This window comes from Rutidosis leptorrhynchoides, chromosome 6 (genome assembly GCF_046630445.1).
Source record: "Rutidosis leptorrhynchoides isolate AG116_Rl617_1_P2 chromosome 6, CSIRO_AGI_Rlap_v1, whole genome shotgun sequence".
NCBI lineage: Eukaryota > Viridiplantae > Streptophyta > Magnoliopsida > Asterales > Asteraceae > Rutidosis > Rutidosis leptorrhynchoides.
Window position 1 is genome coordinate 92,991,708 of NC_092338.1, and position 72,089 is coordinate 93,063,796.

The following is a 72,089-nucleotide window of genomic DNA, read 5'->3' on the forward strand; positions in this document are numbered from 1 at the left end:
GGAGATGGTGAGCCACTGGTTATAAACGGAGAGAGATGTAGTTCGAAACTGAACCTCATTAGTTGTATGAAAGCGTAGAAGATCATGAAGAAAGGACGACTTGCTGTTTTAGCACACGTGAAGGCTTTAGAATTAGAGGAGAAGAGTGTGAATGACATGCGAATCGTGAATGAATTCCCCGACGTCTTTCCGGAAGAACTGTCTGGATTACCGCCACCGAGAGCCGTGGAATTCCATATTGATCTAGTACCGGGAGCTGCACCCGTAGCTCGTGCGCCTTATCGTCTGGCACCTTCAGAACTGCAAGAATTGCATAGTCAACTGCAGGAATTGCTCGACCGAGGGTTTATCCAACCGAGCTCGTCGCCTTGGGGCGCACCTGTTTTATTCGTGAAGAAGAAGGACTGATCTTTCCTCATGTGTATCGACTACCGCGAACTCAACAAATTGATCATCAAGAATCGATATCCTCTTCCCCAAATTGACGATCTTTTTGATTAGCTACAAGGATTAAGCGTTTATTCTAAGATCGATTTGCGATCAGGTTATCACCAATTGAGGGTGAAGGAGAGTGATGTGATGAAGACTGCGTTTAGAACCCATTATGGTCATTATGAGTTTCTCGTGATGCCATTCGGTTTAACCAACGCACCCGCTGTATTCATGGACCTCATGAATCGTGTCTGCAAGCCTTATCTGGATAAATTCGTTATCGTCTTCATAGATGATATCCTCATCTACTCCAAGAGCGAAGAAGAACATGAGCAACATCTTCGGTTAGTGCTTGAACTCTTGAGACAAGAGCAGCTTTATGCCAAATTCTCCAAGTGTGAATTTTGGCTGAAGGAAGTCCAATTTCTGGGTCATATTGTGAGTGATCAAGGTATCAAAGTTGACCCCACCAAGATTGAAGCTATCAGCAAGTGGGAGACACCCACTACTCCGACTCACATCCGCTAATTTCTAGGTCTTGTCGATTACTACAGAAGGTTTATTGAAGGTTTTTCGTTGATTTCGCGTCCTTTGACCGCACTGACTCACAAAGGAAAGAAGTTCGTTTGGGAAACCGAACAAGAAACAGCATTTCAAACCCTGAAGTATAAGTTAACCACCACACCTATCTTATCTCTTCCCGAAGGCAGTGACGACTTCGTTATGTACTGCGATGCTTCGAAGAATGGTTTTGGTTGCGTATTGATGCAAAGAACGAAGGTCATTGCTTATGCATCTCGTCAACTGGAGATTCATGAGCGAAACTACACTACTCACGATCTCGAACTTGGAGCCGTGGTCTTCGCATTGAAGCTGTGGAGACACTATCTCTATGGAACAAAGAGTACCATATTCACCGATCACAAAAGCCTCAAGCACATCTTTGATCAGAAGCAGCTGAACATGAGACAACGACGATGGATTGAGACGCTGAACGACAATAATTGTGAACTTTGTTACCATCCTGGTAAGGCCAATGTTGTAGTCGACGCTCTAAGTCGAAAGGAGAGAACGGTACCTCTTCGTATTCGGGCTCTGAACATCACCATCCATTCGAACCTCCATAGCCAGATCCGAGTAACCCAAGAAGAGGCTCTCAAGGATTAGAACATATCTCGTGAATACCTAAACATCCTCATCTCTAAATTCGAGGTTAAGGAGTCTGGACTCCGATGTTATGCCGGGAGAATTTGGGTACCTCGTTATGGAGATTTACGAAGCCTTTTACTTGATGAAGCCCACAAGTCGAGATATTCGATTCATCCAGGAGCTGGAAAAATATACCACGATCTTAAGGAACAGTATTGGTGGCCAAATCTTAAGAAGGATGTTGCAACTTATGTTGGAAGGTGTTTGACTTGTTCGAAGGTTAAGGCTGAACATCAGAGGCCATCTGGATTACTTCAACAACCATAAATCCACAATGGAAATGGGAAGCAATTACAATGGATTTCATCACGAAGCTACCAAAGACGGTGGGCGGATACGATACAATCTGGGTTATCGTTGACCGTCTTACCAAATCTGCTCATTTTCTAGCGATGAAAGAAACAGATACAATGGAGAGACTTGCTCAACTGTACATCAAAGAGGTTGTATCTCGACATGGTGTACCCTTATCAATCATCTCAGATCGCGATCCCCATTTTGCTTCCAGATTCTGGCGTTCCTTGCAAGAAGCCTCGGGAACCCGTCTCGACATGAGCACCGCGTATCACCCCCAGACCGACGGTCAGAGTGAACGAACGATTCAGACTTTGGAGGACATGTTGTGTGCCTGTGTTATTGACTTCGGAAAATCTTGGGAAAGGCATCTGCCGTTAGCTGAATTCTCTTACAATAACAGTTATCATTCGAGTATTAAAGTCGCGCCTTTTGAAGCGTTGTATGGCTGCAAGTGTCGTTCTCCTATTTATTGGGCTGAGTTAGGTGAAGTACAAGTCACCGGACCCGAGATAGTCCATGAAACCTCAGAGAAGATTGCCCTGATTCAAGCGAGACTTAAGACTGCCCGCGATCGCCAAAAGAGTTATGCTGATCTTAAACGTAAAGACTTCGAATTCAACGTGGGTGATCGAGTAATGTTGAAGGTCGCACCTTGGAAAGGTGTAATTCGCTTTGGAAAGCGCGGAAAGTTAAACCCGCGATACATCGAACCCTTTGAAATTGTGGAACGTGTCAGACCGGTTGCTTACCGTTTGGATCTTCCGACTCAGTTGAGTGTTGTTCATCCTACCTTCCATGTATCAAATTTGTAAAAGTGTCTTGCTCTACCGGAACTTATCATACCATTAGAAGAACTTACGATTGATGACAAACTCCACTTCGTGGAAGAACTTGTCAAAATTATGGACCGTGAAGTCAAAGTTTTGAAACACAATAGGATTCCGATCGTCCGAGTCCGATGGAATGCCAAGCGTGGACCTGAGTTTACCTGGGAACGAGAGGATCAAATGATGCGGAAGTATCCTCACCTTTTCTCAACTCCAACGCCTGCCTCAACTTAAATTTCGGGACGAAATTTCCAATAACAGGTGGGTAATGTAACGAACCGACTTTTTCGACTTGCTTTTGTGCCTTGTATTTTAGCGAAACTGCGTATTTGTGCGTACTGTGTTACTTTATTACTCCAGAACCTTGGCACACGTGTTTTATATTCATATTCACCCTAAAACATGCCTTGGTATATGTGGAATGCTTAACTTGTCCATTGGATGCTTTATAACCGTTAGTGTTACTGGCCGTTACGAATAAACCGCGGACTGCGCGCACGTTTGACTTTTGTCGGAACCAGAACTTTTGGACTGCGAAATATTAATTATTATTTTATAATAATAATTACTTGGGCCTTTGGATGCTTAATTTTATTTATTTAATTGCTAAAGCCCAATAGTTAGTCTTGTTGGACTTTCTACCTTGTTGGGCTTAAGCCCACCCTACTCTAGCTAGTGACCCAATTAATTAGCCCAAGTAATATCACTAGTGGCCCATAATAATAAATAAATAAATAAATAAATAAATAATGAGTCATACTAGCATAATGGATAAGGATTATCCATATTGTCACTTAGGATTCTAGCATAAGGACACACTTTAGACACCATTAGCCAAAAAGCAAGTTTTGTCTCCCCCTCCCCCTCCCTCAAAATCACGGCACCCTTGGTGCCATGTCACCAATCCATGTCAATCTCATTTGCTTATAAATACTAGCCCTTTGCCTCTCATTCCAACACTTAATCATTTTGGTTTTTCACACACATGTTCTTTCTTTCTTTCTTTCCTTTCTAGCATTACTTGTAAGTCTTCTTTTCCTTCTTCTTTTCCTTTCAAATTCGTGGCTATAATCATCACATTATGGAGATCAAAGTTCCTTTTAGCTTTGATCCTACTTATATCTTGTTGATTCAAGCATGAATCTTTCAAGAACATGGAAGATTCAAGCTTTCTAGCTTGAATCTTCATATCTTTTGTAGATCTACTTCTTTTATACTTTAATCTTTCTATTTTGTGAAAACATTCAAACTTTTGTTTGTAATCTTCATGCATCTTCAAGATCCAAGCTTTATGCTTCAAGATCTTCAAGAACAATTAAGATGCAAGCTTTCTAGCTTGAATCTTCATATCTTTTTATTAGATCTAAGTTCTTTTTGCTTTGATCATGTTGCTTTGTGAAAAAGATTCAAACTTTTGTTTGTAATCTTCATGTATCTTCAAGATCCAAGCTTTATGCTTCAAGATCTTCAAGAACACTTAAAGGTTCAAGCTTTCTAGCTTTGCAACCTTGAAACTTGTGTGAAATGGATCCAAGCTCTCTAGCTTAGGGTTCCATCACCTCTTTTGACTTGGATTGTGCTTATACTTGTTGAAATGATGTAAAGTTTGTAGCTTTAGTTGTTATTGTGAATTGAAATTGTGTTAAGACTAAGGATATGATGTAACCTTGGTTCATCATCCATCTAAGACTCATGAATGAGTTGTGTTCTTACTTGGTCTTAACATATTGTGTATTGATGGTGAATCTTGGTCAAAAGTTATGCTAAACCATCAACGAGTTGTAAACTTGAAGCTACAAGCATTAAGGATGAGAACCGTGATGAGCATCAAGCACCAAGAACCCCACCGGAGCACATAACCCACTGATTTTTGTATCTGATCAGACCACCTGGGCTACTGGAAAGTTTATTTTCCGTTAGTTCGGTTTGAGTAGATGATTTTCCATTTAGGCCTCGTCTTAATCCGATTTAGGGTTTAGGATTTATGGCCTTCCGAAAGTCAATACTCCTTTGTAACGTTGTGCTGAAAATTCGGACCTACTTGCACTTAAACCGTCGCCACGGTCAAACGAAGACGAATTAGGTTCTGTAAATTGGTCAGTGGTTAGGGGACTCATATACGGAGCCATATCTACTGACTATGCGTCTTTTCGATTTACGTAGAGGTCGTAGCAGCTGACCGAAGTCAGCCTATTATTTCGATCTCTATTCTTGTCAAACTTACTTAGCTTTTATGATGATGAACGATGATGATGATGATGACACTTAAACTTATTTTATGCACTATTAGAATTTATAAAGACAACCTACTGACCTAGTAACCTTTGATTTAGGTTGACGACCTTTCGGACCGACTTACTACTTACGTACTTTCATTACCGACTTTACCGCTTTTATCACTGTGAGTTATAGCATCCCTTTTTACTACTTTTACTATTTTTGGGACTGAGAATACATGCGCTTTTTACATTTTACATGCTAGGCACGAGTACTTAAACTTTGTATGTATGTGGGTTATATAACGGCATAAACATTCCCTTTAGCACGGTAACGTTTAGTCATTGGTCTTTGAACCGGTGAACGCGAATCTTAGATATGGATCTATAGGGTTTGACATCCCCACTCGGGCTAGTCGCGCTAGCATTTAACGAGTGTTTAATACTTCGTGAACATACGCACTCGCCAAGTGTACTTTCAGGGGGTTATAAACGTTAAGTCTAGTTACCGGGTGCCCACGGTTATGCATATACTTTTCATACTGTTTTGATACGCTGTTGCAGCACTGAAATCTCGTGGCCTATCTTACGTTACTATTACAACTTAAACTATAGCTCACCAACATTCGTGTTGACTTTTTAAGCGTGTATTTCTCAGGTGCCTAGAGGTTTACTGCTTCCGCTGTTAGACTTGATGTCATGCTGTTATTGAATTGCTGTTAAGGACCTGCTGTATTAGTTATCCGCTGCATTACTAGAGATATCTCAAATTATGAAACCTATGTTTTGCATTTGTAAACTCATGTTATTTTGGAACAATGGTTTGTAATAAGTCTTATGACATGTTATCTTTGTAAAACGTTATCTTTTTAATGAATGCGAATCGGTTTTCAAACAGCATGTAGTATTCAACCGTGTAAAGATCCTGTTGTTGACGAATCGTACATGATGGTTTTGTACGGGGTGTCACACCAAACCTCCGATGTACGATGGGAAACCGGATCCTTTGGTAAGCACAACTTGGATCTCGGATGTCGAAGGGTGTTTTCGCACGATTGAATGCCCTCCCGAGAAGAGGACAAGGCTCGCTACTAGCTTGTTGCGGGGAAGGGCAAAGGATTGGTTGGATGGTAAGATTGATCTTGTCGGTGGTAAACCGTTTATGGTGTTATCTTGGGGTGATTTTAAGAAGAAATTCTTCGAGGAGTTCCGGACTTCAGCCGATTTGTCGAAAATGTGTAATGAGTTGCAAAATTTGCAACAAGGATCGATGGACTTGAATACTCTAAAGACGACTTTTATGTCGAAGGCTCGTTTTTGCCCGGAGTATATTGGGAATGATCAGATGTTGATGGAAGATTTCTATCGGACTTTGAAAGCATTGTGTTGTACATATTATTGTTATGAGTGATGTTCTTATTGGAATTACTCTATGGTGGCATTTTGATTGGCGAACGAAGGGCGTAAGACTTGGTGCAACCAAGCATTCCTTAGTGTTGGGAAATATTTCTACCAAGCCATGGGTATGGGCTTTGGTGTTCGGTTGTTAGCACGTGTTTGCTTCCGTGTTGAAGTAGTGGAACCATGAGGTTCAACGGGTGGATAAAACCCTTAAAGGTCGAGTGTTTGATCTTGATGTATGTTGGTAATGGAGTCTACGCGACGTGATATTAGGTGCCTCTTTCATACCTACTAGCGTGGTATTTGACTCCGATGGTAGTGCGTTACTTTGTGCTTAGGGTACCGGTAAGAAACCCTTAGGTACATGAGTGACTAGGTGAAAATTGGACAAGCCATAGCAATTGGAAGATTACGAGAGGAAAGTTGTGCAACTTGTAGTGACTTCTGTTCGAAGTGTTTAAGGATTGGTTAAAATCCTTGCATGCTCAAGGTTGGAGCAAGATGTGGTGATGGGTCGTGTGAACCCAATTGTGGTAAAGTCTACCTTTGGTAGCTTGGTACGGTTGTACAAAAGGCGGTTATGGAACGTAGTTCTGAGTGGGGGAGTTACACTCCCACACGAGGAGGTTTTAGTGTAAGGTTTCGGATTTGAATTATCACCAAGGTGGTAATGTGGTGAATCTCGATGAGAGATAATGGGCGTTTTTGGCGAGCAAGGTGAAATTCCTCGGTTAAGGGATGTGTGTGTGTCGGATTCTCTACTAGAGAATTATTGTTTGTGCCTATGTGCGATGTTGGTGGTTCTTGCTCGATTGTGATAGCGATGTTCGTGTATGCGTGTACGTTTCGTTTGTGGTGAATGGTTAGTGTGATCCGTTAGGGTTCACTATAATGTAGCAGTGCGCGATGTTGCACTACTCGTTGTATGAGGCCAAAAGTGCGTAAGTGATTGGTGGGTTATGGCCGTGGTTCGGTCCGCTAACTTCATCATGGGTTTAGTGTTATATTGGTGTGGTATAACGTTATCGGGAAATTCGAGTACCGATGGGGAATGGGAGTACCATTCTTGCGTGTGGTTTGGGACGTGAATATCGGGTTGTTTGTATTCACAATATTTCAGGTGGTACGATTGTCCTTGTTGGTTGGACTCATAGTTTGAGGTAGTGAATGTCAGGTAGTTCGAATTCACTAAGGCTCGGGCTGTACGGCCATCCTCGGTTATACTATGGGGTGGAAGTAGTGAATATCGATTTGCGCGTATTCACGATGACTCGGGTTATGTGATCATTTCGTTGTGGGAAATATGGATTGGGTTGGTGAATTTCGGGTTATTACGAATTAACTAAGGTTCGGGTTGTTTCGACCATCCTCCATATGTGTTTAGGCTCGGGTTGTTTCGGCCATGTTGTGTTGTGATCTATTGGTTGTTTTATACACCAATGGTGGGGTCGTAAGGACCATGTTGTGTTGTGATCTATTGGTTGTTTTATACACCAATGGTGGGGTCGTGAGGACCATGTTGTGTGATTAGGGATGCGATAGCCGTGTTTCGCTCACATGTTGTTACGGGTGTGACGAGAGCCGATTTTGTATACCTTGGGTTTAGCTTTGCCATATTCGTTTGGGACGCTAGGGGTTTAGCCGTTTGTTTATGATGTTACGATAGTTGCATATTGGTCGTATTGCGCACTACAAAGGATGTTAAGTGGTAAGTGTTATCCGTAAAGATTCGCCCTTATTCGGTCTTCATCGGTTTGGTTGTTGACCTTAGGTTGGGACTTGGTTGTTTTAGCATTGTACTTGGTAAGGATACGCTAAGGAATTTATATTTCGGTACGAGATTAGTTGAGTTATCTCAATGCGAGGGATTGAGCAAGTTTTGGTGCTCGGACTTGTGGATTTGATAAACCGCGGTTGACAGTATTGTGTTTAAGGTGATTCATTGGGGAGAATTACCTAGAGGAAATGGATGAAACGCGTGATGTTTCCGTGTATGCTAAACGCTAGTAGTAGTTTTCGGATGTTGTGTGCATTGCATGTCTCGAAATGTGTGCATGTGTGTAATTGGTAAATGGTTTAATCTTCGAGTTTATGATAATTGTGGTAGAAGTCGGTTTGGAACGTTTATTTGAGGACCGTAGAGTGTGGGTCCGTTTGGTTTCGTGACGAGGATCACGAGGACGCAATCGATTCTAAGTGGGGGAGAGTTGTAAGACCTAAATATTTATGGTACATAGCTTAAGAATGGTGTACGTATAGTGGATGGAGCGTGGTGTAAAATTAAAAGCTCGGAATCTGCCCAGACATGTGCGCGCCACGCACACTTAAGGGAGCGCGCCGCGCACGTGGCCTGTGACAGAATTCATGTCTTTTCTATTTTTGAGCTTAATGAGGGGCTTTTTGGTCTTTTCACTTGAGGCCGGTTTTGAGGCCTTATCATCTGGATTAGATCCAACTTTGGATCATTTTGACATCCACCAAATACTCTCAACTATATAGAGAGAGAGGGAGAGTTCTAGTGAGAGAATTGGGGTTTTGGAGAAGAAGAAGCTTGGTTTGATCAAAAGCTCAAGTGTTAAAGTTATTCACCTCGTTTCTAGCTACGTTTTGGTTATTGTGGTAAGTTCTAACTCCGAATTTCATTGTTTGATTTTGATATTCAAAGTTAGGGTTTGAACCTAAATTGTAGAGAAATCCATTTAAACTCTTGAGGTGAGTTCTTTGATACTAGTAATCGGGTTTATTGTTGTTGTTGGTGGGTTTTGGGTTGGAAACCGACTTAGCCATGATTTAGGACTTGTATTTGGGTTTAATCACTACGTTTAGTGATTATGGAAATGTTGAAACCCATTTTAGTGTATTTGAAAGACTAATTTTGAATTGAGTCAAAATTAGGGTTTATGGGTGATTTTGAGGATGATAAGTGTTTAACACTTGCTTTTGGGTTTAATTGGTGTATTAAGACCATTTTCACTTGTGTTAGTGATTATTGGTTATTTTGATCGCGGTTTGTGCTTGGAAGTGCAATTGGTCGAAAATACACTAAGTGTCGTTTTGAGTTGGTTTGTAAATCTACTCTAAGTGTGTGATGATGTAGCGTGGGGGTACGAAAATACTATATATTTTTAGTACGAAAAGCGAAACAAACTACACAAGTTTTAATTATTTATTTACAGATGGGATATACCTAAACCTTGCTACAACACTATAGGCAGTGTACCTAATCGTAGAGTAGTATAGTTTTTAGTAAGTCCGGTTCGTTCCACAGGGAGACGACTTATTTTACACTATATTTTTAAACAATTATATTTGTACAAAATATATTATACATAGTAATAATATATAAAAGGGGGTTTACCGTTTAATGACTGGTTTGTCGATTTTATATTTTAAGCGAAGCGTAAAGTAAATGACGATATTTAACCAACGATAAAATAAATAACAATAACTAAAATGACAAAATAAATAAAAGTACGAGGAAATATAAAATAAAATATATTATGCTTATTTAAACTTCCGTAATCATGATGTTTGACTTTTTGATTTAATTTATTACTCTGGGTTAATTGTCCTTTGTCCTGGATTATTCGATAAGTCCATCTGGTTTTGTCCATAATAGTCCATCGGTCATACTTATAAAGTGCGAGGGTCTTCGCCAAATTAACCTTATACCCGAAGTCAAATATTCCAACTAATTGGGGATTCGAACTGTAACAAGGTCTTAATACTTTGTTTAATGAATACACCAGGTTATCGACTGTGTGTAATCCAAGGTTTTAATACTTTGTTAATAATTACACCAATTATCCTTGAATGTAATCCACCCCTGTTTTAATGAGTCCAGTAACTATTAATCCATCCCCGTGTCCGGTCAAATGAACAATAATTCGTACTTATAAATATTCCGCCCATCGTGTCCGATTAAGCGTATGTGGTTATATATAGATACGTCAAATCATAACCTTTATATTAAATTAACGAGGTATCATTAATTTAATATAAATCCCATTAATAGCCCATAGTCTAATTTCCACAAGTGTCGATCTTTTGTCCAAACCCCAATTATGGTCCAAAACCCAATAACCCCGTCTTTTAATATTTAGCCCAACATCATGATTACTTCGACTTAAATAAGCATAATAATAACTTAGTTACGAGACTTTAATTTAAAAAGGAGAACATAGCTTACATTGATTATTTATCGCGTAGTGTTACACGGACAGAGCTTCGACTTCAAAACCCGTAAAATAACCTTTACATTACCCAAACTAACTAATATAAAACTACCCTACCCTATATATATATATATATATATATATATATATATATATATATATATATATATATATATATATATATATATATATATATATATATATATATATTTATTATTACAGAGGGAGTATTATTATTTTTTGGTGTATCAAACTCGGCAGAAGCTCGTGCCTTTTATAGGCATTTCTGATTTTGGCTGCTCCGCTATCGCTTAGCAATTGTGCCTTCCAGCTCCGAGATCGCGGAGTGACGCACTCCAGCTCACCAACTTTTGGCCATTTGCTTGTCGACGTTATATTATATAATATAATATATATATAATTTTATATAATTATTTAAATATTATATTATATTCTTGTGCATAGTAGACTTGTAATTTTTGGTCCGTTGCGTCGCGCGTTGATAGTTGGTTCATGTCTCGGTTCCGAATTTTCGAACGCCTTTTCGTACAATTTAATATCTTGTACTTTGCGTTTCACAACTTGTACTCTTGTCATTTTTAGACGTTTCTCATCAATAAATTGAACTATTTGAATTGTATCTTGTACATTTGAGCTTTTTGGACGTTTGCGTCTTCAAATCTTCGTTTTCGTCTTTTGTCTTCGCACTTATTTATTTAAACGAATATTACTTGAATATAGAACAATTGCAACTGAAAACTGTACATATTGGAAGGATATTGCTACTAAATATATGTTCATTTGGAGCATTATCAGTGTGTTACTTGTATTGTGATATTGGAATAGGTACTTTCCATCGGCGAGTTGCGAATTATCCGGTTGCATTCATTAAGACGACAAGGTGAGTGTTAATATCCTATGTGCATATGTATGTGTAGGATGGGTGCGGGTCGGGTGAAGTGGTTCTCGGTTATAGAGCTCACTTCAGATATAGGTGGATTTTTATGGACTTGTGTAATAGGTCCAATTGGCACGGTTGTGCGTTTTGGTTGACCACCGTTGGCGAGTTGCACACTTATGTGTACGCTATCACATGGATTGTGATTTGGAGTTATAACCCCTATGGCGTAGGTTGTGGTGTGGGAAATGAATATCGGTTTGCATGTATTCATAATAATTTGGGTAGTGAATCTCGGGTAGTGCGGATTCATGATGACTCGGGTTGTTCGGTCATCTTATTGATAAGGTAGTGAATCTCGGGTTGTGCGAATTCACTAAGGCTCGGGTAGTTCGGCCAACCTCGGTTGTTGAATTGGTGAAGAAGTGAATATCGGGTTGTGCGAATTCACTAAGGCTCGGGTTGTTCGGCCAACTTTCGTATGTTTGAGCTTATGGGGTTAACCTTGTAGTTTTGGCTACCATATGTATATGCTTATGTACTATTATTGTTGTAACTAATCTTGTGGTTTGGCTTGGTGGTACGTTAGGTATAACATTGCTTAGTTATGCTTGGATTGCGGTATGTGTTTCCTATTTGTGTGTTGGCGATGCGCATTTATTTTATGCATATATATGTATGTAGTATATTCTCACTCACTAAGCATTAGCTTACCCTCTCGTTGTTGACTTTTTTTATAGGTTCGTGTGTTGGCGGCTCGGGTAAGCGTGGGTATTAGAAGGTCATGCTTTTGGATTTGATTAGGATTGGGTAGCGTATCCCCAATCGCCATGCTCGGTCTTTATTTTGTGTTAAAATCATGTGGTTGAAAACTTGTATTTTGTACGAAAGTTTTAAAACGGCCGATGTGGGCCCCGTCTCGTAAAACTCATTTTATTATTGGAACGTGTGAGTTTTAACTAGTATTAATCGTTGTGTAAACCGTTTCGTCTAAAAATTTCGAGAAGTTGAAGATCATTAAAGGAAAAATGGAAAATCCGGACAGAACTGAATTTGCCTTGTGCGCGCCGAGCACATTGAGGGTTGCGCGCCGCGTACCCTAACTGTATAAAAAAAAAAAAAAATCCGCGTGTTCGATTGTATAATGGGTTGGGTTGTTACAAGAATTTAGTATGTACTTGTATCCATTACGTTTAAAATAAAGTGCATGTATTCTCAGCCCAAAAATATAGATTGCAAAAGCAATTAAAAAGGGAGCAAATGAAACTCACCTTAGCAGCACATAAGGTCATTCACCGAAATGTGACCGAAACTCGGAATACAAAATAACCGTAGATCTCAACCTAGAGAACATATGTTGGTCAATACATGTCTAACAAGCTAGGTCAGGTCATAGTGTATCACAATCCTAATGCTCGAGACCGACATGCAAAAGTTAACAAAAATCATCTCAAAAAGTCAACCTGACCCAATATGATCTTTAAATCTATACATGTTTATTATATTAACATAGTATAAGTCTTGATAGTTGAACGAATTTATAGTTTATCAAACTCAAAACATTATTTATTTCTAGAGTTATATTATATTTGAATGATCATAGCAATTGAATATATTTTAACATTTTATATCGTTTCCCAATACTTGTAAAACCAGATTATAGTGTTTATAAAGCTTTAAAACATGATAAGAAAGTCAACTTTGACAATTGTTCAACAAGACGAGACGTGCCTTATATAGAAATTCATTTACTCGATTAGTAATATTTGAAAATCCAATTTATCAATCTTATAAACAACTTTTTTAAATATCAATTGCAGATTCAAAAGCAATTTCAATTAATGTTAATTATAATTCAGTTGACCATATCTTTTAATCCGTTCATCGAAATCACGCGATTTCTAAATGAAAAGTTATTAATTTTTCGCCAGCATTTCAATAACATGCATATCATATACCTTATATTAGTAGTATATGTATTAAATTCGTGATTCATCGTAAAACTATCTAACGACGAAATTTGGCATACAAACATGTATAAACATATATACTCAAGCACTAGACATGAATACAATATTAATATATAAAAGATAAGATATGAATGCTCACGTATCAATATTGTGATTCAATATTGTAGGAAAGTACGTAGACGCAACAGAGATGATAAACACTAGGTTTGACTTGCGAACAATACCCACGAACATTACCCATAGCCTCCATAGTTATAACCCATAGTTTCCTTAGCTCTATCCCGCTCAAAAGGCTTGTTTTGAAATCATTTGGTCATAACCTCATCGTAATATTTTATGTATAATAATACTAATAATTATACTCCTAACTATAAGATTAATATTAACATTAATCTTAATTATAATAATAATAATAATAATAATAATAATAATAATAATAATAATATTAATAATAATAATAATAATAATAATAATAATAATAATAATAATAATAATAATAATAATAATATTAATAATAATAATAATAATTTTAATATAATACAGAGGGAGTAAGATAGAAAGAGAGATGTGTGTGCGTAAAACTGATTTCGACTGAGCTTTATAGAGTTGGCCAGCAAAGAGGTGCCATGTGATCACATGGCTTCCTAAGCCATATCCCATGCGATCGCATGGGAAGGTTTGACAGCACATAATCGTTTTGTTGTTTTGCTTGTCGACATAATTAAATAAATATATAATATATATAATTTATATTAATTAATTATATATTATATTATATTCTCGTGTCTAGTTAACTTGAAATTTTAGTTTCGATGAATTATACGTTGAAGCTCGACTTATGTCCCGTTTCCGGTTTTTCGAACGACGTTTCGTACGCTTAGAAAACTAGCACTTTACGTTTCGTGACGTGTACCTTTATTAATAATTAGACTTAATCATCGGTAGACTATATTACTCGAAGTACAACTTATACATTTGAGTGTTGTGGTTATTTGCTTCTATAAATCAAGATCTCGATATTCATTAACGTGATACTATTAACTAAAATCCAAAACGTTTTTGTATCCAATTAAAATCATATATATATATATATATATATATATATATATATATATATATATATATATATATATATATATTAAAAATAAAAATTGTACATTTATATATAGTTGAAATATTTTTATAATATTTAGTTTTTCAAAAACAATTATATTTCGAAGTATAAATTAGATCGTTTACGTAATAGAAAATATTATATCATATAATGTTTTCAATTTAAAACTTAAATAGATATAGTTCATTTATGTACTAGCGTTTTAAATATCAATCGCATCACTAAGCGAGTGTTATTATTATGTACTTAACTAATTTGAAAACATATATATTTAATGAACACGTTTTAAATACACATTGCAAGTTATTTATATATTTAGTTCTAACAATTAACATTTCGACTTATTGTATATATTCAAATTCATTCTTTAAAAGATTTCATCTGTGTCATAAAACGTTTTCAATATTATGAAAACTAATAATTATCTTATCAAAAGACACGAGGCAATCATTGTGTTGAAAGTTAATCTCTACAAATCTTTGTCCAGTTATCGTTAATTGACCTATTTGTTCTTACTTGTAAATCACTTTACTATTGTTCTGAATATTGTTAAAATGGAAAGATTTCTCAAATCAAAGCGGACCTCTCAACAGAGACTGGTAATCATATCACAATGTATCTTGATAATTCAATCATTTGATATTATCTTATAATTTCGTCGTCAAATACGATCATGTAAAGTATTATACTTAGTACTTTGTTAACGTTTTCAAGTTATAATATATATATATATATATATATATATATATATATATATATATATATATATATATATATATATATATATATATATATATATATATATATATATATATATATAGGGGCACGATCTATGGATAAGCTTAAAAGGAGTACAAACGAGATAAGCAAAATAAAATTTTTTTTATTACTTTTTTTTACATTCATAAATCTGCATTAAAATGCACCTCTAATCAATTTTTTCATAAAAAAAAAGTTTAAAATCTTTCAAAAATCGATGATGAATGGTAAAATTAACCATTCATCGGGTTAATTTATCATTCATCTTGTTTACGATGAATGATAAAATTAATCAATGCTAAAAAAAATCAGATGAATGGTTAAATTAACCATTCATCTGTTTTTTATCATTCATCATAAACAGATGAATGGTTAAATTAACCATTCATCTGCTTTTTTTTAGCATTAATTAATTTTATCATTCATTGCGAACAAAAAGAATAATAAATTAACCAGATGAATGGTTAATTTTACCATTCATCATCAATTTTTACCATTCATCATCGATGTTTACCATTCATCATCGATTTTCGAATGATTTTGTTAAAAAACATTTTAAAATTTTTTTGTTTTCTTTTATTTGCATATTAAAGGATCGTTTTTTTAAAAAAAAAAATTTGAAATTTTACTTATCCAGTTTGTACCCCATTTAGTGCTTATCCATAGATTGGTCCACTATATATATATATATATATATATATATATATATATATATATATATATATATATATATATATATATATATATATATATATATATATATATATATATATATATATACGTATATATTCCAATCCAATTATAATGGTTCGTGAATCGTCAGGGTTTGGTCAAGGTTAAACGAATGTATGAACATAGTTTAAAATTTTTGAGATTCAACATTACAGACTTTGCTTATCGTGTCGGAAACATAAAAAGATTAAAGTTTAAATTTGGTCTAAAATTTCCGGGTTGTCACAGTACCTACCCGTTAAAGAAAATTCGTCCCCGAAATTTGATCGAGGTCGTCATGGATAACAATAAGAATATTTTCATGACGAATATGAGTTGATAAATAGAATTTTATCATCATTGAGTAATATGGATAAAACAATCCGTTTATGTGAAGAGTATAAGTGAAGTTATCACAAAAGAGTGAAATGAGTAAATGTAGGTTAGTTTTAACTGGTGACGTAGTCATGGTTTATTTCCGGAATTCAAGGGATTTAGAGAAAATCTTCGTAATAAGATTTGGTTTTTCGAAAATTAAGGAAATTAGGATCCACTTTGATTAAATGCGATAATCTGTTTTGATTGCCCTGTCGGATATTTTTACTATATATCCACCCTCTTCGTTTCCTTATTCCCACAGCTCACACATTTTATTCTCTCTCTCAACTCATACTTTAAAGCATTCATCAATATGCTCCATCCAGATCTGCTTCTTGATATACTCATAACTTTCATATCTGTCATTCTTCTTTTTCATCTACCGCTGGAAGAATCTATTTACTTCTACTATACTCTTGGTTTTATAGTGTTCTTAGTTCTCCCGTGTCTTTATATTGCTATATGCATCGATATATACGGTTTGTAATTTCTGGTTTGTTGTTAGGTTTTTTATCTTCTGAAAAACCCGTCCATATTACTATAAACGCAGTACATTATTTATTGGTCCCATAGTGAGGTATTTGACCTCTATATGATACGTTTTAGAAAATATTGCATTCGTTTCATAAAAAGCACACCATTATTATACATAATGCATGTTTTAAACAATTGGACGATTATTTAAGAAATAATCCCCATAATACATCGGTTTTCAATACTACACATGTGACATAACAGTCGAATATAATACAAGATAAAGGTTTTATTGAATGCAACACTTTATTAAAATAAAAGTATGAGACTCCATGCACAGCTTGCTCAGATAATGCAACAGCGGAAGACTTTCTTAAGGACCTGAGAATAAACATGCTTAAACAGTCAACACAAAGGTTGGTGAGATATATAGGTTTAAAGCTAGCATCGATATAAATATAGACCACAAGATTTCATAGTTACAAACGTTTCAATAAAGATATTCTATAAGTTATTGAGCGCTTCGGTAACCATACTTAATCATTAATGTAGCATATTTCCTTTATTATGAAATCTCCCTACACTGTACCAAGTGTAGTAAAACGAAGTACTATGCAATCATTTATGATACTAGAGCGACTAGCCCGGTTGGGGTTGTCAAACCCGATAGATCTATCAATAGGATTCGCGCTTACATGTTCTTACAACATGTAAATATTAGTTACCAGGCTATTAGGGAAGATATGCAAGGTGGTACAACTCAACGTAGAATATATTTTAAGTATTTGTGTCCATAGCATAAAACATAAAATGCATGTATTCTCATCTCAAAATATTTTAGAGTTTAAAAATGGGACTATATACTCACGGTAGTAAAAGTATATTAATAATAAGTTTTCAACTTATTAAAAATATGGCCGTCGTCCTTGGATTCACTAAATTGTAACAAATATATATATATATATATATATATATATATATATATATATATATATATATATATATATATATATATATATATATATATATATATATCAAAATGTAATACAACTATATTCATATCATATCTTTAATCACATATGATTGTTTAAGTTCATATTTTCAATCACGTGTGATTGTTTAAGTTCATATTTTCAATCACGTGTGATTGTTTAATTTTATAATTTCAATCACGTGTGATTGTTTAAGTTGTCAAGTTAGCAGTCCAACGTTAGTAGTCCACAATTAGTAGTCCACAATTAGTAGTAAATATATAGATCGATACACCACCTTGAAATAATCAAGACATAGTATACATGTAATGTATAAGACTCAATCATGACCCACGATACTGCTATTGTAGTTACACGTATTGTGTATGTGGTGTCTTTTGATTTATCTGACATATTGTGTAACCATGACATGTTAGAGTACATGTATAATACAAGAAAAGTTAGCTAGGATATGGTTAGTATAGATTTTAATGAATTAATCTCGTAATCATTTTAGTCATTTTTAACCAATATTGTTTTGCCCATAACTTCTTTATTACAAATCCGTTTTGAGTGAATCAAAGTGCTATGGTTTCATAACGAACTATAATTTTTAGAATAAAACTGAAAAAGTAGTGGTTTATAGTCGGAGTTACAGATTACAAGTCCATAATTGAAAGAGGTAGTCATTTCCGTCGAAAGAACGACATCTTGATGATCATTTTGAAAGACATGCTTCTACTTTGTGTTTAACCATGATTTTTGGATATTTTATCATGTTCATATGAAATATCATTTTCCCAGAAGAACAACTTTTAAATCAAAGATTATGATAGTTTTTAATTATCCAACCCAAAACAGCCCCCGATTTTACTACGACTGTGTATGTCCGGTTTTACGGTGTTCTATGTGTTTCCAAGTTTTAACTCATTAAGTTAGCATATCATATAGATATAAAACATGTGTTAAGTTGTTTTTAAAAGTCAAGTTAGAAGGATTAACTTTGTTTGTGAACAATTTTAGAATTAACTAAACTATGTTCTAGTTTATAAACTCTTATATAGATAGCTATAATTATATGAATTGAACAAGAGTTTTGGTAAGGCTAATACCTTGATTTAAGAAAGGGAAGTAGCTGAATATGAAGAAAATTTCTAGAGCTTAAAAGACTCCTTGAAAGGTTGCTTAAAGAATATCAAACTTGGAATCAAAACTTGAACCAAATGAAAGTGTTCTTGATCACTTCTTATATGATGTTTATGGATTGTTTTTGTAACTAGTTTTTATTGTGGATGATGAAGGTTTACTAGAACTTGAAGAGATGATATTAGAGAGTGTTTTTAGAGAGAAAGAATAAGAAAATACTTGAAAGAGAATTGAAAGTAGAATGGATGTAAATGTGTGTAAAAAATATACCATGTAAGGCCTTTATATACTACTTGTAATTTGTTTTTTTATGACAAATATATAGGATAAGTTAAATACCATGATGTCATGCATGACATAATACATCAATCATGCAAATTACTATTGGTATATACGAATAGTAAATACTTTATGTTGTATTTTTTGACTAATATCTAGTATAAGTTAAATTGATGATGTTATGCATGACATAATACTCCACTAATACAGATTTTTATTAGTATATATCAATAGTAAATACTTCTAGAAGCTTCGTATAATACGTGTATAAATATTGTATAAGTATGACTAGAATTTTTGAGAAAAATAAACGGGAATACGAGTATAGCTATCTTTCATATGTATATGTATATTATAAAGTGTACTCAATACTTTTAAATATGTATTTATAATCATGATACATAATATATAAATATATAACTTAATTACGTTGTTTAAATAGTACACAAATATTAAAAGAAAATTCTTAAGTTAATAGTTTCAAAATGTATATTTATAATACTTTGTTAAGATGACAAATAAGATAATTAATTCTTATATTTATAAATTGAATATATATATATATATATATATATATATATATATATATATATATATATATATATATATATAACGCATTCATAATTTTTATGGAATTGATAAATGTATAAAAATATCTTTTAATTCAATCGTTTGGCATTATCTTTTAACTTCATAGTTAAATATATCAATTAGATATTCAAATCAATAAGTTTAATGTACGGTATCATACATTTAATACTTTGTTAACGTTTTCAAGTTATCATATTATTTATATATATGTATCTATTTACATATAATTGTTCGCGAATCGTAGAACAATCGAAGGGTAATTGAATATATGAAAGTAGTTCAAAAATTTTGAGATTCAACTTTACGGATTTTGCTTATCGTGTCAGAAATATTAAATCATATCGAGAATTTGGTTCAAAATAAGTCAAAATTTTCCTGGTCGTCACATCTTCCCTTATATTTCGATGTCTCTGCTTCTGTTTTTCTATAATCATTGACATCTACAGTTAATACTCTCTCCAATTTGCTGTGATTTATACTCCTCTTTATACTTCAAAGCTTCATGTTTTTGTCTTCTCTTCTTGATCTTAAGTACAGTAAGTAATTGTCCAGAATTCGTAGGTATGGATTTTGAAATGAACATAGTTAATGTTCTCAGAAGGAAATTGTAATGGCACGATCTTGATTTGTCAAATTACCAGAATATTCGGAAAAGACCGAATCATCAAGAAAATATTTTCTTGATATTTTTAGAGGTTAAATAGAATACAAGAGTCGTGTAACATGGTACATGATGACGGTATGGTCTATGAATCGTCATGTTCTATTAGAAACTCAGCATGACTTACTGTAATATAACCACGTTGATCAAGTGTCATTATAGTATTCTAACTCATGCTTCAGTTCTCAACACTACTTCAATAACATTCATAATTTAAGTTCGAAGGTTTACAGAATATAGAAACTAAACAGTTTCCTTTATGATGTAATACAGATAACGCGAGGAGATAAATGATTTCAGATAAGGATAGTTATGAAAATATCTTCAGAAATATCGAGGATATTTATAATGAAAGATATGATGATATCTTAGAATTTTTAATATCAGAGGATGATGAAGAATATTGTCCGCAAGGGTTTAGAGTCAGGAGCAAGGTATTCGTTAATGACTTCAGCAGACACTGAATCATTTGGATTCTTTGAAGGCAGGTTTAGTCTTTGTGATTTGTCCACAGCCTCCTTCATAGTTTGCTCAATCCGTTTTCCAATTACAAACCTTCTCTTTTTCTGAGCTTTGCCAACACACTATTCTTTATCATCAAACTTTTGACTGTTAAGGTCATTTACAGTTTTTGCTGCTTCATCAGCATTTTTCAAAATTTCGAGAACTAGTTCATGGTTTAGGGTGTTTTTTAGAAACTTCACATTCGAAGTATATAAGTCTTGGAGATAGACGTTATATGTATATATATAACTGTTGGCGTAGAATTCCTGCGAAATTCGAGAATAATTATTCAAGCTTTTTGGTATGACAACTACCATTACAAGATGCAGATGAGTACATGATAGGGTTTCAATGAATAAATATAGTGATTTTTTGGAGAGGCTTAAAGATCAATGAAGTTGTTGATAAGTGTACTGCTAATGTGGCGAGATATAAAAGGTTTCCTGGTAACGATGACGAAGGGCAAACTTATATATCAAAGTTATAATAAGGCCTATTCGAATGAAAGGTCGATGTTGATTTGCTGGAGATATGACAAAATTTGACTACTTTGGAGAGGGATTGTAAAGTTATTTTCGGTAATAACAATGCCAAGAGATTATAGATGCATTTTAAACTTCTACTTAGGTTCCGGGAGTTTTCCAAGTGCATAACTGTGGATAACATGTGGTTGGATCATCATCTCGATTGTTTCTTAATTGAGATGTTTTCAAGACTTATGCCGGGTTTGAACGCAGATTGTAATCGTCATTATTTTTCTGGGTTTTATGAATAGGAGTGATGTTGTAGCATAGTTTTGAAATCAAAGTACAGCTTTGAAAGATGTAGGGATCTAAGAGTGATGATATCGGTTATATCTTGACTTGGAGTCTGATATGTTAAAATCAGAATATGTAATTGAATTTGAATGAGTATGGTTGTTTTGATTTCTATGAAAGAATATATCTCGTTATGAAAGTAGTGAGTATAGTTGATGATTTGTTGAATCAGAATCGAAGAATGTAACATATTAATTGTGAATTTATATATCTCTCGGGTATTACCTACCCGTTAAAATATTCTCACCATTAACAGTTTATACAAAAGAATTTTCTTAATTACAATCTTTATGAAAATATACCTACATATATATTTTCTTTAGATGTAATCATGGATTTAATGAGTTAATATAATATTAATCTCATCTGGTTTTCAACTAGGACTAGAACATATAATCTCTAAAACTTTTAGAAACTACATATTCTCTGCAGAATATTTCTTCGATGAGGTTATGAATCAATACTTCATCGTTTGTTGTTGTTGGTATTCCTTGGTATCTACAGGGCGTATGACACTGGTGTTCGTGGGTCGGATTGTAAAGTTGAGGTTTACGACGCGATTGTGGTTGGTGGTGGTAATGGTACTGTTGGTGTTGGTGATGGTGGTACTGTTGATGCCGGTGATGCTGCTGGTGCTTGTAATCTTTACACCATATTCTCCAAAGTCACTACCCGAGCGCGAAGCTCGTTGAATTCTTCTATTACACCGGGATGATTGGCAGTTCGGACGAGCGGATGAATAAGATCCAGAATTTGAGATAGTATATAATCATGACGAGATACTCTGGAGATGAGAGAGAAAATGGTATTACGAACAGGTTCACCGGTAAGTGCTTCAGGTTCCTCGCCAAGAGGGGAATGTGGTGGATGGAAGGGATCGCCTTCTTCTTGTCTCCAATGATTAAGTAGACTACGAACCCATCCCCAATTCATCCAGAATAGATGATGGCTGATTGGTTGATCCATTCCGGTCACACTGCTTTCGAAGCTCGAGTGGAAATCCATATCAGAATAGTTTTCGGAATCTAAGGAATTTGAACTAGATACGGGATCCATCATGTGTAATTAGGGAAATGATATTTGATATGAAATAGATTATAGAATTTAGATTGGTACTCTTCAATACATAATTTACATATGTATATATAATACCAAGATCCCATAATTACGGAGGAATCTTCGGAAGATGTCAGGCAAAGTGTACAGTAACAGATATGCTAAGATGTGAATTTTGTCTATACACTATCTATGCAATCAATGCAGTAAGACGCGTTTAGACTTAATATGATAGACAAGTAATTTTCGACAATAAATGATAAGCAAAACTTGGTAAAAATAGATACGGTCATAGTCCCGACTCACTAATGCATCCTAACAATTACCAGTTAAACACACTAATGCAAATTCTGGTTCCCTATGACCTCAAGCTCTGATACCAACTGTGATGATCCATCCAAATCCCTTTGAACGAATACATCATTCATTGATTTTACAGTGAGGTACTGACCTCTACATGATACGTTTTATAAACATTGCATTCTTTTGAAAAGGCACACCATAATTGAATATCAATTTCCAAGGTTTTTGACGTTTGATGATTTCTACATATAGACAATCACCGTAATTAATATTTTACAATACTACATCCGTTGATAATGCAGTCAAAATAAGATACATGGTGATGATTTTGTGAATGCAACGTTTTCTCGAATAAAGCATGTATGACTCCATGCACATAGCTTGTATAACAGATAAGCAAACAGCGGAAGACTTCTAGGAACCTGAGAATAAATATGCTTTCAAGTGTCAACACAAAGGTTGGTGAGTTCATAATTTTAATGTTGCGCATAATCCGTATATAAAGGTGGATCACAAGATTTCAGTTGTTTCATCCAAAAACGTTTATCAAATTATTCTACGAAATTGAGCACCCTGGTAACTAAACTTTAACGTTATAATAAGCACCCCTGTTTTAACATACATGCAACCAACTTGTACAATACACGCAATCCAACGTGTATTAAACTCAAATAGTATACGTCTGTTTTATAGTTCAGGCTAGGGTTTCTATACCTGGAACAGACGGAGATGTCAAGCCCTACGGATCCATATATAACTACTTGCGCCCACCAGTTCTTATAACCAGCAGTTTACTAGTTACCAAAGCTAAGGGATTTTCGGTTCAAACTCGGTGTAGAATTTAGTATGTACTTGTATCCATTGCGTTTGAAATAAAGTGCATGTATTCTCAGCCCAAAAATATAGATTGCAAAAGCAATTAAAAAGTGAGCAAATGAAACTCACCTTAGCAGCACATAAGGTCATTCACCGAAATGTGACCGAAACTCGGAATGCAAAATAACCGTAGATCTCAACCTAGAGAATATATGTTGGTCAATACATGTCTAACAAGCTAGGTAAGGTCATAGTGTATCACAATCCTAATGCTCGAGACCGACATGTAAAAGTTAACAAAATTCATCTCAAAAAGTCAACCTGACCCAATATGATCTTTAAATCTATACATGTTTATTATATTAACATAGTATAAGTCTTGATAATTGAACGAATTTATAGTTTATCAAAATCAAAACATTATTTATTTCAAGAGTTATATTATATTTGAATGATCATGGCAATTGAATATATTTTAACATTTCATATCGTTCCCAATACTTGTAAAACCAGATTATAGTGTTTATAAAGCTTTAAAACATGATAAGACAGTCAACTTTGACAATTGTTCAATAAGACGAGACGTGCCTTATATAGAAATTTATTTACTCGATTAGTAATATTTGAAAATCCAATTTATCAATCTTATAAACAACTTGTGTAAATATCAATTGCAGATTCAAAAGCAATTTCAATTAATGTTAATTATAATTCAGTTGACCATATCTTTTAATCCGTTCATCGAAATCACGCGATTTCTAAATGAAAAGTTATTAATTTTTCGCCAGCATTCCAATAACATGCATATCATATACCTTATATTAGTAGTATATGTTAATTTCGTGATTCATCGTAAAACTATCTAACGACGAAATTTGGCATACAAACATGTATAAACATATATACTCGAGCACTAGATACGGATACACTATTAATATATAAAAGATAAGATATGAATGCTCACGTATCAATATTATGATTCAATATTGTAGGAAAGTACGTAGAAGCAACGGAGATGATAAACACTAGGTTTGACTTGCGAACAATACCCACGAACATTACCTATAACCTCCATAGTTATAACCCATAGTTTCCTTAGCTCTATCCTGCTCAAAAGGCTTGTTTTGAAATCGTTTGGGCATAACCTCGTCGTAATATTTTATGTATAATAATACTAATAATTATACTCCTAACTATAAGATTAATATTAATATTAATCTTAATAATAATAATAATAATAATAATAATAATTTTAATAATAATTTTAATATAATACAGAGGGAGTAAGATATAAAGAGAGATGTGTGTGCGTAAAACTGATTTCGACTGAGCTTTATAGAGTTAGCCAGGAAAGAGGTGCCATGCGATCGCATGGCTTCCTAAGTTATATCCCATGCAATCGCATGGGAAGGTTTGACAGCACACAATCGTTTTGTTGTTTTGCTTGTCGACAAAATTAAATAAATATATAATATATATAATTTATATTAATTAATTATATATTATATTATATTCTCGTGTCTAGTTAACTTGAAATTTTAGTTCCGATGAATTATACGTTGAAGCTCGACTTATGTCCCATTTTTGGTTTTTCGAACGACGTTTCGTACGCTTAGAAAACTAGCACTTTACGTTTCGTGACGTGTACCTTTATTAATAATTAGACTTAATCATCGGGAGACTATATTACTCGAAGTATAACTTATACATTTGAGTGTTGTGGTCATTTGCTTCTATAAATCAAGATCTCGATATTCATTAACGTGATACTATTAATTAAAATCCAAAACGTTTTTGCATCCAATTAAAATCATATATATATATATATATATATATATATATATATATATATATATATATATATATATATATATATATATATATATATATATATATATATTAAAAATAAAAATTGTACATTTATATATAGTTGAAATATTTTTATAATATTTAGTTTTTCAAAAACAATTATATTTCGAAGTATAAATTAGATCATTTACGTAATAGAAAATATTATATCATATAACGTTTTCAATTTAAAACTTAAATAGATATAGTTCATTTATGTACTAGCGTTTTAAATATGAATCGCATCACTAAGCGAGTGTTACTATCGTGTACTTAACTAATTTGAAAACATATATATTTAATGAACACATTTTAAATACACGTTGCAAGTTATTTATATATTTAGTTCTAACAATTAACATTTCGACTTATTGTATATATTCAAATTCATTCTTTAAAAGATTTCATCTATGTCATAAAACGTTTTCAATATTATGAAAACTAATAATTATCTTATCAAAAGACACGAGGCAATCATTGTGTTGAAAGTTAATCTCTACAAACCTTTGTCCAGTTATCGTTAATTGACCTATTTGTTCTTACTTGTAAATCACTTTACCATTTTTCCGAATATTGTTAAAATGGAAAGATTTCTCAAATCAAAGTGGACCTCTCAACAGAGACTCGTAATCATATATACGTATATATTCCAATCCAATTATAATGGTTCGTGAATCGTCGGGGTTTGGTCAAGGTTAAACGAATGTATGAACATAGTTTAGAATTTTTGAGATTCAACATTACAGACTTTGCTTATCGTGTCGGAAACATATAAAGATTAAAGTTTAAATTTGGTCGGAAATTTCCGGGTTGTCACAATTTAATCTGATTTAACTCTTGAATTGAGGGATGTACAAAGATGATAATGTCGTCCGCGAATTGGGAATGATTAAATTTCATTCCATTACCAAGTTTCCAACCTTCCAAAGACCCGTTAGATAAGTCAATAGAAAGAAGTTTACTTAGCACCTCCGTTACAATAATGAACAAAAAGGAGGACAAAGGGTCGCCTTTCCTCAAACCACGTTTCATGTAACCTTCTCGAGAAGGAAAGCCATTCAAAAAAATTGACATTAGAAATACAAGCTTTTATCCAAGAAATAAATTTATTACCGAACCCTATCTTGTCAAGAACATTGAATAAAAACTCATGAGATACACAATCATAAGCTTTTGAGACATCAATTTTTAGAAGAATAATAGTTTTTTTCTTCTTCTTTGCCATATAAACAATCTCACTAACAACCATCACCCCATCCATGAGCAATCTTGAAGGAACGAAACCATTTTGATTCTCACTAATGATGAATGGATTACACTTTTTAGACGATTAGCGAGAGTTTTTGCAATGATTTTGTAGGGAGCGTTATTTAAACTAATAGGCCTCAATTGATCAATAAACTTTGCCAAAATGGATTTGGGGATTAACACGATAAAAGAAGAGTTAAATCCTTTTGGGAACGACGGATTATCATAAAATTGAGCAAGAACCTCCATAATAATATCTTCTAAAAAGAACACCACGACTTTTTAAAGAATTGAAGAGTAAATTCGTCCGGACCCGGTGTTTTGTTGCCATCAAATGCTTTGATAACCTCATGAATTTCGTTAGACAAGAACTCAATTTCCAAATTATGTCTTTGAAGGGATGAGATATGGGCCAAATGAAGAGAGGCCCATTCAGTATCATTAAAACGAATTGTCTGTCTGCACATGAAAAGAGCGTTTCAAAATAATTAACAAAAAACTCTTTAACAGTTGAAGGTTCGTCCACCCAAACATTGTTGATTTGCATACCGGTAATATACGAGGATTGTTGTTTGATTCGTGAAACGAGGTGAAAAAACTTGGAATTCTTATCACCCAATCATAACCAAAGATATCTTAACTGCAATCTAAATTTCGATTCAATTTTAATCGACTATCGATTTTTAATCTTTTTTAACAAAACGAGCTCATTCAATTCACCAACTGAAATATCACGTTGCCTATAACAAGCTTTGATACGCTTAATTTCAATCTCTGTAGCTTTTAAATCTTTAGAATCTTGATGAGGGTGAGAGATTTTCCACAACTTTAGATCAGCTTTTAACATACACATGTTTTTAGATAGAATAAAAGCGGCACAACCCTCAGTATCATAAGCAGACCATTTATCTTCACACATATTTAAAAAACCTGGCTTAGATAACCACAAGTTGTTAAAACGAAACGGTTTAGGGCCCCAACATAATAACTTTTTCCACATACAATGGGTTTGTGATCGGATTGGTCCGGTTGGCCCGTTTGAAGAATAGCATCGGGCCACAAATTCGCCCATTGTACATTAATGAGAACTCTATCAATTCTTGATAATTTCCTGAGAGGCCCTTCTCAAGTAAATTCTTCATTGGATAATGTTTGATCAATTAAGTTGGTGTTTGTGATAAAGTTATTGAATGATGCAATACAATTAAGATCAACACTTTCTCTTAAACGTTCATCCGGTGAGCAAACCGAATTGAAATCTCTCATGTAACATAAAGGACCCGACCAATGATGAATTATTTTGGATAATTGAGACCACACAATCGTTTTCCTACTTTTTTGTTGAGGTGCATAAACGTTAATAATAAGAATAAGACTGTTTGAAGGAATGTACCTCATGATACTTGCAATCTAATGTTTCTTTTTCCAACATTTAACTAAGGAGAAGAAATATGTTCTCCATATGGAGACCAAGCCTCCCGATCTTCCCAGGGCACTCAATTGAACCGAATCGTAATCAAAATGTTTCCAAACTTCTTTCAACACAGGATGTGGTACATTTTGAACCATGGTTTCTTAAATTGCTAAAAATTAGACTTGAAAGAGATTGACTAGAGAACCCGCTATTCGACCTCTCGACTTATTACCGAGGTCACGGGTGTTCCACGAGGCGAGCCTCATGCTTTTGGGGAATTGACGATGAGTTCGTCATCCTCCATGTTCTTCATTATAACATCGAAATTTTGCAATTCTTCTTTATCGTAACTTTTTTTGCACCAAATTGTTTGCCATTAATTTTGCTCTTGATGAAAGTTGTTTCTTGGCCAACCACGTGATTAATTTCACTCTTCGTATCGAACGAATCCAAGAGACTAGGGGCCTGATCTACCCAATTAGATGTTTTGGATTTTGAATTTGAGGTGCCATTATTATTACAAGATTGGATTTCATCATCCTGTACATCGATGGAAATATGGCAGCGTGCTTTAATCTTTTTACATGAAGCACGACAATTATCGTTCACACACTGATTAGATTCAAGAGCACTAGGTTTTGCAGTAACCAATCACTCACATAGGAACCACCCCAATTTCTTATGTTGGACCCACTTTTGAAATATGTGACACGGACGGCAGTTTTCTCTTGTAGACCTGCTCTGCTACTCCTTATTTATATACTTATCTATTATTGTTATTTTATATTTTATTTAATCATCAAAATAATCATTTTTCTTTCTCTCCACTGCCCATAATCTCTCTCTCTCTCCAGAAAGCTTTGATATTCTACAAAAAGTAAAATAAAAATAAAAACATATGGCATTTCATTTTTCTTTCTTTTGGGTTTGTGAATTCTCTGCGTGAAGCAAAAAAAAAAAAAAAAAAAGTCTTCTGTTTCACACCTCTTTCTCTCAATTCCATATAATGATTTAAAGAATCTTATTCTTTAGGGTTCTTACAACCCCTCGTCAAAAAGCTCTCAACTTTACTATAATCATAACATTATTTCTCTTGGGTATTTCAAATTACATGTTTTTATCCTTTTTTCCATCTGGGTTTTCTTTAATTTACCCTTGAAGCATAGCAAAAAAAGGTAAGTTGTTTGAGTTTCATTCAAGAACCAATCTTATTTGGGTCTTTAGTCACTTATGATCTGTAAATTTTGTATTCTTATCTTGGGTTTTTAGTGTATTATCTTAAATTTTTAGCTTATTGGATTTTTAGAATTGGGTTTCTGTAAAAATTCTATTTTGACTTGAGATATGGAGGAAGTTGAAGCTGCTAATAGAGCTGCTGTTGAAAGTTGTCATAAAATTATTAATCTTTTAGCTCAACCACAAGATGAAGCTCAGTACAAAAACTTAATGGTACAAACAGGGGATGCAGTTGTTAGGTTTAAGAAAGTTGTATCTTTACTTGATAATGGTTTAGGTCATGCTAGGGTTAAAATGGTGAAAACAAATTCAAACCCTATTCCAAAAAGTATACTTTTAGATAACCCTAATTCTAAAATTCACCACCATCATCAACCAAAACCACTCCAACTTCTTTTAGAATCTCACCCAGTTCATGAAATTGGATCAAATCTTGTTAAGAACACTCTGTCTTTAGGGAACTTGAACCATCATATGCAACAGCCTTCACTTGAATTCAGCTCAAATGGGAAGTCTTCAATTCAAATTTCCCAACATACCCCTCACCTTAACTCTAATTACCATTTCCTTCAACAACAGCAACAACAACAAAAACTTAAACAACAAGCTGAGATGATGTATAGGCGTAGCAGTAGCGGAATCAGCTTGAATTTTGATAGCTCAACTTGTACCCCTACAATGTCATCCAATAGGTCTTTTATGTCTTCATTGAGTATTGAAGGGAGTGTAGCTAATATGGATGGGGGTTCATTTCGATTAATTGGGTCCTCTAGTTCGGCTGATCAAGCTACATTTCAACACAAAAAACGGTGTTCGGTTAGGGGTGATGATGGGAGTGTGAAATGTGGGAGTTCTGGTAGATGCCATTGCTCGAAAAAGAGGTGAAATATTACTATATATTTTCATTTTTTTGAACCAAAATTGCTTAACAGGGTTATTGTTTTTTTAATAATAAATAAGATACTAATGCAACTATATTTGTTTTGTTGATCAGAAAACATAGGATTCGAAGGTCAATCAAAGTACCTGCTATAAGTAACAAGCTTGCAGATATTCCACCTGATGATTATTCTTGGAGGAAATATGGTCAGAAGCCTATTAAGGGTTCTCCGCATCCGAGGTACTTTTGTTATACTATAATTATCTTCTTATCAATTTATATGAATATTGATATGTATTAGTATGTTAATCAACATGTTTTAGGTGTATATTTGTGTTTTAAATGTAATAACTGAGGGTTCTTCAAAGATTGATGTATACCATCTAATCCAATGAATTAGTATACTGTATGACATTTGTTTTGGCAGTATCAAAATTTTAATCCAATGATAATTACTACCAACTATTTAATTTAATATTTATATTTATACTTTATATTGTAACCATCCCATGGTAGCCTAGTGGTGTGGGCCCTTAGATCTTTGCAAGAGGTCCATGTTCACATCTTGGGGTGGCCAGGAAGGGTTGAAAACAGTAGGGAGTAATCCTAATGGGCAGGGTTGAAAACAGCAGGGAGTAATCCTAATGGGCTGCATACAATAGAGTATACAATAGAGTATGGGGTTGGATTACTCGCCCTCTCGGGTAACCTGAACAGGGAAAACCATACAACTTTTCTATACTTTATATTGTGTAATTATTTTCATGCATACATGTCAATCGACTGTTTGCATCTCACCTCCTATATCCCTCTCTAGACTGGATTTGGTATAGTTAGTGTTGTATACGAACAATTGTAAATACATATATATACTAACATCACTAGTTTTCTGTACTTGCAAATACACTACACTGGTCATGAGTATTAGATCCACCTATTCGAATTATTGTTAATAATTGTGTATGAGTATTCTTTATAAGCTACGTGTCGTAGTTATAGTAGATACCGTAATAGTTAGATAACCCGCTTGGGAAACTATAAGTTAGAACTTTGAGTCTCTTTGCATGATCGTACAATATAATTATAATAGTAATAAATGGTATCGTAACACCAACGGTACATGGGCTTTTTTGTTAATCAACCAAAATGTGTTTGTGAACAGGGGTTATTACAAGTGTAGCAGCATGAGAGGTTGCCCAGCAAGAAAACATGTCGAGAGGTGTTTGGAAGATTCAACGATGCTCATAGTCACCTATGAAGGAGAACACAACCACCCCAGGTTACCTTCACAATCTACAAATGCTTGAAAATCTCAATAGGATTTTGTCCTGTGTTTGGTTCAGTTGCTCCTGTATATAGTATTAACGGGTTTTGTGGGATACTTGGAGCTACAGTATGGTTTTAGAGGATATTTTGTTGTCTTTTGGGGTTCATTTAATCATTAGGAATGGTCCTTTTTTTTTGTTCTTTCGTCTCTTTTTTGTTTGATTAGACTAATGTAGGTTTTCATTTATGGTCGGTTATCCGGGTATCGATTTGGCTTAAGCAAACTCACTGTTGTTAAATGTTGGATTAATATGAAGGATCAAGAACTTTAATGGTGTTTTTGACTTGAATTTTCCTCTTGTCATTTGTACTAATTTCAAATTTGTGGCATTTAAATTAGGGCATTGATCTTTCACTTTCTTTGAAAATTCTATTACATACATCATACTTTTATTAGTAAAGTACATCGTACGTAGGTTTTAACCTTGCATATCGGTTACGGGTCAAAATTAACTTAGGCGACTTGATTAGTGTCATGTGACTAAAATTTCGGTAAATTTTCAGTTAAATTTTCACCGAAATTGATAAATCCATCACAATTGTATCTTTTAGGTGAATCTATCATTTTCAGTGGTGGATGTATCAATTATAATTTTCATTAAAACGTGATAATTGGTTATAGACTTATAGATGTTGAAGAAGTTAAACGCATGGTGGTGAGAATGAGTGTCAGAGTTACAGTTTTTATTTATTTAAAAAATCTGTTAATAAAAGATCGATACATTCTTAATACATTTCTCTAATTAATCACTTGGACACAAGCATGAAGCATGGAACGTGTTTAAAATCAATCATCAATATTACACATAAAATGTGAGATCAGTGAGTTTAGTATACCGTATACGCGATAAAACTTTGAAAGTAAACTAAATACTACGTCATTGTTTGTAAAATTCAGCCTTTTGAGTTATTAGTGGTTGTGATGATGTGAAATCTTTCTATAAATAGGAATTACGAAGTTTATTTTGATTGTGGGTGGCTTTTATGCACCTAAATTTAGATATATATGTATATGTATAGTTGGTTATCATTTACTGTATTGTTTTATTGGTGACAAAATATCTTAACTTTTAAATTAATTGTGAACGGGAAGTAGTTAACTGTTGGTCCAAAATAACGTTCATTCATTACAACAAGAACTGTCAATTTTGACTTTCTATCTCTTGTTGAAATCTTGAAATTAGGTCACATCATTGGTGATGTGGATGTAAATGGCATAAATGTGAATGCATTTACGATTTTAATCTGTTTCACTTTATGAACATCTATGGACCGTTACGTTGACTAATCCTCTTGCAAGAATATGAAGTCATTTATTTTGTTGGTGCATTGATGTAGTTTGGGTTGTTGTATGGCAGGGAGACTAGGGGTTGAGTTCAGTTTAGTTTTTTTCTTGATTATGCTTATTTGTTTACTTTTGTATTTATTTTAGCTTTTATGTTCGGTTGTTTTCGGTCTCTTTCGTTGTTGCTTGTTTGTTGGTCTGACTCAATGTTTTTGTGAGTTCTTTTATCTGAAAATTTCTTTTTTATATAGTTCTAATTTTTTTTTAGATATAAAAATATAAAATGAGCATTCTTACTAGAAAATAACTTGTTTATAATCTTTCTCTGACAACCTCAAAATATGTGAGGTTTGAACTTGAAATATCTTGTGAGCATATTACGCCAATCATTACACATCTTTTGTTGTCATCAGTCACTAATTTATAAATTTTATCAACCATGGCATGTTTCTGTTGTTTTATACTACAAATTAATAATAATTCATGTCAACAATGTCTAAACCATAGCAACGAAATACAAAAATTTAAAACTAAATTAGTCTTTCATGACTTCAGCTTTCTGAATGGCATACTTGAGCTCTTTTTGGATACTTAACCTTGAAGGTGAACAAACAATGTCTTTCCAAACTGATCCATTTTCATTTGCTAAATTCGGTTTCTTATAAAGTTCATATATCGAGTCTGCTGTCTCATTCAGCCTTTCTAACGTCTGTAATATCTTTATCTCGTCTGGATCAACCAACAACGTCTTCTCTTTATCCTTCCATCCTATCAACTTTATACATAACAATCCTCGTTAGCGTTTCATGTATTCATATTTACAAAAATCGCTTAATTCTAACATTACGTACCTTTGGTGGTCCTTCTAACGCGTTTGTTAGATATAGTCTTGCATTGTCTACAAGTTGACAGTATGTCACAAACGCGTTTGCAAATCGTTTGTGTGATGTCAACTGTGACCTTACCCTCACAGCTCGGCGGCATATAATGGCTCTCCTGTCAATATTAACTATATTAACAATTTTTTTTCTTAAAAAAGAGAAGTTAAAGGTTACAAAAAAGAGTAAAATTTTGCTAACGACAACCCTAAGGGCTGTCATTAACGTGCATTGATTAATTGTACATGGCGGTTAACTATCACTTTCCAAATGTTGGTTATCGAGATGTACAATAATTTAAAGCGTGTTAACGACAGCAGCAAAGTTCAAAAGAGTATTAATTAAAGTGATTATTACCTTATGCCTCTTATGACAGCTAAATAAGGATCACAAACAACACCAACTAGTTCTATCCTGTATGGTCGTCTTCTTTGATTACCATCTATTAACTCACTCTCTTCTTCAAGTTGTTCCCAATAGTTTTCAATAACACTTCCATCTGAATTTACTTTGTAACCGGGCCCCATACGGTAACGTTTACGGTGAACATTTCTTGCCATTGTTATTGTTTGAACAACAAAGGGAACCCACGATAAGGTCCCGTCCATTATCACATCCCTCCCTTCGTTTAGTGCAGTTACAAGGAGCGATGATGCTGCATCCGTAGACGATTGATGCACCTGTAAATTTGTATCTCTTAAATATTGTTACACTACAAAAAACAAATGCTGTATGTCTTGAATATTGTACTTTTGGATGTAACGTTTTAGGGCTTATAGTACATGGATTTGTGCATTGGAATGCACACTTCATCTTGATCCGTTGTGTGTACGCAAATTTCAAATATCTTGTGGTGGCGAAGGAAAAGGTCACTCACGGTATAACCTGGTTAGGCCATGCAAATATGAGTAAAAATATTCCCCTTTGACCTTCTGAATTGGGAAAACCTTATCCGTTTACTGTTCACCATATGTATTTAATGGTAATTTTTATGACGTAAGGTGTCATTTCAACAAAATTACCATTAAATTTTTTAAAAGTTATGTACATACAACAGACAATTGGATACACACTATAGAATTTGGACTAAAGATAATTGTGTTCCCACACACTAATCCTTTAACTAAGTCCACTCTTTGATTATAACCTTGTAACATAAGTCCTTAAGTGTTGGTGCCAAAATCTAGTTGACTAAAAATTTGATCATTTTATCTGATATATGTCTTTTATGTGAACGTTGAATTCGAAAATAAGAACGAGAAAAAGATAGAGGGGCGTGCCAGTTCAGCTGTATGAAGCATGTCATGATGGCCTCTGGAGCTAAGCGCTCGGTAAATAACATCAGATTCTTTAAACGCGTCCGCTTCTATCACGACAGCATTTGCTGATGCTCCTGCCCAAAATGGTCTGTTCACATTCAACAAAATTATCAAAAGCCTGTAACCTTTATAATTACAACTCATTATCTGATTTTATTGAATGAATATTTTGTAGATTATTTGTCTAATTTAATTCATGTTCAAATGTGTTGCTTACTCTTTAAGAAGGTCTTTAAGAACAGTACTTTTTCCAGCTCCCATACCACCACCCATAAACAAAAGAAGTGGGCTACGGTCTTTGTGGGCCATAGGAACCATAACGTCAGTACACTGCGAATCATCTGCAGTCACAAGGCCTATCGCCTTCATTTCCTCTACCAACGTTGTGAAAACTCTCGCTACTTTCAGGTTCTTTGTCACCCTCTCAAATCTCTGTTCCCTGTCTCATTTCACAAATCGAAATCAAACAATATACATAATTCATTCCCGTTAGAGCAACAAAGGTGTTCGTAAATACTCCCCACCTTATTTTATATGTGTCTCAAAATTATTGTCCACTTGCACAAATAATCACTAAATAAGTAAATAGCGTTGAACTTTCCAATTTACCCCTATTAATCATTCTCAATAACTTATTTATTAAATAATTTAGTCAAATTTTCCTTAAAAAACTGACATTTATTAAAACATATTTTAAATCCAACAAAAATTTATAAGGGGACATTATTTATGAGACGAAGGGAGTATGAAAGTACAAAAGAATGTACCTTGTGGCTTGCATTACTATGTTTTTGAGTTTCTTTTTTGGCTCATGTCCATCAGGACCTAATACCTGAAATTTCAAGATGATTAATCTGTAATAATCAGATGATTACATGCGTAATAATGCGTATAACGGAAAATGTTAACTACCTGACTGATCATAAATGATGCATGGCTCCAATGAAAAGCAAAGTAGCTAAGAATACATCTCTCAAATTCCTCAATCAACTTTATGAACAATGAATCTGCCTGTATATCGTCTGCAAAGAACGAATACATATCTTCCTCGCAACCTTCTTCCTTCCTGATATAATCAGATGCTAATTTGCACAAATACGGGCATTCTCGTGTATCTGGAAACCCCATCTGTCTAGCTGCATTCATTTTGTATAAACGTACGTACAAACATAAACACATATTTCATATTCACAATGTTTTCTTTTTTAAATTAATGTTGGAATGTTTTTATATACCTACATAATCAGGGAATCTTTCAAGCATCAATGGCTGCCTGGATTTAGAAACTCTGATCCATGGGATGATGATCTTGCTAGACCGAATTTTCCTGAACCGAATGTGCATTACAATAGCGATGATTAAACCGATTGAAGATGCTAGGATGATTTGTACGTATATATTGTCTTCGTCGAAGATTTTGGATAAAAACTCGTCTTGTGATTCAGAAATTATTTCTTCAAATTCCTCCATGTTTGAGATTAGCATTTTCTGTTGCAGGAGAAGAAGGTGACGAAAATGAGAGATTTTTTGGATCTGAATTGAGAAACCAATTTATGTATTTTATTTATTTGTGTGGTTAAATGTTCGATATTATATTGATTGATCATTTTAGACTTTAAGTTATGTTTGTTTCCCTGTAGTTTATTAATACTTTTGCCATGTGACACATTGGTACAACCATATATACTTAAGAAATATATAAATGTTCAATTCAAGATTATAGAAAATATATTTTTATATAAGATGGAAGTACTGTTATATAATCAACATTAGGCGTTTTTGGGCGTTTGTCTTGCCATGTACGCGTGGTGAAAGCTACAAACGTCCCGTTATCTGTGGTCAAACCGAATTTATGGATGACATAGTTATACTTTATAGTATTTCATCATTTACTTATCTAAAGCTACACTTCAATTTTAGTTGACATAGTTATGCTAAATGCATGATTTACTTATGATATTATTCTCCTTGGTCATATGACAATGTGTGATGCAACATTTAAAAGGCTTAGCTCATAGAGCATTGCAACATTTGGGTTTCGAAAAATTTCATGGAGTTTCTTTGTTTTAATTTGAGACTTATCAAACACTTTACGCTTATGAGTTACTCGTTGATGGGAAAATAAATCACAACAGGCAATCTACAAAGCGGAAACTAACCCGTTTGACAAACATTTCCCGACCCTTATGAACCCGTGAGGAAACTAACAAATAAGGTATACCACAATCACCACAAATCAGCCCCAATTCTGTCCCAAATCAGTAAATACGAAATAATCAAGCACACACAATACACACGAGACTTTTTACGTGGAAAACCTTTCAAAATCGAGAGTAAAAATCACGGGACTCGTAAGTCACTTAATGTTCCACTATCATCAACAAGAGAGCAATACAATAATCCTTCTCTAGCTCAACTAGAGGTATACAACATCATCATACTCTTGAACAACAATAATCAACAAGTATATGAAATAATTAAAGACAAAAGATGAACAACACTACCCCAAAAAACTGCTACTGACCCAGCAGCGAAATCACGAGCTACAGGCCTTTTTAGACGAATTCAACGGTTGAAAATGTTGGCACTGATGTCAGGAAGACACAACCCAAATATCGTGAAGATTCAACGGTCGGATCTCCGGGGATCGTCTCTTTTCTGGCCTGCTGTCACTGTAGACGGGAAATGTGTTTTTCACTCTTTTTCTTGATCTCTATCTGATCTGTCTCTCTCTCGTATGAATTGAATACAGCTGCACTTGATTTGAATTAAGATGCCTCTGATGGTTGACCAAGTCAAACAACCATTGGGCCTAATTTTGTTGGGCTTGGGCTTGGATAACTTCCACATAAATGGAAACAAATAAAACCCAACAAATCTCCCCCTTTCCAATTATGAGGAAGAGTTTGCCATCCCGGCGATCGAGCAACGAACCTTGAGCTTCTCACTTGCTAAAGCCTTTGTGAACATGTCGAAACCATTATCATCGGTATTAACTTTATCAAGTTCAAACAAACCATCTTCAAGACGTTCTCTAATCCAATGATACCGCACATCAATATGTTTTGTCCGCTTATGATACATAGGATTTCTAGCCAAATGAATCGCACTCTCATTATCACAAAGAACCACATATCGTGATTGCTTAAACCCAAGGTCTTGTAGAAACCTTTTCATCCACAATAGTTCTTTGCACGCTTCTGTTGCTGCCATATATTCAGCCTCGGTTGTAGACAATGCAACACACTTTTGTAACCTTGATTGCCATGAAACTGCTCCCCCTGCGAAGGTCATTAAATATCCAGAAGTGGATTCATGTTATCTTTGTTTCCTGCCATATCTGAGTCTGTATAACCAAAAAGCATCGGCTCTCCATTTCCAAATGTGATACCCAACTTTGAAGTACCTCGTAAGTATCTCATAATCCATTTAACTCCTTCCCAATGCTTCTTACCCGGATTTGACATAAACCGACTAACAACACCTACCGCATGAGCTATATCAGGCCTAGTACATACCATAGCATACATCAAGCTACCAACCACTGAAGCATATGGAACTTTGTCCATCTCCTCAACATCCTCCTTTGAAGTAGGGAAATCTCTATCTGTTACCTTAAAGTTGTTAGTAAGAGGGGAACTAACCACTTTAGCATTCTCCATGTTGAATCTACTAAGCACCTTTTCAATGTATTGCTCTTGTGATATATGTAACGCCTTAGCACCTCTATCTCTAGAAATACGAATGCCAAGAATCTGTTTTGCTGGCCCTAAGTCTTTCATAGCAAAAGACTTGCTCAATTCTCGTTTCAACTGCGCAATTCTTTTAATATTTTTTACCAACAATTAACATATCATCAACGTATAAAATCATCAACGTATAACAACAATATGATGAAATCATCATCACCAAACCTATGAAAGAAAAAACAATGATCTGAATTTGTCTTTTGATAGCCTTGCTTTCCTATAACCGACTCAAACTTTTTATACCACTGTCTCGGTGCTTGCTTCAACCCATATAGACTTTTCTGAAGTCTACAAACATAATCTTCTTTACCCTTAACCCGAAAACCTTCAGGTTGCATCATGTAGATTTCCTTATCCAAATCACCGTGAAGAAAAGCAGTCTTGACATCCATCTGTTCAACCTCAAGATCAAGACTAGCAGCTAACCCAAGAACCACTCGAATAGATCACATCTTCACGACCGGAGAGAAAATCTCATCAAAATCAATACCCTTTTTCTGGTTGAATCCTTTAACGACTAACCTAGCTTTGTACCTTGGTTGTGAAGTAAGCTCTTCTATCTTCACTTTGAATACCCATTTGTTTCCCAAAGCTCTCTTGCCTTTAGGTAACTTCAACAGCTCATAAGTATTGTTCTCATGTAAGGAATTCATCTCATCTTGCATGGCTTCACCCTACTCTTTCTTATGCTCATCTTTCATAGCTTCTGCATAACACTCTGGCTCTCCCCCATCAGTGAGTAGTACATATTCATCAGCAGAATATCTAACAGAAGGATGACAGTCTCGGGTAGTCCGCCTAAGTAGGACAAATGGGGGCACATCTGGTACTGGAATCTCTACCTGCTCCAGAGCATAATCATCATCAATACTATGTTCATCATTATGAACATCATCTCTAACATGTTGTGGAGTAACTGGATCCAAATCAACAAGATCAGCACTAGGTTGAGGAACTGAATCTGTCTTATCAACATCTTTTAACATCTGATCTTCTGTAAACACAACATCTTGGCTTCGTACGAGTTTCTTCGGAACTGGATCATATAACCTGTACCCAAAATCATCTTCACCATAACCTAGGAATATACATGGCTTAGTCTTCATATCAAGCTTTGACCTTTCATCTTTGGGAACATGAACAAATGCTTTACATCCAAAGACTCGTAAATGACAGTAAGAAACATCTTTGCCGCTCCAAACCCTGTTAGGAACATCAAAACGCAAAGGTACACAAGGGGTTAGATTAATAATATGAATTGCCGTATTTAAAGCCTCACCCCAAAAGGAATTAGACAACCCTGCATGTGAAAGCAAGCATCTAACTCTCTCAACCAAAGTTCTGTTCATCCTCTCTGCTAAGCCATTCAACTGAGGTGTCTTTGGTGGAGTCTTTTGATGCCGAATACCATTCTCCTTACAATAAGCATCAAAACTCCCAATGTATTCACTGCCATTATCAGTCCGAATACACTTGAGCTTCTTCCCCGTTTGCCTTTCAACTAGTTCATGAAATTCCTTAAACTTTTCAAATACTTGATCTTTTGACTTTAAGGTGTAAACCCACACCTTCCTGGAATGATCATCGATGAATGTAACAAAGTAGGAACATCCACCAAGTGTCCTAGTCTTCATAGGCCCACACACATCCGAATGTACTAGATCAAGTACGTTCTCCATTCAAAAATGAGAATGACTCTTAAACACAACTCTGGTCTGTTTCCCTGACAAACAGTGAGAACACTTACTCAAATTAATATCACTAACACCCGACAACACATTCTTCTTAAATAAGATAGACATCCCTTTTTCACTCATGTGGCCAAGTCTTTTATACCACAACTCGGTAGAATCAACATTGTCCACTGCGTTAACAATGTTCTGGATGATCTTCGGACGCGTTATGTATAATCTTGAGCCTTTCTTGCCTCTTCCCACCATCATAGAACCAAGAGTTAGTTTCCAAATACCATTACCAAAACCGTTATAATAACCATCATCATCAAGAATGCCTGTTGAAATAACATTAAGTCTCATATCTGAAACATGTTTTACATTATGCAAAACTAACTCCATTCCCGTGTCAAATTTCAAACAAACATCTCTAATACCAACGATCTTTGATAACCCAGAATTACTCATCCTAGCAAATCCATAGTCATCTGGAGTGTAAGATGAGAAGTGATCTCTACATATTGCAACATGACATGTAGAACCACTTTCAACAATCCAACTTGTGTCATCATTAGTAAGATTGATCATATCATAATCAATACAAACAAAGAACTCATCCGTGATAGCGTTAACTTCAACCTTATCATCATCACCACTATCACTTTTCTTTTGTTTATTCTTGTCATATGCCTTTTTCTTCTCATTTTTTAACTGTAGACAATACCACTTTGTGTGCCCTTTTTCATGACAATGATAGCACTCAACATTAGAAAACTTTCCTTTTCTTGAGCTACTACGATTCTTGCCTCTTTTACCATGACCTGTACTATGAATTCTCCCCCGTATTTCTATGACCAAGATATCTGACTGTGAAGAGGAACCTCGTGACTTTCTTCTCATCTCTTCATTCAAAATACTACCCTTAGCCAATTCCATGGTGATAATACCATTTGGTGCAGAGTTGGATAAAGATGTCCTAAAAATCTCCCAAGAGTCCGGTAACGTACCAAGTAACCAGAGACCTTGAACCTCATCCTCAAACTTGATACCCATTCCTGCAAGCTGAATAATAATACCCTGATATGCATTTAGGTGATCTGTAATAGGAGCCCCATCATGATACTTTAAACCCATCAACTGTTTAATTAAGAACAACTTGTTATTCCCGGTCTTTCGTTCATATAACTGTTCAAGCTTTTTTCATAAGGCTTTAGCATCAGTCTCCCCAGTAATATGGTTCACTACATTATCATCAACCCACTACCGAATATACCCACATACCTGTCTATACAAAATTTTCCATTGAGCTTCAGACTTACCCTCAAGCATACTCTCAGTAAAAACAGGTAAATAACAATCTTTCACATAAAGAAGATCCTCCATTTTACCTTTCCAAACATGATAATTTGAACCATTTAAACTAACTATTTTACTTGTATTAGCTTCCATCTTTCACACAAGTCAATCAAATAACCTTAAGCTCTAGATACCAATTTGATGGGAAAATAAATCACAACAGGTAATCTACAAAGCGGAAACTAACCCGTTTGACAAACATTTCCCGACCCGTATGAACCCGTGAGGAAACTAACAAATAAGGTATACCACAATCCCCACAAATCAACCCCAATTTTGTCCCAAATCAGCAAATATGAAATAATCAAGCACACACAATACACACGAGACTTTTTACGTGGAAAACCTTTCAAAATCGAGAGTAAAAACCACGGGACTCGTAAGCCACTTAAGGTTCCACTATCATCAACAAGAGAGCAATACAATAATCCTTCTCTAGCTCAACTAGAGGTATACAACATCATGATACTCTTGAACAACAATAATCAACAAGTATATGAAATAATTAAAGACAAAAGATGAACAACACTACCCCAAAAAACTGCTACTGACCCAGTAGTGAAATCACGAGCTACATGCCTTTTTAGACGAATTCAACGGTTAAAAATGTTGGCACTGATGTCAGGAAGACATAGCCCAAATATCGTGAAGATTCAACGGTCGGATCTCCGGGGATCGTCTCTTTTATGGCCTGCTGTCACTGTAGACGGGAAATGTGTTTTTCACTCTTTTTCTTGATCTCTATCTGATCTCTCTCTCTCTCTCTCTCTCGTATGAATTGAATACAGCTGCACTTGATTTGAATTAAGATGCCTCTGATGGTTGACCAAGTCAAACAACCATTGGGCCTAATTTTGTTGGGCTTGGGCTTGGATAACTCCCACATAAATGGAAACAAATAAAACCCAGCACTCGTATGAGCATATATTTTTTTTTTTCGAAAATCAAACTAATTAGAAGATAAAAATGGAGAATCTTTGGAAGAGCAATTCTGCATCTTCAGGCACATGTGACATCGATGAGGAGCAAGACGGTGAAGATGATGGTGATAACATTCATAGGAGATCCGACACCTTCAAAGACGTCGTGGTAAACTATTACTTCACCAATATCCCGAATGACGCAAACAAAACCATACTCTGGGATCTATTCAGTAAGAGAGGGGATGTTGTTGGTGTTTTCGTGGAGAAAAAGATAAACAAAGACGAAAAAAGATTCGGGTTCGTAAGGTTCACCAACGTCGAGAACCCGGTTAAGCTTGAAGATTGTTTAAATAACATATGGATTAGAAACTTTAAGCTTAGGGTGAATATTGCGAAATATGAGAAACACTCTTCGAAATCCAGGCCCAATCCATTGAACCAAAGTTCGTTCATTAAACTTAAGTCACCATATGGTTTGGAGTTTAATTCCGTGGAGATCGAGGTTAATGGATCCTTCTCCGAGGTTCAACTTCCTTCATCTAAAGCTGGCCATATAATCGAGATAAGGTTTAAGCATGCTGTTAAAGTTTCTAAGCATCAATCATGTAATGGTATGGAAGCAAAAAGAGAGAAGGGTGCAGAATCGAATGCTTCCATGGTGGGAAACTTTGTGGGGACTGAAAAAAGCTACAACAATCATGATGATGGAGTGGCTGTTGGATTGGAGAATCAGGGTTATGGCAGCTCAGTTATTCCTGCCCCCTCGATAGATTTTCAGAAGTTGATAGCAGACAAAAACGTAATTCTTGATGTTGAAAATGAGTTTACCGGGAAAGTGGACAGTACCGGAAAAGAATGTGTTGATTCTGCTGGGTTTTGCTCCTCGAATGTACCCTCATCGGAAAAGCAATCATTGCCTGAAAATGAATCGTCGAAGAGTCTCTCGCCAGAAAAGCATAATACGTCGGGAATTGATACATCGGAAGCCAACGTGCGTTTGAATCAAGATGTTTTGTGGGTTCCCAATACGCATGAAGATATTCCAAGTTCCCAAAAAAATGTGACGGCGCATGCTTCTGTATGTACTCCGCATGAAATGGAAAAAAGTGAGTTTGGACCCACGAAAGAAGAAGGTAATGTTTTGTTGGGTCATATTGATGATCCAGTGGGCCAAGAGCTGAATTTTTGTGATGGTATCTTCGAATCTAAGACTACCGGGCCTTGTAAAATAGAGAACTCTAAAATTAATCCTTGTGAAGCTCTCATCTTTAATCATCAAAATGAGGACGATAATGTGGTAATTACTAAGCTTCGAAGAAAGAAGAAATTCAAATTGAAAAATAAGCATCATTTTTTCAATTTTATTCAAAGAAAAAATCGTCGGATCCGTAAAAAACATCGAGAAGAAATTAAATGGTATCAACGATATACACTTACTAGACTTATGGAAGACGTTGATGATGATGACAACTGTTCACGTTCTTGTTGCTCAGAGTCAGATGCATATGAGGACGGCGGATCCTCTTGCTCAGAGTCAGACTCATAAGGGCCCTTGTGATAGTTGGTGGTTTTACTTTAAAGGTGTCGGCTAAGAATTCTAATATGGTTTATTGGTTTGGTTTTGGGCTTTTGATCAAGGCTTAAGATTCTAAGGCTTTTGGTTTCGTGATTGGGTTGTGGAGATATTGATTTCTTGGTAGGTGAAATGTCCCGTTCATATTGATTATAAACGTTCCGTATTAATTGATTTCGTTGTGAGGTTTTGACCTCTATATGAGACGTTTTTCAAAGACTGCATTCGTTTTTAAAACAAACCATAACCTTTATTTTATCGACAAGGTTAAAAGGACACCACCTAGATTATCAGAAATGATAATCTAAAAATATCACACTTACACACTACCAATACATATAGATGCACAAACCGGATAAAAAACCGAATTCGGACAAAAAAAAACCGGATTTTTTTGTCCGGATTTTTCGAAACCGGTTCCGGATCCGGTTCCGGTTCTCGGCGTCGGATTTTTTTCCGGAACCGGTTCTTTTTCGGATCTCGATCGGATTTTTTCGGATTTTTCTTGGACTAGGATTCGATTTTGCGAATTATATTTTTACCGGTTCTATTTTTTTAACGTTTGACAACAATAATATAATCGGTATAAAGAAAAGTTATAATGCTCAACTGCTTAACACAATAGATAATATAAATAACAATATTCGAACAATACAATTATATAAATAACACTTTTATTCGAACGATACAATAATAAAAATAAAAACACTTTTATTCGAACAATACAATTATAATTAATACATTTCGAGCTTCGGCATGACCATCACCCAATAATGTATTAAGACTAAAGTATATTGAGCTTCGGCATGGCCATCACCCGTTATACTTTAGTCGTCAAATGACCCAAATGTGTTATCTTGTTGAGCGCGTTGAGGATGGTGCCTTCGATCGTAGTCTTCAAAAGCGGGGTCATCAACTAGAGAAAGGTAAGCTTGTTGGTAACCCGATACATTCATTTCGATTTGGTCCATATCAAACGGTTTATAGTCACCTTCATCCACTTCGTTTAGTTCATTGTCGTAATTCTCTTCGGTTGTTGTAGGTGATAATCCCGCTAAATTTTCTTCAAACTCTATACATTCTTCAATGTCGTTATATAACGGACCTTCTAATGAAGTTTGATCTTGTATCCTATCTACCCCATCCAAATAATCTTTCAAACATACACATACTTTCACAGCTTGGGGGGTAAGTCTTGACCTTCTTTCCGATATAATTCGACCACTCAAAGAAAAGGCCGATTCGGAAGCTACGGTTGAAGCTTGAACGGTAAATAAGTCACGAGCCATAATGCTTAATATTGGATATGTGTCTTGTTTTGTTTCCCACCATTTTATAATGTCAAGGTTGTTAAATTGTTCTTCACTCATGTTTAGTGCAAAGTTTGCCATCTTATAATTTCCCAACTCGCTTGTGGGTGCCGATGTTCGTGCGCGTTTGGAAGCGTCTTCACGTACCAAGTTAAAAAGACTTATTTTGAGGTCTCGGCTCCTTCGAGAAGATGATCCGGGTTGGTCAACAATTGAGTTTGATTGTCGACCATATTTTGTTGCATAAATACCAAACATATTCTCAAAAAATCATTAAAAGTGTGTACTTGGTTCAAAAGGTAGTTGGGTTCGGCATCAAAAACACCATGCACACAATTAAAGTTGGTATATATTGTTGTCATCAATCGTTCAACCCCATTAAAATTTAATCGTGGGTTAAGTGCGGCCACACATAAAAATACCTTCGGTATCTCTCCAAAATATTTTTTTAGTTTTTTTCTTATATGAAAAATCGCTTGTCTAAAAATAACATTATTTGAGTTCGCAAATTCGCATATTTTTTCCATCATTATATAAAATTGTTCTAAAACTAGTACGCTAGTTGGGTAATAAACACCCGATAACATTGTTGATGCCTCTTTAAAAACTTGTTAATGATTCCAAGTCATCCCATTCGTCGTCACTAATTGGTTCGGAAAATCCCTTTCTAAGTAGTTTTCTATTAAAAGCGATTAACGTAAAATATTTTCGAACATTAAACAAGTAGAATTCCATCTTGTATTATTATCAAAATAAGGACCTAACCAAGTGCCATGACAATCTTTAACAAAATCCTTATAGTTATGATGTCGTGCGTTGCTCGTACGATAAATCGTTACTAATAATCTTCTAAATTTTTCTTTTAATGAAGAACAAAAAGTTAAACAATCTTGAACTCCCAAGTTTATAATATGAGCAACACAACGTGTATGAATAAATGCACCATTTAAAATCGGTCTAAGTGCAATTTTTAACTCACTCATGGCCGCATCATTATTAGATGCATTATCTAGCGAAATTGTAAAAACTTTATCGATTAAATTATATTCTTCTAAAGTGTCTTGTAACGCTTTTTTTATATTATTACCGTTATGTGGATAACCAAATATTTTAAAATCGATAACACGTTTCATTAAAAGCCACGAATCGGGATTAAACCAATGAGCGGTAACGGCTAAATAAGAATTTGCCGTTCCATGTGGTGCGCTCCAAACATCACAAGTTATAGAAACCCTATGTTTATATGTTCGAAAACCTTCAATTATTTCAGTTTTAGCTTTTTTCCATATTTTAAAGGCGTCACGTCTTAAGGTAGAACGACTTACATTGCTATATCGTGGTTGTAGTCGATTCCGAATTAGCTCTGTAAGCCTTGGATTGTCGAAGTGGTTGAAAGGAAGCGCTTGTTGAATGACAAACCTTGACAAATCTTGCCGAAGAGCTTCGGCATCGTATTCAAAAATCGAATCATCGGCCCGCATTGTTTGTTGTCTCGGGTCTTGTCTTGCACTACAACTTTTGTCAAGATGTTTTCTTAACGTTGTATTACCCGAAACACCCATGAACTTCATACATTGTGTACAACGAGCTTTTTCCGCACCATCCTTCATTACACACAACTCGAATTTGGATCAAACGTCCCCTTTTCGCTTTGTTTCTTTTTTGTAATCAATATCGGCCGTAGTGTAGCTTTGTGAAGATGTTCCAACGGAAGCGGAACCGGAAACGGAAGCTTGTGAATTATCCATTATGGGATAAGTAGACTAGAGATTAGAGAATATTTAGTGATTTAGAAATAAATATGAGAATGTTTGTTGGTGCATTTTCAACCAAAGCATTACCATGTATTTATAATGGACTTTGTGGGGTTAAAATGGTAAAAAAAAACTCAAAAAAGGCTGAAACTGCAAAAAAAAAACGGCTAGTTTTTGAAAAACCGGATCCGATCCGGATCCGGATCCAAACCGGATCGGATAAAATCCGATTTATATCCGGAAAAAATCCGGTTTTTTTGAAAATCTGGATCCGGGTCGTACCGGATCGGATCTCGGATCCTGATCCGGTTTTTGCTGTGTCCGGTTTTGCTGCTGTCCGGTTCCGGATCGGGTCACCGGATCGGATCTGGATCCGGTTTTTTTGCCCATCTATACCAATACATATTGGTTTACAATTTTAATATGTTACAACAAAGTAAATTTCAAATGCAGTTTTAAACAATATAATACAAGCATGTTGACTCCAAATCTTGTCCATATATTAGCATGCAACAGCGGAAGCTCTTAATAATCACCTGAGAATAAACATGCTTTAAACGTCAACAAAAATGTTGGTGAGTTATAGGTTTAACCTATATATTTATCAAATCATAATAATAGACCACAAGATTTGATATTTCAATACACATCCCATACATAGAGATAAAAAAATCATTCATATGGTGAACACCTGGTAACCGACATTAACAAGATGCATATAAGAATATCCCCATCATTCTGGGACATCCATCAGACATGATATAAAACTCGAAGTACTAAAGCATCCGGTACTTTGGATGAGATTTGTTAGGCCCAATAGATCTATCTTTAGGATTCGCGTCAATTAGGCGTGCACTAATTCTCAAAATTAGTGATGTTCCCTAATTCTTAGGCTACCAAACAAAAAGGGGCATATTCATCTTCGATCATTCAACCATAGAAAGTAGTTTCATGTACTTGTGTCTATTTTGTAAAACATTTATAAAGCTGCATGTATTCTCATCCCAAAAATATTAGATTTTAAAAGTGGGACTATAACTCACTTTCACAGATTTTTTACTTTATCGAGAAGTAAGACTTGGCCACTGGTCGATTCACGAACCTATAACAAATATGTACATATATATCAAAGTATGTTCAAAATATATTTACAACACTTTTAATACATTTTGATGTTTTAAGTTTATTAAGTCAGCTGTCCTCGTTAGTAACCTACAACTAGTTGTCCAAAGTTAGATGTACAGAAATAAATAGATATATATTATCTTGAATCAATCCACGACCTAGTGTATACACGTCTCAGGCTAGATCACAACTCAAAGTATATATATATATTTTTGGAATCAACCTCAACCCTGTATAGCTAACTCCAACATTACTGCATATAGAGTGTCTATGGTTGTTCCAAATAATATATATACATGGATCGATATGATATGTCAAAACATTTTCATACGTGTCTATGGTATCTCAAGATTACATAATATATTAGAATACATGTATAATACAATATAAGTTAGCTAGGTGATGTCAAAGCTAAGGGGTATAAAATACTATTGAAGTTTACAACGAAACACTATTAAATACGATACAATTTTACACAAGATATTTATTTTTTTAGAGAATGGATATACTTAAACCTTGCTACAACACTTATAGGTAGTGTACCTAATCGTACAGTAGTGTAGTTTTTAGTAAGTCCGGTTCGTTCCACAGGGAAATCTTTAAACAAAGCTTAACGCTATATTAGTTTACTTTTATAAAAATACAAATACATATATATAAGTAATATTATTATTATAAAGGGGGGTTTTTACCGTTTAATGACCGATTTGTCGATTTTAAAACTTTAGTCGCAGTTAAAACCTAATGTAAAATATTAAATAAATAAAAGACTTAATTTAAAGCGTAAAATAAATAACGATAATGAAATTGCAATAAAAGTGCGATAAAATAAAATTGTGATAATTAAAAAGTACGATAATTAAAAGTGCGATTAAATAACAATAAATAAAAGTGCGATAATTAGAAGTGCAATTAAATATAAAATAAAGGAAATTAAATATGAAATAAAAGAATTATGCTTATTTAAACTTCCGTAATCATGATGTTTGACGTGTTGATTTTAGTTTTATGCCCATGGGTTAATTGTCCTTTGTCCTGGATTATTTAATATGTCCGTCTGGTTTTTGTCCATAACAGTCCATCAGTCATAAATATAAAATGCGAGTGCCCTCGTCAAATTATCCTTATACCCGAAGTTAAATATTCCAACTAATTGGGGATTTAAACTGTAACAAGATTTTAATACTTTGTTTAATAATTACACCAGGATGTCGACTGAGTGTAACCCAAGGTTTTAATATTTTGTTATCAATTATACCAAGTGTCCTTTGTACATAATTTCACCCCTGTTTTAATTATTCTAGTGGCTATTAATCCATTCCCGTGTCCGGTTAAATGAACGATTATTCGTACATATAAATACCCCGCCCATCGTGTCCGATCGAGTGTATATGGTAATTTATAGGGACGCCCAATTGTAAATCTTTATATTAACATTAACAAACTATCATTTAGTTAAACAAATATAAAGCCCATTAATAGCTCATAGTCTAATTTCCACTGATAATGCTAAAAACGAACATATATTTCATAGCATTATTCCTCAAGAAAGACAAGCTTTTAGTTGCAATTGTTCTATTTACAAGAGATATTCGTTTAAATAATAAAAGGTGAAGACAAAAGACAGATTCGACGAATTGAAGACGCAAACGACCAAAAAGCTCAAAAGTACAAAAGACAATCAAAAAGGTTCCAATTATTGATAAGAAACGTCTCGAAATCACAAGAGTACAAGATTCAAAACGCAAAGTACAAGATATTAAATTGTACGCAAGGACGTTCGAAAATCCGGAACCGGGACCAGAGTCAACTCTTAACGCTCGACGCAACGGACTAAAAATTACAAGTTAACTATGTATATAAATATAATATAATATATAATTAATTATATTAATTATATATATATTATATATATATAATAAAAACCGTCGGCAGCGGGTGTGAGCTGTAAATACCTCTCCGCGACTCGCGGAGTTTGAAGGGCATTTTGCCGCGAGTCGTGGAGCCCCAAAAATCAAGTCTGGCTATAAAGCCAACCGAATTCTGATCAAATTTCAATATCTTTTTCTTCTCCTCTTCATACGTAAATATATTTATATTTATAATTTATATTTTAATTTTAATTATAATTCTAATAATAAGGGTATGTTAGCGAATGTTGTAAGGGTGTAAGTCGAAATTCTGTCCGTGTAACGCTACGCTATTTTTAATCATTGTAAGTTATGTTCAACCTTTTTATATTAATGTCTCGTAGCTAAGTTATTATTATGCTTATTTAAAACGAAGTAATCATGATGTTGGGCTAATTACTAAAATTGGGTAATTGGGCTTTGTACCATAATTGGGGTTTGGATAAAAGAACGACACTTGTGGAAATTAGACTATGGGCTATTAATGGGCTTTATATTTGTTTAACTAAATGAAAGTTTGTTAATGTTAATATAAAGATTTACAATTGGGCGTCCCTATAAATTACCATATACACTCGATCGGACACGATGGGCGGGGTATTTATATGTACGAATAATCGTTCATTTAACCGGACACGGGAATGGATTAATAGCCACTAGAATAATTAAAACAGGGGTGAAATTACATTCAAGGGTAATTGGTGTAATTGTTAACAAAGTAGTAAAACCTTGGTTTACACGCAGTCGATAACCTGGTGTATTCATTAAACAAAGTATTAAAACCTTGTTACAATTCGAATCCCCAATTAGTTGGAATATTTAACTTCGGGTATAATAATAATTTGACAAGGACACTTGCAATTTATATTTATGACTGATGGACTGTTATGGACAAAAACCAGACGGACATATTAAATAATCCAGGACAAAGGACAATTAACCCATGGGCATAAAACTAAAATCAACACGTCAAACATCATGATTACGGAAGTTTAAATAAGCATAATTCTTTTATTTCATATTTAATTTCCTTTATTTTATATTTAATTGCACTTCTAATTATCGCACTTTTATTTATTGTTATTTAATCGCACTTTTAATTATCGTACTTTTTAATTATCGCAATTTTATTTTATCGCATTTTTATTATTCGCAATTTCATTATCGTTATTTACTTTACGCTTTAATTTAAAGTCTTGTATTTATTTTTTTTTACATTAGGTTTTAACTGCGACTAAAGTTTTAAAATCGACAAACCGGTCATTAAACGGTAAAAACCCCCCTTTATAATAATAATATTACTTATATATATATTTGTATTTTTATAAAAGTAAACTAATATAGCGTTGAGCTTTGTTTAAAGATTTCCCTGTGGAACGAACCGGACTTACTAAAAACTACACTACTGTACGATTAGGTACACTGCCTATAATTGTTGTAGCAAGGTTTAAGTATATCCATTCTATAAATAAATAAATATCTTGTGTAAAATTGTATCGTATTTAATAGTATTTTCCTAGTAAAATAATAACTATTTTATATACACCTCGTTCGACATCAAGTATTTTTGGCGCCGCTGCCGGGGAACTATCTTAAAAGCCGGAAGCGCAACGCTAATAGAAAAAAAAAAAAAAGATTTTTAGTTACTTTTATTAAAAGTCGTTTTTGTAAAAATACGTTTTAATTATTCAAAAATATAAAAAGAAAAAACAAAAATATTAGTATTTTTAAGATTTTGTTAAATATTTAAGTTTTATAAAGTTTCTTTATTTCTATTTTAGTTTATAAAAATATAAGTTTTATTTTAAAATCGTTTATTTAAATTAAAAACAGAAAACATAAAATAAAAAAAAAAAAAAAAAGAAAAACGCGTAAAAAGATAAAGCTGTCAACTGAATTCCTGAACCCCGCGACTTGCGGGGTTTTCTTCTTTATTTGCCGCGACTCGCGGAGGGTTTCTGACAGGCGACAAGGAAGCCCTAATCGAGCATTAATTACGGGATATTATTAATATTAATTATTATTATTACCTAATTTGTATTATTATTATTATTAGTTTTAATTTTAATTTTACTTTTTATTTATTTATGTATTTAGTATTAATTAAGTTTTTATTAAATTATAAAATTAATAGTTTTATTAAATAAATAATATAAAAATAATATTTTTATAAAAATTGTACTTTTTACAACTTTTTGTATATTTTTATATTTTGTCCCTTTTTAATCGTTGTAGCGTAATATTTGTATTTTTTAGCTCATATTTAATTTTAAACTTAGTTTTTGCTATAGTTATTTTTACTCCTAGATTTTTAGGCTTTGCCGTAGAATTCCTTAAGTGCTTTTTCTTTAGACTAAGATTTAGGTGCTTTAGAATTTTGCGACGCCTTTTTAAGTTTTAGTTTCTTTTTAAGTTATTTCCATTTGGGATTTAGTTTTTCCTGTAAACTTTAATATTTTTAGACCTTTTACTATGTATCAATTATCATTCCAATTAGTAATTTCAATTTGCGATTATAATTTTAAGTTAGTTGTAGTAATAAGGTTAAATTAGTTAAGTATTTTTAAGTTTTTATAAGTTTCTTTTATTTTTCCGTCACCTTTTATTTTTCAACCATTTTTTCTTTTTCGACCTTTTTCGACGAACTCTCTTTTTCTTTCTTATTTCTCGCCATTCTAGTTTTTAGGACTTAGAATTTTATTCTACTTCTTATCTAAATTTCTTAAAATTACGAAAATTTATTTTGAGTAGTTAAATTGATAGACATCAAAATTTTCTGGTTCGTAGTAATAGTTGGATTTGTACGTGGACCGGGTTATTGGAGCCAAACAGTCCTCAATTATATTGAGACCAAACGAATCCTGCCCCTCTGCTGCATCTTTTGGCTATTCGAAACGTGGGCAAAATCAGAAAAGTCTATTGATTGGATAACTTATTATAATTTTTCTTTCCTTTTTAAAAAACTAATAGGATATTCTGTGAATGCACCGAGCAAGACGTTCATCACCTTTTGTACGTTCACCACCTGTGACTAGATCAAGACATCGTTTAACAAATATAACCGCCGTTGATTTTTCTTTAGAATCGTCATCCAGTCGACCAAGTACTTCAGTTCAAATTTCCGATAATCCATTTTTTGAACCCAACCTCACAATTGAGAATCCAGAGAATATTCAGGAACGGTTCGTAGATCCTGAACCACTAAACTTTCCTCCGGAACCACCAATCATTCAAACAGAGATTGTTGAGGAACGAACCATTAAAACAGAATCATCTAGTGATACCGATTCAACAAATTCAATTATGGAGAATCTGGAACCTTTAAGTATGGAAGACCGAATGAGAGCTAAACGCACTGGCCAAGGTCACGCAATTACTCATCCAGACATTAATGCGCCAGATTATGAAATCAAAGGACAAATTCTACACATGGTGACTAATCAATGCCAATTTAGTGGTGCGCCGAAGGAAGATCCAAATGAACATCTACGTACCTTTAATAGGATCTGCACACTATTTAAAATACGAGAAGTGGAGGATGAACAGATATATCTCATGTTATTTCCCTGGACTTTAAAGGGAGAAGCCAAAGATTGGTTGGAATCGTTACCTGAAGGGGCGATTGATACATGGGATGTTTTAATTGACAAATTTCTTAAACAATTCTTTCCTGCATCTAAAGCCGTAAGACTTCAAGCAGAAATTGTTACGTTCACACAGAAACCAAATGAAACTCTATATGAGGCGTGGACAAGATATGGAAAATTGTTAAGAGGATGTCCGCAACATGGTTTAGACACCTGTCAAATAGTACAAATATTTTACCAAGGATGCGACATCACTACAAGAAAAGACATAGATATAGCAGCTGGTGGTTCTATTATGAAGAAAACCGAAACTGATGCTTACAAAATTATTGATAACACTGCTTCCCACTCACATGAGTGGCACCAAGAAAAAGATATCATTAGATCATCTAAAGCAGCTAGAGCCGATTCTAGCCATGACTTAGATTCCATTTCCGCAAAGATAGATGCTTTCGAGAGACGAATGGAAAAGATGACTAAGGATATTCACTCAATACGAATTAGTTGTGAGCAGTGTGGAGGACCACATTTGACAAAAGATTGTCTCAGTATTGAATTAACAATGGAACAAAGAGAGAATATTTCATACATAAACCAAAGGCCTGGAAATAATTATCAGAATAATTATCAACCGCCAAGACCGATTTACAATCAAAACCAGAATTATAACCGAAATATTCCATACAACAACCAACAAGGTCCTAGCAATCAACAAGTATCCAATAATACTTATAATCAGCAAAGACCTAATTTTCAAAACAAACCACCACAACAAACCGATGATAAAAAGCCGAATTTAGAAGATATGATGACGAAGCTAGTTGAAACTCAAACGCAGTTTTTCACATCTCAAAAACAAACCAATGAACAAAATGCTCAAGCATTTAGAAATCAACAAGCTTCTATTCAAAATCTAGAACAAGAAGTAAGTAACCTAGCAAGGTTAATAGGTGAAAGAAAACCGGGAAGTCTACCAAGCGATACAAATGCTAACCCCCGGAATGAAACAACTAAAGCTATTACCACAAGAAGTGGTACAACACTTAAACCACCTGAAATACCTGTAACTTCTGATGAAACTATTCCTACTCCACAAGAACCACAACCTGATCAAGATAAGGAAAAAGAACCAGTAGTTGAAAAGGTTAATGAAAATAACACAGTTAAGGATAAACCTTATGTTAAACCATACCAACCACCACTTCCTTACCCGAGTAAAATGAAGAAGGAAAAACTTGAAGCCGAGCAATCCAAATTCTTGGATATGTTTAAACAGATAAATGTAAATCTTCCTTTCATTGATGTGATTTCAGGAATGCCAAGGTATGCTAAATTCTTGAAAGATCTAATCGCGAATAGAAAGAAAATGGAAGAACTCTCGGCTGTTACTATGAATGCTAATTGTTCAGCAGTGCTGTTGAATAAGATACCAGAAAAACTATCTGATCCAGGAAGTTTCACAATTCCATGTTTTCTGGGTAGTCTTAGTTCAATAGAAGCATTGGCAGACTTAGGTGCTAGTATAAATCTAATGCCGTATTCACTATACGCTAAACTAGACCTTGGAGAATTGAAACCAACCAGAATAAGCATACAACTAGCCGATAGATCAATAAAATATCCTAGAGGGATAATGGAGAACATGCTAGTTAAAGTTGGTACTTTAGTATTCCCAGTAGATTTTGTTGTTTTGGACATGGAAGAAGATTCTCAAGTTCCTCTCATATTAGGAAGACCATTCTTAAACACGGCTAAAGCAATGATAGACGTGTTCGGTAAGAAACTGACCCTAAGTATAGAGGATGAGAGTGTTACCTTTTCAGTTGATAGAGCAATGCAACAACCACAATCTGCAGATGATACATGTTATTATATTCAAACTATAGATGCACATGCAGAATTATTAGAAGAATTTCCAGAATTACAAGGAACAGGAGAATGTTCTTTAGGAGAAGGTAATGAACCAATTGATGAAGCTGAAATTTTAGCTACACTTATAGCTAATGGATATGAACCAACAACAGAAGAAATTCAAATGCTAAAAGAAGAAGACAGATATCGATATAAATCATCGATAGAAGAACCTCCGAAATTAGAGTTAAAGCCACTTCCAAACCATTTGGAATACGCTTATTTACATGGTGAATCTGAATTACCTGTAATAATATCGTCTTCTCTTACTGAAAATGAGAAATCACAACTCATTTCTGTGTTGAAAGCTCATAAACCAGCCATTGCATGGAAGATTCATGATATTAAAGGAATAAGTCCTTCGTATTGCACACATAAAATCCTTATGGAAGAAGGTCATAAAACGTATGTGCAACGCCAACGAAGACTAAATCCTAATATGCAAGATGTAGTTAAGAAAGAGATTATTAAACTGCTAGATGCAGGTTTAATTTACCCAATCTCTGATAGTCCATGGGTAAGCCCAGTTCAATGCGTGCCTAAGAAGGGTGGCATGACTGTCATCACAAATGAGAAAAATGAGCTTATTCCTACTAGGACTGTAACAGGATGGCGTGTATGTATTGATTATAGAAAATTAAATGACGCCACCAGAAAAGATCACTTTCCCTTACCTTTCATTGATCAAATGTTGGAAAGATTAGCCGGAAATAGTTACTATTGTTTTCTAGATGGATTTTCCGGATATTTTCAAATTCCAATAGCACCCGAAGATCAAGAGAAAACCACATTCACGTGCCCTTATGGTACTTTTGCTTACAAACGCATGCCATTTGGACTTTGTAACGCCCCTGCAACCTTTCAAAGGTGTATGATGGCGATTTTTCATGACATGATAGAAGAATGCATGGAAGTATTCATGGATGACTTTTCAGTCTTCGGTGATACATTTAAATCATGTCTAGTTAATCTGGAACGAATGCTAATTAGATGCGAAAAATCAAATCTAGTGCTTAATTGGGAGAAATGCCATTTTATGGTTAAAGAAGGCATCGTTCTTGGACATAAAATTTCAAAAGAAGGAATCGAAGTGGATAGAGCTAAAGTAGATGTAATTGCTAAACTTCCACATCCCACAAATGTTAGAGGAGTTAGGAGTTTTCTAGGGCATGCCGGTTTTTACCGACGTTTTATAAAAGATTTTTCAAAAATTGCCACTCCTATGAATAAACTCCTAGAAAAGGATGCGCCATTCATCTTTTCAGATGAGTGTATCAAATCTTTTAATATTCTTAAAGAAAAACTCACTAATGCACCGATCATGATAACACCAAATTGGAATCTACCATTTGAACTAATGTGCGATGCAAGTGATTTTGCAATGGGAGCCGTTTTAGGACAAAGGATTGAAAAACGATTTCAACCTATATATTATGCTAGTAAGACATTACAAGGAGCACAAACGAACTATACAACTACTGAAAAAGAACTCCTTGCTATTGTCTTTGCTTTTGACAAATTTCGATCATATCTCGTTCTAGCAAAAACGGTGGTCTATACCGACCATTCTGCTCTTAGATACCTATTTCCAAAACAAGATGCTAAACCAAGATTAATCCGTTGGATCTTACTCTTACAAGAGTTTGATATTGAAATCCGAGATAAAAGAGGAGCAGAAAATCTCGCCGCTGATCATCTTTCTCGTCTTGAAAATCCCGAATTAGAAGTTCTGAATGAATCGGCCATACAAGACAACTTTCCTGATGAATATCTATTGAAGATAGATTATAAAGAAATCCCATGGTTTGCAGACTATGCAAACTACTTAGTTTGTGGATTCCTTGAAAAAGGATTATCGTACCAAAGACGAAAGAAATTCTTCAGTGATATAAAACACTATTTCTGGGAAGATCCACATCTGTTTAAAAGTTGTCCCGATGGAATAATACGCCGATGTGTATTTGGAGATGAAGCTAGTAAAATTTTAAACCATTGTCACACAGGACCAACAGGAGGGCATTATGGGCCTCAACTAACAGCAAGAAAAGTTTATGAAGCTGGATTCTATTGGCCTACAATTTACAAAGACGCACACCTTCTTTGCAAATCCTGTGATGCATGTCAAAGGTCCGGAAAAATAAGTCAACGTGATGAAATGCCACAAAATGTCATCCAAGTATGTGAAGTATTTGACATTTGGGGTATTGACTTTATGGGTCCATTTCCAAAATCTCATAATAATCTATATATACTCGTAGCCATTGATTATGTATCTAAATGGGTGGAAGCACAAGCTCTCCCAACTAACGATGCACGAGTTGTAGTCAACTTTTTAAAACGTCTTTTTGCAAGGTTTGGAACACCGAAAGTTTTAATAAGTGATCGGGGTACTCATTTCTGTAATAATCAACTTGAGAAAGTTCTTAAAAGATATGGAGTAACTCATAAAATCTCCACCGCATATCATCCACAAACAAGTGGACAAGTTGAAAATACCAACCGAGCTTTAAAACGTATTCTAGAGAAAACCGTAGGATCAAATCCAAAGGAATGGTCCATTAAATTGGAAGATGCACTCTGGGCTTTTAGAACAGCCTACAAAACTCCAATTGGAACCACACCTTTTAGACTTGTTTATGGAAAAGCATGTCATCTTCCAGTAGAAATTGAACACAAAGCATTTTGGGCTTTGAAGACATGTAACCTTGATTTACATGAAGCTGGACGTCTACGATTAAGTCAACTAAACGAATTAGAAGAATTAAGACATGAAGCATACGAAAATTCGTTAATCTATAAAGAAAGAACGAAGAAATGGCATGATAAAAGAATCAGAAGTTCAAAAGAATTTAAAGAAGGAGACAGAGTTCTTCTTTTCAATTCACGATTCAAGCTATTTCCTGGAAAATTGAAATCAAGATGGTCTGGACCATTCATAGTCAAAAGAGTTTTCCCATACGGAACGATAGAATTGATAAATTCAAATGGGATTGAATTTAAAGTTAATGGTCACAGAGTTAAACATTACATACATGGTCCGATGGAAGTCGACAACGAAGTTAATCACAATTTCGACACCACAGCTAACTAAGTGTGGGGAGAATCAAGTCTTTAAAGGATAATATGTATTTCTGTTAGAGTTAGATTGTCTGTTTTCGTGTAGTTTTCGAAAATGGAACCCGAATGGTCTTTCCCTAGCAGACCCTAAAGAACTAGTCTTCTCCCCCCATTCTGAATTTTTATTTTTTTTAGGTTTTTACGAAATGAAGACTGCCTGTGAACTAAACCATGGTCTAATGCTACACGCTTTGATCACTAAAAGAAATAATGACATACTACCGAGTGAAATAGTATCAGTAATCAGAGAAAGAATGGACGGAGTTAGAAAAGGATCCAGATGCGAAGATAATAAGTTACAATTTGGTAAAGGAAAATCAAAATCCGCAGCGAAAAGAAGAGCACGACACCTAGAACGATGTCACAAATGCGGAAAATGGTCACATGGAGGTAAATGTTCAAATAATCAAACCTATTCAAATACCGAATTTGTTACTTTATGCAGAGACGGACCGTTCATATGTTTAGAAGAAAAGACAATGAATGCTCGAGGTTACGCCTATGCAGCCATGGAAAACCAATTAAACCGACTATCTTATGAATATAATAGATCATATAACTAAGAAATCTATTTCACAGGTATGTCTGTACAGTTTTTATTTTTATTTTTATTTTTAACCTTTTAATAATAAACGCTAATTTGTTCGCTAAAAAGTATTAAATTGGTATTGACTAAAATTAGGTTTGGCGACCGAAATTATTGATATCGTTCAAAAATTTATTACATCACTGCGAAATTTAACGTTTATTCTTAAGGTATAAATATCTTTAATCAATCAACCCAAAATATTTCAAAAATTCGTCATGAGTTAAATTAGGTCTTGGAACCGAAATTACTTTACCGAAAAGAGGGGCGCATATTTTTGATAATATTTGATTGATTAAAGTGGGATAAAAAGACAAAAAGATTTTTAATTTTATTATGTTTTTAATCTTAATATTTAAATCTTAAATTAATATTGTAAACTTTGTAAAAACAATATATTTAAAATTGTAAATATTTGAAAAATTAATATAAGTTTGATATGAATTTATAAATTTTTAAATTAAGTTTGGTGTGAATTTTTAATTTTTAAAATATTAATTTTTAATTTTATGCATTTTAAATTTTGAGTTTGGTGTGAATTTTTAATATTAATTTTGAATTTTATATTTATGTTGTGTGAATTTAAAAACAAAAATTTACTTTATCTCATTAAGATAAAAATATGATTTTTAAAATTCGTCGTAAGTTGAAGACTAGGTCTTTGAACCGAAATTGCTTTACCCGAGGGAGGGACGAGAACTTTTATTATCATTATTTTTAATCTTATTGATTTAAAGTATGCCAAAAACATTAAAAAACCCAAAAATCTTAGCTTTTAAAACAATCGCTACAAAAAGACAAATTTTAAAATTTTGTCGAGGGACGGACTAGGACATCGATCCGAAACGACCTCGTCCTAAATAACAAGGGAAACAAAATTTTAAAATTAATTTCTTAATTGTTTTATAAGTTAAAGATTATAAAAAAAAAAAAAAAAAAAAAAAGGGTAAACTCCGCGACTCGCGGAGTTTTCAGGGCAAAACCTCCGCGACTCGCGGAGGGTCCAAAACCCAGAAAAAAAAATAAAAGAGCTGCTCGATCAGTCACTCCCCCACACACAAACACACTGCATAAACACTCGAAAAAGAACCCGAAAACCACCGAAAATCACCTCCAAAAATCTCAATTTTTAACCGTTAATCACCAAATTTTTTGCTAAAATCATGTTGAGAAGGATGATATCTAAGAACTACTCAAGAAAAACGGTAAATTTCTACACCTAAACACCACTTAATTCGAATTTTAGTGTTCTTGAGCTAATTTTTACCCAATTTGATTTTGATGCTTTTTAGTGTAATTAGACTTAAATTGTTTATGTATTATGCTTGTATAACCTAGATTGATGCTGTTTAACATGATTAGAAGCCTTAAACTTCAAATTTTGAATAATATAGGGTTTGTGTTCTTGAGCAATTTGGGGCTTTTTGATATAAACAGGTTATGGCCGATTTTTGTCATGAATTGTTACTAAATTGAGTAGTGTAACATGTCTAGGTAGTTAAATGATCCAAACTTTGAGCCTAAACATGATTTTGAGAATTAAAGTGGACTTTTTCAAGTCCAAAATTCATGAACTTGATTTTTGAAAGATAATGCCATTTGAGACTTGTTTATTTGCTAGTAATGATTATTTTGACATGTTATTTGAGTTGAATGCTTATGAACTTGGTGAAAATTTTCGTATATGCTTATTTGAAAAAGTGTAGATTTGATAAAAATGTGAAAATAAGCTTAAGTTTGATATAAATTAATAATGTCATTGTAATTATTTTGATTGATGATTTTGCTGACACTAATGCATATTTGGATGCACAAAATTTGTGTTTGATGTGTTTTGCAGAATGAAAGGGGTGAATCTTCATCCCAAGCCCGCCATGCTCCTGCTGAGAACTTGGAACAACAGGAGGTAGATAACTACTACAAGCAGGATGTACCTCATCCAGTCATGACCTTTTCAGATATGCACTTGGAACAGTTGCACCCGAACCTGCGATTTGACAGACTTTGGATAGATTATCCAAAATATCAACGGGGTTTGCATACTCTTCATTCCAAGGTTGTTGAGGTACCGAGGGTCATAGAATGGGGACCCTTGGAAGCTGTAGAATTGGCCGGGCCAATTAGGGAATTACTGGTACAGAGGTATGGTAATTCTTCTTTTAATGACTGGATATGTTTATTCACCATACGCAGACCTGTATATAAAGTATGGTGTGAAGAGTTGTTATGTAGTATAGAGTTGAATGATCGGGTAGCTAGTTTAACCGATCGTTCTTTTATTAGATTTTTGTTAGGCGGTTCGATGCGCCACATGTCTTTACTGGACATGGCTCAGGCTTTACGTATATATACGCCTGAGGAGTTAGCATCTGCCGATTGTAGAGGATTGATACTAAACGGTAGAAAGATAGATGAGAATTTTGATACACACGGTGTGTGGAGTCAAATGACAAGCCATCACCGTTTCAAAGGGGGAAACTACTCTTATTTGGATATAGATAGAGCCGAATTAAGAGTAATACATAGGTTTTTAGCTAATTCGATTACACAAAGGGGTAAAAACAAAGAAAAGGTAAATGAACAAGATTTGTTTTACCATATGTGTATTCGAGACCCACACAGCGCTGTAAGTATACCATATTGTGTGGGTTATTATTTATCAGCTATGGTTCGGGGGATGCGTCCACATAGCATAATAGGAGGTGGTATTTTTATTACTTTGATTGGTGAATATCTCGGTGTGGATATAAGTCGGGGGGGATTATTAGTAGAAGAGCCGGAACCCCGCGACACTATAGGTTTAAATGTATACCATGGTGCGAAAGTTTTGAAGCGGCGAAATAACGCCGCAGTACGATACAATGGTAGACATCCACAGGTAGAGAGAAACCAGGAACAAGGTAATGTAGGAGGGGGGAATGAGATGCAAGAAATGCATAGGTTTATAGCTTCTCAGGAATACGAAAATGCTAGACAGAGAGCATTTGAAGATTGGCAAGTTCATCAGAACCAGATCATAGCGCATTGCCAACATATAGGTAGAAACTATATTCCTACACCGAAACCCGTCTTCCCTCCTTGGTCGATAGAGATGCAGCCACCATATCCTACGTATGACCCTGCCGAAGCATTCTATAGCACTTATGGTTATGCGTGGAACCCCTATTGGTACCAATATCATCCTTAGTTTACTTATTATTTTTTATTATTTTGTAATTTGTAAATATTGATACATTTAATATTTTTGTTAATATTGTAATCATTTTTATAATTATCTAACTTTTATTCTTAGATTTTAATAATTTTTGAATGTGGGGTAATAAACCAAACTTCAAAAATATGTATATATGTTTGCAGTTTATCTTATGTACACAACAGGGTAAAACAACGCATTTTCAAAGACTGGCATTAAGTTCAGCAAAAGCAACTAATTTTGACGACAAGATGCAAAATATATGTGAAATAACAACAAGACGGAATGAACAAATGATGTGCACCATTTATCATTCAGCAAACAAACGCCAATATATTGGGAAACTTTGGTAAAAATTTAATCATTTTCACACAAATCACCCTCAATAATTTAAATTGTTACTGATTTCTTGCAAATGAGGGCATTGCAAGATCTTAAGTGTGGGAAGGGGTTAAATTCTTTCGGATTTTAAAAATTTTTACTTTATACACTTGGTTACCATTAAAAATACTAGTAAAGCAGTAGTTGTATTAGAATCTAGTGCTCTCTGATAAAAAAGAACAGCCCTAGTCTTATATACTGACTACCCAATTCTAGTAAAATTTTTCAATTAAATGAATTCAAATCATGTTTATACATATTTATGAACGATAAAACTAGGTTTTAACACCGAAATTATTGTTACCTCGGAAAGGACATAAATTGAGAAACAAACTAAAATGTTAAAATTCATTTAAAATGGAATAGAGGACGATAAAAAGAAAAATAAAAAGCCAAGTGTGGGAAAATTTACCAAGTTATTTTAAACATATGTCACATATATTTGTAACAAATAACTGAAAATACTTTTGCTTTGGACTAAACTAAACTGTTTTACCCAATGAAAGAAAAGAAGAGATGGATCTACACGATGAATCAATTCCATCATTAAAAGGAAGTAAAGTCTTCCGAAAAAGACACGCGCTTCTTGATTTAGGTCATGAAGTTGTCGTCCAGACCAGCTGTAGGTTGACGAAAAATCTAGAAAAGTCATCACTAAAATCGGCTGGAAATCCACGGACCTCAGCATTAAACAGGGTCGCCAAGTGGTCAGATTTATCCTAACCATGAGAAGGATTTATCTCGTACAATGGGGAGGCACCGTGCAAATTAGCTGGATAAGACTAATGAATCAGATCTCCAGAAAGGATAATCTCCTTAAAGATTAAAAATCAGCTTTTAAGACTGATATTACTCAATCCTAGAGATTGACCTTAAAGATTGAGAATTACAAACTCATGGAATTCGATGATATCTAAACTCGAGCTTAAACGAGAAAATATTTTGATCAAAATTATAAACCGATTTGTTTTCTGAAAACCCTATTTTCAATGCGTTCATTACCATTGAACGTAAAATCCTAGGAATTCACCTGGAATTCATTAGGTCACCTGAACTAAATCGGGTGTCAACCGTAAGAACGGTGGTTGCATAGCATGGTCAAAGACAGGACCTTGTGCCAGACCGAAAAATTATAAGGGTGAGCTTTACTATTGCTCCTACCAAGGATAGTAATTGCGTCCGACACGTTATAGACCATAATCAAAAGCATGTCACGGGACATTGCCTTAAACAGTTGCTTGTTCAACGCTTTCCTTTACAACCGGACGGTAGTTTGCCGAAAGGTAATATACGGAACAAGTAAACTGGACGTGTTGCTTTGCAAATACAAGGTTAGCAAGTGGGTGACACAAAACCGCAAGTTTTGAGCTAAAATTTTCAAAATCTGAAACCCACCAAACCCACAAATATTTTGCAAACACCGGTAAAGGGTTATTCCGGAAAACTTATCTAGGGTAAAAACTAGATTTAATTTTCAAAAGATCAAATGTTTTCATAAAGATCCAATTTCCTTAATGGATATAAATTTTTATAGTCATGTGGGACTGTAAACCATATCGTTACTACCATTGTTTATACCGCCATATAGAAATCACTGATGTACAAAGTGTGAAGAATAAAGAAGTGATTCTAGTATTTCAAGACGATATTGCTTGAGGACAAGCAACGCTCAAGTGTGGGAATATTTGATAATGCTAAAAACGAACATATATTTCATAGCATTATTCCTCAAGAAAGACAAGCTTTTAGTTGCAATTGTTCTATTTACAAGAGATATTCGTTTAAATAATAAAAGGTGAAGACAAAAGACAGATTCGACGAATTGAAGACGCAAACGACCAAAAAGCTCAAAAGTACAAAAGACAATCAAAAAGGTTCCAATTATTGATAAGAAACGTCTCGAAATCACAAGAGTACAAGATTCAAAACGCAAAGTACAAGATATTAAATTGTACGCAAGGACGTTCGAAAATCCGGAACCGGGACCAGAGTCAACTCTTAACGCTCGACGCAACGGACTAAAAATTACAAGTTAACTATGTATATAAATATAATATAATATATAATTAATTATATTAATTATATATATATTATATATATATAATAAAAACCGTCGGCAGCAGGAAACTCCAAGGGTGTGAGCTGTAAATACCTCTCCGCGACTCGCGGAGTTTGAAGGGCATTTTGCCGCGAGTCGCGGAGCCCCAAAAATCAAGTCTGGCTATAAAGCCAACCGAATTCTGATCAAATTTCAATATCTTTTTCTTCTCCTCTTCATACGTAAATATATTTATATTTATAATTTATATTTTAATTTTAATTATAATTCTAATAATAAGGGTATGTTAGCGAATGTTGTAAGGGTGTAAGTCGAAATTCTGTCCGTGTAACGCTACGCTATTTTTAATCATTGTAAGTTATGTTCAACCTTTTTATATTAATGTCTCGTAGCTAAGTTATTATTATGCTTATTTAAAACGAAGTAATCATGATGTTGGGCTAATTACTAAAATTGGGTAATTGGGCTTTGTACCATAATTGGGGTTTGGATAAAAGAACGACACTTGTGGAAATTAGACTATGGGCTATTAATGGGCTTTATATTTGTTTAACTAAATGAAAGTTTGTTAATGTTAATATAAAGATTTACAATTGGGCGTCCCTATAAATTACCATATACACTCGATCGGACACGATGGGCGGGGTATTTATATGTACGAATAATCGTTCATTTAACCGGACACGGGAATGGATTAATAGCCACTAGAATAATTAAAACAGGGGTGAAATTACATTCAAGGGTAATTGGTGTAATTGTTAACAAAGTAGTAAAACCTTGGTTTACACGCAGTCGATAACCTGGTGTATTCATTAAACAAAGTATTAAAACCTTGTTACAATTCGAATCCCCAATTAGTTGGAATATTTAACTTCGGGTATAATAATAATTTGACAAGGACACTTGCAATTTATATTTATGACTGATGGACTGTTATGGACAAAAACCAGACGGACATATTAAATAATCCAGGACAAAGGACAATTAACCCATGGGCATAAAACTAAAATCAACACGTCAAACATCATGATTACGGAAGTTTAAATAAGCATAATTCTTTTATTTCATATTTAATTTCCTTTATTTTATATTTAATTGCACTTCTAATTATCGCACTTTTATTTATTGTTATTTAATCGCACTTTTAATTATCGTACTTTTTAATTATCGCAATTTTATTTTATCGCATTTTTATTATTCGCAATTTCATTATCGTTATTTACTTTACGCTTTAATTTAAAGTCTTGTATTTATTTTTTTTACATTAGGTTTTAACTGCGACTAAAGTTTTAAAATCGACAAACCGGTCATTAAACGGTAAAAACCCCCCTTTATAATAATAATATTACTTATATATATATTTGTATTTTTATAAAAGTAAACTAATATAGCGTTGAGCTTTGTTTAAAGATTTCCCTGTGGAACGAACCGGACTTACTAAAAACTACACTACTGTACGATTAGGTACACTGCCTATAATTGTTGTAGCAAGGTTTAAGTATATCCATTCTATAAATAAATAAATATCTTGTGTAAAATTGTATCGTATTTAATAGTATTTTCCTAGTAAAATAATAACTATTTTATATACACCTCGTTCGACATCATCCACAAGTGTCGTTCTTTTGTTCAAACCCCAATTATGGTACAAAGTCCAATTACCCAATTTTAGTAATTAGCCCAACATCATGATTACTTCGTTTTAAATAAGCATAATAATAACTTAGCTACGAGACATTAATGTAAAAAGGTTGAACATAACTTACAATGATTAAAAATAGCGTAGCGTTACACGGACAGAATTTCGACTTACACCCTTACAACATTCGCTAACATACCCTTATTATTAGAATTATAATTAAAATTAAAATTAAAATATAAATTATAAATATGTATTTTACGTATATATGAGAGAAGAAGAAAAAGATTGATGAAAATGATCAGAATTCGGTTTGCTTTATAGGGAGTTTCAAAACTGGGGGCTCCGCGACTCGCGGCCATTTTGGCCTCCAAACTCCGCGAGTCGCGGAGAATGAAATTACAGCTCAGTCCCTTGGAGTCTTTCTCTGCCGACGGTTTTTATTTATAAATATAATATATATATAATTAATATAATTAATTATATATTATATTATATTTATATACATAGTTAACTTGTAATTTTTAGTCCGTTGCGTCGAGCGTTAAGAGTTGACTCTGGTCCCGGTTCCGGATTTTCGAACGTCCTTGCGTACAATTTAATATCTTGTACTTTGCGTTTTGAATCTTGTACTCTTGTAATTTCGAGACGTTTCTTATCAATAATTGGAACCTTTTTGATTGTCTTTTGTACTTTTGAGCTTTTTGGTCGTTTGCGTCTTCAATTCGTCGAATCTGTCTTTTGTCTTCACCTTTTATTATTTAAACGAATATCACTTGTAAATAGAACAATTGCAACTAAAAGCTTGTCTTTCTTGAGGAATAATGCTATGAAATATATGTTCGTTTTTAGCATTATCAAATATTCCCACACTTGAGCGTTGCTTGTCCTCAAGCAATATCGTCTTGAAATACTAGAATCACTTCTTTATTCTTCACACTTTGTATATCAGTGATTTCTATACGGCGGTATAAACAATGGTAGTAACGATATGGTTTACAGTCCCACATGACTATAAAAATTTAGATCCATTAAGGAAATTGGATCTTTATGAAAACATTTGATCTTTTGAAAATTAAATCTAGTTTTTACCCTAGATAAGTTTTCCGGAATAACCCTTTACCGGTGTTTGCAAAATATTTTTGTGGGTTTGGTGGGTTTTAGATTTGAAAATTTTAACTCAAAACTTGCGGTTTTGTGTCACCCACTTGCTAACCTTGTATTTGGAAAGCAACACGTCCAGTTTACTTGTTCCGTATATTACCTTTCGGTAAACTACCGTTCGGTTGTAAAGGAAAGCGTTGAACAAGCAACTGTTAAGGCAATGTCCCCTGACATGCTTTTAATTATGGTCTATAACGTGTCGGACGCAATTACTATCCTTGGTAGGAGTAATAGTAAAGCTCACCCTTATAATTTTTCGGTATGGCACAAGGTCCTGTCTTTGACCACTATGCAACCACCGTTCTTACGGTTGACACCCGATTTAGTTCAGGTGACCTAATGAATTCCAGGTGAATTCCTAGGTTTTTACGTTCAATGGTAATGAACGCATTGAAAATAGGGTTTTCAGAAAACAAATCGGTTTGTACTTTTGATCAAAATATTTTCTCGTTCAAGCTCGAGTTTAGATATCATTGAATTCCATCAGTTTGAATTCTCAATCTTTAAGGTCAATCTCTAGGATTGAGTAATATCAGTCTTAAAAGCTGATTTTTAATCTTTAAGGAGATTATCCTTTCTGGGGATCTGATTCATTAGTCTTATCCAGCTAATTTGCATGGTGCCCCCCATTGTACGAGATAAATCCTTCTCATGGTTAGGATAAATCTGACCACTTGGCGACCCTGTTTAATGCTGAGGTCCGTGGATTTCCTGCTGATTTTAGTGATGACTTTTCTAGATTTTTCGTCAACCTACAGCTGGTCTAGACGACAACTTCATGACCTAAATCAAGAAGCGCGTTTCTTTTTCGGAAGACTTTACTTCCTTTTAATGATGGAATTGATTCATCGTGTAGATCCATCTCTTCTTTTCTTTCATCGGGTAAAAACAGTTTAGTTTAGTCCAAAGCAAAAGTATTTTCAGTTATTTGTTACAGATATATGTGACATATGTTTAAGATAACTTGGTAAATTTTCCCACACTTGGCTTTTATTTTCCTTTTTATCGTCCTCTATTCCATTTTAAATGAATTTTAACATTTTGGTTTGTTTCTCAATTTATGTCCTTTTTGAGGTAACAATAATTTCGGTGTTAAAACCTAGTTTTATCGTTCATAAATATGTATAAACATGATTTTTAGTTCATTTAATTGAAAATTTTGAAAAATTTTACTAGAATTGGGTAGTCAGTATATAAGACCAGGACTGTTCTTTATTATCAGAGAGCACTAGATTCTAATACAACTACTGCTTTACTAGTATTTTTAATGGTAACCAAGTGTATAAAGTAAAAATTTTTAAAATCCGAAAGAATTTAACCCCTTCCCACACTTAAGATCTTGCAATGCCCTCATTTGCAAGAAATCAGTAACAATTTAAATTATTGAGGGTGATTTGTGTGAAAATGATTAAATTTTACCAAAGTTTCCAAATATATTGGCGTTTGTTTGCTGAATGATAAATGGTGCACATCATTTGTTCATTCCGTCTTGTTGTTATTTCACATATATTTTGCATCTTGTCGTCAAAATTAGTTGCTTTTGCTGAACTTAATGCCAGTCTTTGAAAATGCGTTGTTTTACCCTGTTGTGTACATAAGATAAACTGCAAATATATATACATATTTTTGAAGTTTCGTATATTACCCCACATTCAAAAATTATTAAAATCTAAGAATAAAAGTTAGACAATTATAAAAATGATTACAATATTAACAAAAGTATTAAACGTATCAATCATTACAAATTACAAAATAAAAAAAAAATAATAAGTATACTAGGGATGATACTGGTACCAATAGGGGTTCCAGGCATAACCATAGGTGCTATAGAATGCTTCGGCAGGGTCATACGTAGGATACGGTGGCTGCATCTCTATAGAACAGGGAGGGAAGATGGGTTTTGGTGTAGGAATATAGTTTCTACCTATATGTTGGCAATGAGCTATGATTTGGTTCTGATGAACTTGCCAATCTTCAAATGCTCTCTGTCTAGCATTTTCGTATTCCTGAGAAGCTATAAACCTTTGCATTTCTTGCATCTCATTCCCCCCTCCTACATTACCTTGCTGTTGGTTTCTCTCCACCTGTGAATGTCTACCATGGTATCGTACTGCGGCGTTATTTCGCCTCTTCAAAACTTTCGCACCATGGTATACATTTAAACCTATAGTATCGCGGGGTTCTGGTTCTTCTACTAATAATCCCCCCCGACTTATATCCACACCGAGATATTCACCAATCAAAGTAATAAAAATACCACCTCCTATTATGCTATGCGGTCGCATCCCCCGAACCATAGCTGATAAATAATAACCCACACAATATGGTATACTTACAGCGCTTTGTGGGTCTCGAATACACATATGGTAAAACAAATCCTGTTCATTTACTTTTTCCTTGTTCTTACCCCTTTGTGTAATCGAATTAGCTAAAAACCTATGTATCACTCTTAATTCTGCTCTATCTATATCCAAATAAGAGTAATTTCCCCCTTTGAAACGGTGATGGCTTGTCATTTGACTCCACACACCGTGTGTATCAAAATTTTCATTTATCTTTCTACCGTTTAGTATCAATCCTCTACAATCGGTAGACGCTAACTCCTCAGGCGTATATATACGTAAAGCCTGAGCCATGTCCATTAAAGACATGTGGCGCATCGAACCGCCTAACAAAAATCTAATAAAAGAACGATCGGTTAAACTAGCTACCCGATCATTCAACTCTATACTACATAACAATTCTTCACACCATACTTTATATACAGGTCTACGCATGGTGAATAAATGTACCCAGTCATTAAAAGAAGAATTACCATACCTCTGTACAAGTAATTCCCTAATTGGCCCGGCCAATTCTACAGCTTCTAAGGGTCCCCATTCTATGACCCTCGGTACCTCAACAACCTTAGAATGAAGAGTATGCAAACCCCTTTGATATTTTGGATAATCTATCCAAAGTCTGTCAAATCTCAGGTTCGGGTGCAATTCTTCCAAGTGCATATCGAAAAAGGTCATGACTGGATAAGGTATATCCTGCTTGTAGTAGTTATCCACCTCCTGTTGTTCCAAATTCTCAGCAGGAGCATTGCGGGCTTGGGATGAAGATTCACCCCTTTCAGTCTGCAAAACACATCAAACACAATTTTTGTGCATCCAAATATGCATTAGTGTCAGCAAAATCATCAATCAAAATAATTACAATGATATGATCAATTTATATCAAACTTAAGCTCATTTTCACATTTTTATCAAATCTACACTTTTGCAAATAAGCATATACGAAAATGTTCGCCAAGTTCATAAGCATTCAACTCAAATAACATGTCAAAATAATCATTACTAGCAATTAAACAAGTCTCAAATGGCATTATCTTTCAAAAATCAAGTTCATGAATTTTAGACTTGAAAAAGTCCACTTTAATTCTCAAAAATCATATTTAGGCTCAAAGTTTGGATCATTTAACTACCTAAACATGTTACATTACTTATTTTAGCAACAATTCATGACAAAAATCGGCCATAACCTGTTTATATCAAAAAACCCCAAATTTGCTCAAGAACACAAACCCTAGATTATTCAAAATTTGAAGTTTAAGGCTTCTAATCATGTTAAACAGCATCAATCTAGGTTATACAA

At 34.2% G+C, this 72,089-nt stretch overlaps 2 protein-coding genes across 2 annotated transcripts; one reads left to right on the plus strand and one right to left on the minus strand.

Moving 5' to 3' along the window:
- The first annotated feature begins 29,483 nt into the window (after positions 1 to 29,483).
- Positions 29,484 to 32,235, plus strand: LOC139852171 (probable WRKY transcription factor 21). Its single transcript, XM_071841395.1, has 3 exons — positions 29,484 to 30,633; positions 30,747 to 30,872; positions 31,795 to 32,235. Exons 1-3 carry the CDS (start codon positions 29,861 to 29,863, stop codon positions 31,937 to 31,939), a joined length of 1,044 nt encoding a protein of 347 aa, XP_071697496.1. The 5' UTR covers positions 29,484 to 29,860; the 3' UTR covers positions 31,940 to 32,235.
- Positions 32,236 to 33,778: 1,543 nt separating this feature from the next.
- Positions 33,779 to 36,910, minus strand: LOC139853885 (calmodulin calcium-dependent NAD kinase-like). Its single transcript, XM_071843226.1, has 8 exons — positions 36,676 to 36,910; positions 36,353 to 36,576; positions 36,208 to 36,272; positions 35,658 to 35,879; positions 35,402 to 35,528; positions 34,479 to 34,801; positions 34,095 to 34,239; positions 33,779 to 34,018 (listed from the first exon to the last, which is right to left on the minus strand). The coding sequence occupies exons 1-8, from the start codon at positions 36,908 to 36,910 to the stop codon at positions 33,779 to 33,781; spliced, it is 1,581 nt and encodes a 526-aa protein (XP_071699327.1).
- Positions 36,911 to 72,089: the final 35,179 nt, after the last annotated feature.

Bases quoted from the DNA above. Each gene is read 5' to 3' on its own strand.
- LOC139852171 (XM_071841395.1), top strand. From the start codon at position 29,861: ATGGAGGAAGTTGAAGCTGCTAATAGAGCTGCTGTTGAAAGTTGTCAT. The intron at 30,634-30,746 runs GTGAAATATTAC...TTTGTTGATCAG, and splicing joins TGCCATTGCTCGAAAAAGAG to AAAACATAGGATTCGAAGGT. The intron at 30,873-31,794 runs GTACTTTTGTTA...GTTTGTGAACAG, and splicing joins AAGGGTTCTCCGCATCCGAG to GGGTTATTACAAGTGTAGCA.
- LOC139853885 (XM_071843226.1), bottom strand. From the start codon at position 36,910: ATGGAGGAATTTGAAGAAATAATTTCTGAATCACAAGACGAGTTTTTA. The intron at 34,802-35,401 runs GCACGCCCCTCT...ACAAATTTACAG, and splicing joins TGCTTCATACAGCTGAACTG to GTGCATCAATCGTCTACGGA. The intron at 34,019-34,094 runs GTACGTAATGTT...TTATGTATAAAG, and splicing joins CGTTAGAAGGACCACCAAAG to TTGATAGGATGGAAGGATAA.